The sequence below is a fragment of the Arvicanthis niloticus genome, chromosome X (genome assembly GCF_011762505.2).
Source record: "Arvicanthis niloticus isolate mArvNil1 chromosome X, mArvNil1.pat.X, whole genome shotgun sequence".
Classification (NCBI taxonomy): domain Eukaryota; kingdom Metazoa; phylum Chordata; class Mammalia; order Rodentia; family Muridae; genus Arvicanthis; species Arvicanthis niloticus.
In genome coordinates, this window is record NC_047679.1 from 90206851 (window position 1) to 90278939 (window position 72089).

The window sequence follows — 72089 nt, forward strand, 5'->3', positions numbered from 1 at the left end:
TTTAATTAATATGACACCTAGATTATAATTTATTCTTCCCAGATCCCTGATTACATTGACAGCTAAGCTAATTGCATCTTGACAGCTAGAAAGCAGACAACTAGCTCCTTACCCCAAGATAATCCACCACCATATTAGCTCATTAGTCAATTCATCGGCTAGTTAAGACTACCAGATCTCTTATCAAAAAGGCAGACAGGTTTGCCTTGTTGGCAGTCTTTCCGATAAAAGATAAGACAAGTTGCGCATGGAACCTTTTACAGATATAACCTTCTGCTACTTCCTTATCTAAAAGCTCAGATTGTAGTGACTGCTCTTTACGTTTAAAGCAGGTTCCCCTCCACACCATCCGTTACTCTCTTGTGCTCCACACCATCCGTTACTCTCTTGTGCCTGGCAGCGCTCCTTCTTGTACTTTATTACAACTTGGAACTCACACATCTAGTATGAGGGACACATACAGAGTAAATGCTTAATGGGTATTTCTGAATGGATTAATTTTTATTAAGTGACATAGTCATGTCTCCAGCATATGAAAATAAGTTTTTCTTTCTGAGACAGGGTCAATATAGACCAGTTTGGCCTCTCATTAGGTCTTAAACCAGAGGACAAAAGGCTGAAGTGCCTGTTTAACATATCAAAGTGGACCTGGCTAAACAGGTTCTCCCAGCATCCCCCTTTCCCTATCCCTTACAAGCCCCTCCAGGCTGGCATACTCCACCCACTTCCTTAAGCTTCTCCAGCCCAGGGGTTGGGCTACAGTTTGGGATTCTGGAAGAGAAAAGGAGGCTTCCAGACCTCAATCCTGCTGGCTTTGGGATTTACTGCTGGATAGAGCAGACCCGTCCATTCCCTGTAATCCCTGGAGTAAAGCCTCAGGAAGAAACCCAAAGTGTTGTAGATCTGGGGGGTGGGGGGACGGGACACCAGGCATTCATGGGCTTCACCACGTGAAACGTTTGACCTGTTTTACAGCTTCAGGTGGGTGGCGCAAATAGGCTTGAAGGTTTTCAGGCTGGGGTTGGACACCCTTTCCTCCCAACTCCTATGCTTGGCTGACATGTCTGCAGAGTTCTCACTCTATACCCTGGCAGGCTAAATGACATCACCTTCTCCTCTTGGGTGAGCAGCGTGAAGCGCTCACTCCTGTTCTTGGGAGAGCAGGGACTGCTGCTCCTCTTGCCCTTGTAGACAACTCTAAAGAAAGTGGAGCTGGTCATCACTGGGGGTGTGCAATCATAGTGCCCTGCCACCAGATGCCTCAGCAGCGTTTGGTCCCAGTCTACTTAGCTCTGTAATTGACTTATTGAATACTTGTGGCTTAGCTTAGGTTGGTCTGGTTACCAGGTCTGGGCTCTCACTGTATCTGGGGTAACTTGTTTACAGGTGTGGACTACTGTGCGGAGCGGATAAGGAGTAATTTAAAACACGTGCATTACCTTTATTTATTTTATTGTTCTATACGGGGGTGGTGCATGTGCTACGTTGAGCAAAGCATGTCACAGGTTGGAAGACAACTTATTTTTTTTTTTCCCACGAGGGAAGACAACTTATAGCAGTTGGTTCGGGGTGTCTTTTTCTCAGTAGACAAAAAAACTACATTTGGCCAGTTTCCATACTTTTGATAGCTGTTAACACCTGTGCTACCTACACAAGTGTAAGGCGTGGACAGGACAAGCGCGGTGAGACTCCGGCAGCCCGCACGCTTTATTCCTGAAGCGCTTGGGACCAACCCGCGGGGCGGAGGGAACGCCCAGGCGAGGCGAGCTTTCCGCCCCGCCCCGTCGCGTGCACACTCCGGCGCGCCCCCATGGACTTCCGCTTCCTCCCCTTTCTGTTTCCCCTTAGGCATTGGCGTGGACCGCTTACGTCACATCCGCTCCAGCAATTCCGAATCTGGAACCCGCGCGATGAAGCGAGCGTTTGTGACCGTCGGGACCACCAGTTTCGACGAGCTCGTCGCTCGAGTGGTCGCCAACGACTGCGTTCAGGTGAGTCGGGCTGGGCGGCGGGCGGCCAGCGGCTCTGGCTGGTTTGTACTTGCTGCTTAAGCTCTGCTGGCTTCCCCCGGGCACCCGTGGGCTGAAGGGAAGCTTGGTAGCTGTGGCTCCGGGACCGCGGAGCCCTAGCCCAGGGCTCCGGCAGTCCCCCACCCCACCATTTCTTCTCCGGCCCTCTTCAGCCTCTCCCAGCGACCTCCCACAGCCTTCCCCAACGACTGTCACGCCTCCCTCCACGGTCTCTCCTTGGGACTCCCGTCTCCCCACAGCCTCACTCCACAACCGCTCCTCCTCAGTCTCCTCTCACTCAACTGCGCCTCTCGTGCCCCCCTCCCCTCCTCCCCGGCCTCGACTACTCCCACATCTTGTTTCCGTGGCTCGGTCCCTCCCCGAAGCTCTGACGGGCCCCTCGGCGCCCCAGTTTTCGACCTCAGGCTCCCAAGGGGTTTTGCTCGCAGCGCCTTCGTCCGCGACTCCCCCCAACCCTAGCCCCGCCAATTGGGAACAGGTTGCTCTGAGTCGCGGAGGTCCGCTGACCCCATCCCCATAGGCCCCTAACGTTCCCAACCGCCACAACGCCTCGCCCCGCGACCCCCCATTTCCTCCATGTTGGCCACCGTCCCCCCCACCCCCGCCGAGCCTCTGTCCGCGAGGCCCCACCCCCTCAGGCCAGACACGGGTTTCCTCCCGCCGTGTCTGTGTGTGGGCGACCCTCAGCCCCCTCGTTGCTGGTATTGGTTTTCCCGCAGCACCTCTGTCCACGCCCCCCATCCTCAGGCAGGTAACGGTTACTCCTTAGCGCTTCGGCCCTCGATATTCCCCCACCCACGCCTCCCAGGCCGGTAACAGTGTTGCCTAGTGGTGAATAGGCTCGCGACCCCCTCCCTGCACCCTGGTAACAGGTTGCCCCCGTGACTCCTTGGCTCTTCGCGACCCCCTCCCCTCGCGCCGGTAATAGGTTGCCCCGTGACACCTTGGCTCTTCGCGACCCTCTCCCTGAACCCTAGTAACAGGTTGCCCCGTGACACCTTGGCTCGAGACCCCTTCCCCGCGTGCTGGTAACAGGTGTTGCCCCGTGACACCTTGGCTCTTCGCGACCCTCTCCTTGTACCCTAGTAACAGGTTGCCCCGTGACACCTTGGCTCTTCGCGACCCTCTCCCTGTACCCTAGTAGCAGGTTGCCCCGTGACACCTTGGCTCGCGACCCCCTCCCCTCGCGCCGGTAGCAGGTTGCCCCGTGACACCTTGGCTCGAGACCCCCTCCCCTCGCGCCGGTAGCAGGTTGCCCCGTGACACCTTGGCTCGCGACCCCCCTCCCCTCGCGCCGGTAACTGGTTGCCCCGTGACACCTTGGCTCGAGACCCCCTCCCCTCGCGCCGGTAGCAGGTTGCCCCGTGACACCTTGGCTCGCGACCCCTTCCCCGCGTGCTGGTAACAGGTGTTGCCCCGTGACACCTTGGCTCGCGACCCCCACCCCGCTCGCTGGTTACAGGTTGCCCCGTGACACCTTGGCTCGCGCCGGTAACAGGTGTTGCCCCGTGACACCTGGGCTCGAGACCCCCTCTTTCCCCTCCCCTCACCTCCCTCTTCCCCTCCCTTTCCTTGGCTGGTAGCTGGTTTTCCTACTGAGCTTAGGCTCTAGACCACTCCCAGCAGATAACACGTTGCCCCGAGGCGCTGCTATTGACTTCTTGAGCAGGTAAAGAGGGTCTTTGCCTCCGGGTGACTCCCGTGGTGACCCCCTACTGCTTTGTAGTGTCTCAGCTCAACTGGTGGGACCTAAACAAGCTCTTCCCTTGGTTCCCGCCTAGTTCTCCACTCCTCCTCTTCATTCAAGGTACGTTTGTTGGTTCTGTGCTCCACCAGCTGGTGGGTAGTGAGTGAGGTTCCTTGGCGAAGCCCGGACGGGGGAAAAAGGGTTAATTTTGAAAACTAACTGGTAGGCCACAGATGGCTTTCACATGGCTGGCTGCTGCTTTTGAGCTTCAATTTGGGGGTTGGTGTTCTCGAAAGAATTAATTAAAAAGCGCCGTGCGTGTTTTTCTTATTTTCCCGTTTTAGATCCTCAAGAGTCTGGGTTACAACCAACTTGTCCTCCAAATTGGTAGAGGCACTGTGGTGCCTGAACCATTCAGTACTGAGTCATTCACTCTGGATGTTTACAGGTATAAGGAGTCTTTGAAAGAAGACCTTCAGCAAGCTGATCTTGTCATTAGCCACGCAGGTAAAGTATCTGAGAATCCTGGGGATCTGTGTTTTATAAGAAGCAGCAGATACTTTTTCAGATTGAATTCGAGAGGGCTAGATATGCAATTCAGTGGTAAGGTACATGCCTAGCATGTGAAAAAAAAAGCCCTAGCTGCAATCCTTACTACCACAATAAAGAAAGCCCAGCTCCATGGCTTACACCTGTAATTACAGCACCTGAGAGGGGAAGGCCAGCCTGGGTTACCTAAGACCCTGTCTCAAAAATCTGTAAGTTAATTACACAGAATAAACTCATCACAACTCCTGTTTTACTAGAATTGTTTGACTTACTGGAACATATCCATTGAGAACTTTAGTGGAGAGCATGATATTTCTTGGTAAGAGAAGGCTATGAAGTTATTTTAGCCCAGTTTTATAGTAGGAAACTGTAAACACAGAGGGGAAGGATAATATATGCAATAATCATAACATTGTAAATCTGAAATAAGTATTTGGGCTTAGATCTGAAGGACGTTAAACCTTTTCAGTGGTAGGATTGTAGTTGTAGAAATTGCCATTTAAAGATTGTCTTTATGGACTGGAGAGATAGCTCAGCAGTTAAGAGCATTGACTGCCCTTGCAGAGGTTCTGAGTTCAATTCCCAGCAACCACACGGTGGCTCACAACCATCTGTAATGGGATCCAGTGACCTCTGCTGGTGTGTCTGAAGACAGCTACAGTGTACTCACATATGAAGTAAATAAATCTTAAAAGAAGAGATAGTCTTTTTTAATATTTCTGTTGAACGTAAAATAAATGCAGTACATTTTCTTTATTACATAACCTGTGGTAATAAAATTAAAATTTTATACTTAAAAATTATGCATTCAGAGACATAAGCTTAGACTTAGAAAGTATCCTAACATTTTAAATATATATTTTATGCTTATAGTTTTAGTAATTTGTAGCTTTCAGAGAATCAACCTGATGGAGTTCCTGAGATCCCTAGTACTTTAGAAAAATTATTTTGTGGGGGATAAGTGTAGTTTTGATTGTTATGGGTGTTTGTGGGGAACATGATAGTTTTTTTCCAAAGACTAATTTGAGTAAAGAAAACTTCTTAGGGTCTGGAGAGATGCATCATCGGTTAAGAGCACTGACTAACTGCTTTTTCAGACATCCCAAGATCAATTCCCAACAACCATAGGGTGGCTCACAACCGTCTGTAATGGGATCCTGTGCCCTCTTCTGGTATGTCTTAAGACATGGACAGTGTACTCACATAAAATAAATCAATAAATCTTAAAAAAAAACTCCTTAGAAATAGACAGTACTCCTGGGTAGTGGTGGTACACACCTCTAATCCTAGCACTTGGGAGTCAGAGACAGGTGGGTCTTTGAGGCCAGCCTGGTCTACAAAGATTTCTAGGACAGTCAGCGAGGTCTACACAGAAAGACCATTTCTCAAGCAAGTAAATAAAAACCAAAGGAATAGACATTACTAAAATGTATATCATCATAGTATGTCATGTATATGCCATTAGCCCTGCTTTGAATTCTTTCTGTATATTGTTTGTCTCCTAAACCCATGATCCTCCTGCTTCAGTGTCCCATATGCTAGGATTTGGGGCATGTGCCATTAAACCTGACCTACACTTGTCATTTGGTTTAAAGTCTTGTGGACTAAATTATTCAAGTTAGAATTAAAACTGTAACAATGACTAAATTACAAGTTTACAATAAAGCTATAATGATATAGTATCATAACTTAAAAATCTGAATCAATAGCTTTTATTTTTGCAGGTGCAGGAAGCTGTTTGGAGAGTCTGGAAAAAGGCAAACCACTTGTGGTAGTTATAAATGAAAAGTTAATGAACAATCATCAATTTGAACTGGCAAAGCAGTTGCACAAAGAAGGCCATCTCTTCTATTGTACCTGCAGGTATACTAGAGGCTGATCTATTGTTCTCTTGCCTTAAATTCCTCCTTCCCCTGCTGTTACTAGCCACCTGCTTAACCTTTTGATTTTTTTTTTTTTGCCTTTTTCATACTCATCAATTATACTTTAATTTTTCTCAACCAAAACTTTTCATTTGTCTGTTGCTTTGACTGTGTTCTTTGCCCTGTCTTTTCCTGTGTTCATGGCCAACTCTTTGTATGTGAATTTGAATGTGTGAGTGTCCAGGTTTCCAAGAATCTTAGTTTTGTAGTTCACTACTCAGGGTTTCAGTGTTTAAAGAATGTGCATACTTATATTAGTTAAGGGATAATTATTTTGACAGTTTCATATATGTATATAATGAATTTTAGTTGTCAGTTACCAACTTTTTTAGTAAGTTTATTGGAAGCCTTAAATTAATTATTTATTCACATATTCTCTTCTAATATAAATCGGGTAGGTACTGTTTTAGGTGCTTTTAGGGTACAGTGGCAAAAGCATTGCATTTATATTTTGGTGGTAGAATTTCACATGGTGAACTTTTCTGCAAATAAAAACACAGGGTGATGTCATAGCTGGGATAAGGAAAAATTAAGTAGACCTTAGGAGAAACTTATCATCTTTATGTTTGCAGTGAGTCCTAAATTAGAAGAACCAGTTATGAAGATGAGAATTTATAAAAGTCTTATCTTAGAAATAACCTTGGAGTTTGGAATGCTTAAGGAACAGGGAAGGTTCATATGGTAGGAGCGTTGTTACCAAGAGTGAGTATGAGGCTGGGAGGGCATAGCTCACGGAAGAGTTCTAATATTATGTTTAATGAGAAGCCACTGAAGCTCTTTAAGCAAAGGGATCTTGTAAGGAATATTGCTTTATGAAGTGGATTAGATTCCATAGGAACTCATCAGCATCGCAATAGAAGCTTGAAGAAAAAAAGCCGTTTTTCTGGTAGGTCATTTTTGGGACACTGGAAACTTGCCAAAGGGCCAGGTCAATAATTTCCAGTTGCTTGACTTTAAAAACTTTTCTAATTTGGCATTTTAAATAAGTAAATGACCTTATAGAGAAATTACTTTTATTTCTATATCTGTATCTTAATATAAAAGTTAGAACACGATAAATAAGTGTTTCTTTGGATTTTTTTCCCTATTTCTTTCAGGCATTTGCTATATAGTGGTGCATTCATTAAATGCAGAACACTTGTTATGCCAAGATGTTCCCTAGTGGGAGAAGACAGATTTAATGTCTATTCCAGTGATACAATTAATAGTGTTCTCATTTCTATAATGATGGAGGAAAGGAACTGGAGTCTTGGTACAATGAGTCAGAAGAAAAGCTAGGATGCTTCAGATAATTAGTGTTTCTATCCTTAGGTAGTTGATACCATTAAAAGTTGGTAACAGGGCTGGAGAGATGGCTCAGAGGTTAAGAGCACTGACTGTTCTTCCATAGGTTCTGAGTTCAAATCCCAGCACCCACATGGTGGCTCACAACCATCTGTAATGGGATCTGATGCCCTCCTCTGGTATATCTGATGACAGCTACAGTGTAATCATATAAATAAAATAAATAAATCTTTTAAAAAAGTTGATAACACCACTTTAAACCAAGAACGCATCTTCCTAACAACTTCAGCAAGTTAGTATTTCGCGGATTTATTGAAAAATATTGTCATTCAAAATGTGTCAGCTTTTCTTTTTTGTGGGTTCTGGGAGAGACTGTCCCAGGCTAACTTTGAATTCCTGATTGTTATGCTTCAACCTCAGATTTTTTGAGATTATAGATAGGTATGCCCAGCTACTTAACTCTGTTATTTTGTTGTTCTTAGTATATTATAAAAGAGAAAACATTTATTCTTGTGAAGACATCTTAATTTTTTCTGCAGGATGAAAAAACCTGTATGTCTTCTTTTTGAAAACAATCATGTATGTATGTGTGCTTGTGGTGTGCACTTGAAGGGCACAGGACAACTATACTTACACCACGTGGGTTCTGGGGATTGATTTCAAAATTTCTGGGCTTGGTGGCAATCATCTTTATCCTTGGAGCAATTTTTTGTCCCTCCTTTTTCTTTTTTTTAACAGTTTCAGAAACTTTATTGTAGAAAAGTTACTCAAATGAAAGTATCCAGAAGCATTTATTATATTTCTGTTGTAGTTAAATCATTTATTTTCTCCAGACCTTCGTTGGATGGTGGTATGCCTGTTGTAATTTAGCTGACTTATTTAATAGTTTCTGAAGTAATAGTTGTATTCTGTTGTTTAGAACCTTATTTCTAACATGCGTGGTGACCAAATACTGATTTATTAGTTAACAATTCAAGATAGTTTTCAGTAAAGTTTTCTCATGGGTTGGAGAGATGGCTCAGTGGTTAAGAGTAATGGCTATTCCAAAGGAAGCTGGTTCAATTCCCAGCACCTACATGGTAGCTTACAACTGTGATTCCAGTTCTATGGGATCTGATACCCTCACACAGACATATATACATGTAGGTTGAGAACCAATGTACATTAAATAAGTTTAAATAAAAAGTTTCTTACAGTCTTCATGAATGAATGTAGTATAGTCATCCTAGCTTGCTTATTTTTGGTTTCATTTATTGCTTTCAAAAATTTTACTTTATATTTGTGTGGTCCTGGAGAGTATTACAAAACAGTATAAATACATTTTCCTTGAAATGACATTTTGAAACAGTTCAATTGACTCAGATAAGAATGTCTATTCAATTCTTTTTGACATTTTATAGTATTCTTTATGTTGGCAGCACAACTGTTCATCAAATGGGTAACAGGCAGCAGATAAGTTCCAGAGTTTTCTCTCATGTTACCTGATATTTTTCTTTTTTGTTTTAGCATGCTTCCTGGGCTGTTACAGTCAATGGATTTATCAACACTGAAATGTTATCCTCCTGGCCAGCCAGAAAAATTTTCTGCATTTTTGGATAAAGTTGTTGGATTACAAAAATAAATTCTCAACATTTTAAAATACCCCTAAATCCAGTTCATGGAATATGATTAAATCAAAATACATTGATGACATGTATTTGTAGAACAGTATAAACCACTATATTTACTATAAACAATATTCTAAGGAATTTAGTGGGATAAACATTACAGTTGTGTCTAGATTCTAATGTAAATGTTTGAGGTTTCCCTAACTTTGAATATGTAGTGAGTCCTAACTTTGGAAACATAGCCTTCACAGTTTTGTCCTAAAATTTCAAAAAAGCAAAAGTTGGGCACTGGTGGCTCGTGCCTTTAATTCTAGTCTTTGGGAGCCAGAAGCAGGTGTACCTCTGTGAGTTCAAGGCCATCCTGGTCTTCATAGCAAGTTCCAGCACAGCCAGGGCTACTCAGAGAAACCCTGTCTCCAAAAACCAAAACAAAACCACAAAACCAAAAAAGTTGAAAAATGTTAATAAGAATCAAATATTAGTTGTTATTTTGGAAAAAAAAAGCTAACAATGTAACGTTTTGGTGAGAGAAAAGCATTTGTAGGATCATAATCTTTCTTTTTAAAGATTTATTATATGAGTACATTTATAGACATACCAGGAGAGTGTCTCAAAATCAGATGATTTTGAGCCACCATGTCGTTGCTGGGAATTGAACTCAGAACCTCTAGAAGAGCAGTCAGTGCTCTTAACTGCTGAGCCATCTTTCCAAGCCCACCATATGTAGGATAATCTTATAAGAGACAGCATTTTTGTATTAAGCAGAAAAATGGGTTTACTTTGTAGAAGCTACTAGTTAATTTGAAAAAGATAAAGTAATTGATGGAGTAACTACTCTTATCCTGAGTAAAACAGATCATCTTTTGAACTTCTGATCCTTCCAAGGGCTAGGATTATAGGCACATGCCACCATTCCTGGTAATAATTGTTCCTCTTAAGTAGACAAGGACTGGGGAAATTGTTCGGTGAGTAAAGTACTTGTGTAAATGTGAGGACCTGAGTTTGCATCTTCAGGATAAATGTTAGGCATGGCAGTGTATATTTAAAGTCCCTGGGCCTATGATATTGGTAGATGTAGACAGAAATCCCTGAAGACGTTTGACTAAGCAGCCTAGTATTCACAACTGAATGGTAAAAAGACCTGTTAACCAAGCAAGGTAAAAAGGATAGAGCCTGGGGCTTTTGACTTACCTTAGGAGATGTGCCTACATTCACATGAGTACTTACAGGTATGTAGGCTGTGATAGAATGTGATAATCTTAACAATGTCTTTATAAATAATAGAGAATAAATTCAAAAATATAACAGACTTGGCTGTTTTTTACATTTTTATTTTTTTGTATGGTGTGGACATGTGGAAGTCAGAAGATAATTGGGACCATTTCTCTCCTTCAGCCATGTTCCTAGGATCAAATGTGGGTCTCTAGGCTTGATACCAGGATGTTTGCTGTTGATCCATTTCACTGGCCCCCCTTTTTTTTTTTTCCTGGGTAGAGGTAGTAGGGCTTGAACCTAGGACCTTGCACATACTAAGTATACACTCTACCACTGAGCTATATCCTCTGTTCACTTAATTTTCACAGTTGCCATCTGGGGCCCCCCATCCTAGATCCTAGGACTTTCTAGAGGTACCTCCCACCCCCAGCAGCTGCACATTTCCATTCATTCTGGCCCTCTGGGTCTCTCTGCTGTCTCCTCCCATATCTGTTCTGTCACCTTTTCCTCCTCCCCTCTCCAAGCCAGGGCCTTCCCTCCTGCTACTTCCCATGATTATTTTTTTTCTCCCAAGTGAGGTTTAAGCATCCTCACTTGGACCTTGCTAAACTTCTTAGGGTCTGTTGGGTGTATCATGCATTCTGTACTTTTTGGCTAATAGCCACTTAATCAGCACATAGCATGCATGTCCTTTTGGGTCTGGGTTACCTCACTCAGGATGATATTTTTTAGTTCCACAAATTTGCCTGCAAAGTTCATGATGTCTTTGTTTTTAATAGCTGAGTAATTCCATTGTGGAAATGAACCACATTTTCTGTATTTGTTCTTCGGTTGAGGGACATCTGGGTTGCTTCTAGTTTTTAGCTGTTATGAATAAGGTGGCTATGAACATGTGTCCTTGTGCTATAGCTGGGTCTTCAGGTAGATCTATTTGCAGTTTTCTGAGGAACCTCCAGATTGATTTCCCGAGTGGTCATACTAGCTCACCAAGCATTCCTTAGGAGCCTTTAATATTGCTGAGAAGGCATTGTGAATCTCAAAGATTGTGTAGTGTTTATTCAAATTTTGGATTCGTCTTGAAAGAATCTTTTAAAGAAGACTTAGTAATAACTTGTAGAACATTTTGTTTTAGAATGTTAAATCCTTAAAGTGAGCTCTGTGGACTTGTAACCTTAGCATCACATGTCATCTTGGGAAGGTGTTACAAATAACAAATAGGTAGATCAACTAAATCGGAACCTAGGTAAGCGGTACTTTTAACAAGACCTGTACTTAAGAACCACTATTCTAGAGGTTTAAAGGATAGTAATTTGTTAGGGAAAGAAGCTAGTTGGGATTTTACATACAATATAGTTGAAGGACAGTAGACATGTATACCTTAAAATTGCTTTTATTACATGGAAATGTGGTCTAACATTTGGTCCATAGGTCTTCCAAAAATCCCATTTTGTTAAGTTAACTGTAATCTCTACTTTACCATTTCTGATATATCTTTTGTGCATATATCCTATATGCATTTTTATAACAATGATGCAAACATCCAAAGTTAGTTTAGTTCTAGTACTTTGTGTGTTTTATAGTATACTCAAATTCTTTTGAACTTGAATATCAGCTATAGGCCTAAATGCTGAAGCTATGAGAATTAGTATTTTTAATTACAAGTATTTATACATTTTATAGTATAGTGTCATATTGAACTGCATGTAATGTGTGATCATTTAAATCAAACAAATTTATCCTTTAACCTGTTTTTATGGTGAAATATGTTAAATGTATGGTGATAATTTGAAATATATATTATCAACTGCTCATCTTGATGTTTACTAGATCTCAAACATGCCTCTTAATTCTAACATTTTGTGCCATTTAATTGTTTTCCTAGTCTCCATTAACTACTCAGGGTGCAACCTCTGATAACTATTGCTTTTATGATTTCAAGTTTCAACTTTTTTGGATTTCAAATATGTCAACATCTGTGCCTACTCTATTTCACTTAACGCTAATACTTAAGTTAGAAGAAGACTTTTGTTCAACTTAGCAGAAGTGATAAGGTTTTTACTTTTAAAAGATTGAATAGTATTCCATTGTATATACTATATTTTCTTATTCATATTCTGATTTAGATTTTGTTTCTATATCTTTGTGTGTGGGTATGTATGTGTGTGTGATGCTAGAGATTGAACACAGGGCCTTTGACTGCAAGGCAAGCATTGTACTACTGCTAGTATCTCAAGCCCTAGATTTTGTTTGGTAGGAGACATTTATTGCTTACAAGTTATTTCCATCTATAGTATTTCCTACATGTTTCTTTAATTTTGTTTGATAGATATTACGTACATGTTATTTGCATTTACATTACATTTTATTTCTTCAAGGATTTTTTTCTCTTTGTGATTTAGTCTCAGTGGATTGTTGGTATCTAGAAATTTATTTTTGGTTATCCATTTTTGGCATGGTAGTTTTTCACCTGAGTTTCTATCTTTATCTGTTTTTCTGACAGGGTCTCATGTACCCTACCCTGGCAACTTTAACCTGATTTGTCCCTGAAGATGACCTTGAGCTCTCATCCTTTTTTCTCTACTGCTTAAGTGTTTGGGCATAAAAGGCATATGGCACCATGTCCAGTTTATGTCGTACTAGAGTCTGAATCCAGGGGTTCATTTATGCTGTGCACACAGTACCAATTGACTTAGCTCTCCAGTGTTTTGTTAATTCTTTTTTTGTCCTGTGAAGAAATTTATAGCTATTTAAAGTTGTGTCTTTGAGTGGGGGATATATTGCCTGTTTTAACATGATAAAAGTTTTAACATGATCATTTCTTTAGCCTTTGAGTTAACTTGAGTAACTTCCTTCTGTATAGTGCTGAGATCTTTTCAGCCTGCATACTTCTTGGTCTCTTTCAACTTCACTGTGGGTTTATCTTATAGTACTAGGATTTTTATTATGTAATCATATCTTTTCATTTTGGGCATACATTTTTTAAAATGTGGGCACTCCCATTGAGCTCAACTTTAAATTCTATCCTTTCTGCTTTTTATTTTCAAATTTTAAAATAAATTAATTAGCATATTAAATTTTGAGATAGCTTTTCACTGTACCCCATGCTGACCTTGAATTCTTTGTATCTATATCCCTGTGTCCTATCTTGACTTCAGGATTAGGGGTGAAAGCTGCTTGGCTTTTTTTTTTTTCTTACATAGTAATATAATTTCAGGCAAATGCATAATATGACCACTGTCTCTGTGAAGAAAAGAAAACAATGTAATTCCCATCATGCATTCCTTCCAGCTATCCATACTCTGTAGTTCACCTTTCCTTGCAACCTTTTTTTTGAGACAGGGTTTCCCTACATAATACTGTCTTAGAACTCACTTTGTAGACCAAGCTGGCCTCGGATTAAAGGCATGGGCCACCACTACCCAGCTATTCCTGCAATTCTTAATACCTGCCAACAACTTACCTACTTTTCTTGGTTAAAATTTGTTTATTTCATATTTTTGTTTAAAAAATTGTTTTGAACGGTGTTGGTTTTAGAGATAGGGTTTCTCTATGTAGCTCTGTTCCTCTATGTAGCTCTGGCTGTCTTGGTACTCACTATGTAGATCAGGCTGGCCTCTCAAAGATCTGCCAAAGTGCTGGGATTAAAGGCATGTAGCACTACTTCTGGCTCATAATTGTCAAATAAATGTGGTTATGCAGTATATAGTCTTTTGAATATATCTTTTTTCACTTAGCATGAAGCTTCTTATGTTTTTTGATGTTCTTTTATGTATCAGCATTTCATTTTTTTGTATTGCTGGTCACAATATTGTCTGGGTGTATCAGTTCATGCTGAGATTATTTCTAGTTTTGAGAGATCATGACTGGATAAAGGTACTGTCAACATTCATGAGTAGATTTATGTGTGAACATTTCTCCCAAATAGACACCTAGAAGTGGAATTATTAGATTATATGGCAATTTCTGTGTTTAATTTTTTTAAGAAACTGTTAAAATAGGTGACTGATATTTCATGTTCTCATTAGGAACATTCGAATTCCAGTTTTTTGTCTTTGTCAACAGTTGGCATTTCTGGGTTAAGTAGATTTTAAAAAAATTAGTCATTTCAAAATGTATATACTGATATTTCATTAAAAATAGAAAACCCCTTGGCCCAAGAGGCTTAGGACAGTGGTAGAATATAGCTCTAGTTTGATCAAGGCTCTTGTTTTGATGTTGAGTCAGGGGTGAACTACAAAAAACAAACCCAAATGGCTGACAAACATGAAAAGGTTCTTAATGTTATGGGCCGCTGGAGAACTGCAAATCAAAACTGCAGTGGAATAGCATATCCTGACTACTAGAAGTGCTTAAATGAAAAGGTAGGTTATAATTTGACTCTCCCTTCAGTGATAACAGCATAACCATATGATTCAAGAGAACTGAAAATATATGTCTGTTGAGGCCTCCTAATAGTATAAAATGAAAACAAGCAAATTCCTTTTATTTATTTATTTATTTTTGGTTTTTGGAGACAGGGTTTCTCTGTGTAGCCCTGGCTGTCCTGGAACTCACTCTGTAGACCAGGCTGGCCTTGAACTCAGAAATCCGCCTGCCTCTGCCTCCCAAGTGCTAGGATTAAAGGCGTGTGCCACCACTGCCCAGTAACAAGCAAATTTCTATTAACTGATTAAAAACTAATTAGGGTTTGAAATGGATTGAAATACTGAAGTATTTCAATACTGAAATGATTGAAATACTTAAGTATTCAACTGACAGTGTAGTTGGATGTTGATTGAAAAACAACACACTAAGTGTAAGAAGCCAGTCAAACAGGAACATAGAATGTATGTTTACATTTATTTAAACTGTCCAGAATAGGTATATCTCTAGATTAATAGTTGCCTGGAATAGGTGAGATAGGATAATTAGGGGTGGATATCTGTAAGATATAAGGTTTCATTTTCAAGTTTAAGTCCCAAATTTTGATGGATGCATAACTGAATATATGAAAAGGCATTTGAATTCTACCCTTAAAGTGGATGTTAGAAATTAACTAGTTTTAAAAGAGTATAATTTGGCAGCATTTGGGAGACAGAGGCAGGTAGGTGGATGTCTGAGTTGGAGGACAGCCTGGTTCACAAAGGGAGTTTCAGGACAGCCAGAGTTACATAGAAAACTCCCTGTCCAACAAAAAAAAAAAAAAAAAAAAGTATAATTTGGTAATTTTTAGTGAAACCACTTTAGGAGATTTTCAGATTTTTATCATTCTAAAAATATTGTGCTAGTTTGTTGCCAATGACTGTATCACAGTCCCAGGTAAACTAATCTGATTTCTATCTAGATTGACCATTTTGGCATATTTCATTTAAATATTTAAATCCTCTTTATTGACAGAGACTTTAGCTAGCCCAGGCTGGCCTCAAACTGTTTAGTAGAGAATAACCTTAAACATCCTGCTTAAACAGCTAGCTCCCAAAGCTGGGATATTGCACATAAGGCAGGCACGCTGCTAATGGGATTGTATATTGTCAACTTTAGTTTTGTAGTAGAGACCAGCCTCAAACTCTCTGTAGCCTCTGGTGATTGTGAACTTCTGAAATCCTATGTCTACCACCCATGAGTTGAGATGACTGGTTTGTGCCACCATGCTAGATTTATATGGTGCTGAGGGTTAAATAAACTCAGGTTTTCTATCATGCTAAGTAAAGACTGTATCAACTGAGCTGCATCCCCAGTCCTCTTTCAGTAGTTTTTTAAATATACATTTTCAATGTACATTGAAATATATATTGAAAATATACATAAAATGTTTCAATACATTTTTGTTGGATATGTGATATGCAGCCATTCTTACCCTCGTTTGTAATTGTATTGTCATCCACCTAACAATTTTATTTGCAGAACAAAAATTTTGTGAAAGTTCAATCTGTGTGCTTTTTAAAAATAACTTTGCCTATGCAATGGTCTTGAATGCTTTTTTCTTAAAACATTTTAAAGAACTTTACACATTGATTTCCAAATCTTTGTAGTTCAGAAGCTATGCTATAAACTACAAAGGGCACAGGGAAGCTCCCTTGCAGCTTTCTCTTGCTGCCAGCCAGCCTTAACCTCTTCTTGGGAGGCAGCTGGTGAAGGATAAATACAAAAGCTTTTATTTGACATTTACATCTGGTCTGCTTTGCATTAATTAAGAAAACAAGATGTGAGATTTAGGTCTAGGGTTAAATTTTGCATTATGAGTGATTCTTGTACTAACTGATAAATACTTTATTGTATTATCCATTGTATTGCCTTTGTTACTTCTTCAAAATAAAATGACCTCTTTATATGTGTCGTTTTGTTTTCCTTGTGTGTACTTCTTTCTCTTGTTTTTCTCATCTTTATTTTTTGGTTTTGCTTATATTCTGATTGTTTTCCTGGTCCTTTCCCTTCCATTTCTTTTCTCAAATGGAAGTATATAAACAGTATTTGTTGAAATTTTATACTCATGTTTAGTTTAAAGTATTTGTATTTTCTCTTTATTTGTAGAATATGACAAAATCAGCTTTTTACCTAAGCTTTAGTTAGTCGTTCTTAGTGAATTGGTGATCACAAAACAGAATGGTTCAGAACTTTTACAAAAAGTATTCTGGTTTTTTTTTTTTTAGAAAAGAAAGTAATATGAAAACTGAATGGTAAGGAAAGTCAAGGTTTTATTCCTTATCTACCATGATTTTATTTCATTTTAAATTTACAAGTAATGATCCATGATTTTTTCTATAGTCTGCGGTATAGACCAGAGTAAGATAGCTGCTTTACATTGCAACATCTCTAAAGTCAAGTTGTTTCTTTATTTAGAGTATAACTTTATTGTTCTTTTGTAATCAAACCTATATAGATAAGACCTTACATATTTAATTTAGTGCGAAAACTTTGGAACAAATGGAAAAATACAAGTTTAACAACTCCAGACCAACAGGAAAAACAAGATTTGACCTGTTTATTTATCTATTTGTGGTGCTGGTATTGAATCTAATATACTAGTTAGTGTACAGGCGGCATACTGAGCTTTATGTCCCTAAAACTTTTTTTTAACACTTTATGTCCCTAAAACTTTTTTTCACACATTGAGTAAGAAGAGGGTTGTGTTCTGGCATTTTTAAATAAAAATTAAGACACTTGATGCCAGAATGAAATAATAGAAATAGTGTTCCTTTCCCTACCCATGATTCAGAGCACCTTTCCCTTGGCAAAGTACCCTAGTAACATTTTAAAACATACCTAACATGTCTAACATGCCAATATGCCATCAAATTTTAAATTACATTTGGATAGTTTCCGTGTAAGATATTTCGTGCTGCTTCCATTTTTTACACGCTGTAAAGATTTATTTTTAACAATATATTTGCTTTTGTGGTATGTGCTTGTGGGTGCAGATTCACATGGATACTGGAGGAATTACAGGTTATTGTGACCCTCTTGATATTGGTGCAGGAAAGTCCTTTGCAGCATGTGCTTTTAACTGCTGAGCCAAGTCTCCTCAGTGTTTTCACTCCTCTCTGTTTTTATTAGTATTATGCATTAAGCTGACATTCCTCAAGAATTGGAGGTTCCTAGCATAATTAATGGACTTACTATTAGTGGTCCTAGTAGACAATTTTTATCTAGAGTTACATGACTTGATTTTATTCTCACACCTGAAATAGTCAAGCAGTTAAGTTTCTTGGCAATGTTTGTCCCAACTGATGGAGGTCCGCCCCTTTTCATTGTCTTTTAAAAAAGATGTTCTTAAATACTAAAGTGAATTGGTTAACCCCTCATCCCTACTTCCCTAAACTCTCTGGAGGGCACCTGAAGGACAGAAACTATTTGGAAATTCAGGGAGTGCTCTCATTGCTCTTTGTGGAGTAGGCTGTTTTTTTTTTTTTTTTTTTTTTTTGTAGTCTCCTGGAAGTAGCTTCGTGAGCTCTTTAGATTTCCAGAGTTCAGCTGCTTACTCACTTTTTATGCCTTGAGCTGATTTTGTAGTCTCACCTTTTTCCTGTAACTGTTTACCTTCTTCCTCCCTTGTCTCCTCCAGTTTCTTACTCTTTGGAGCATCTTACTCTTTGGAGCATCTGTTTTTGTTTCCCACAGGGTCCTGTCTTGTCCTGCGCCAGTCAGCTTCTTGCTTGTGCTTCTGGGAAGTGCCAAGATTGTGCAGCCCTGCCGCAACTGCCTTCTGCCTACACCTTGAGCTGCTTCGGATACCTGCCTACACAAGCTCCAGTACTTGTGGCCCCTGCCTATTCTTCCCTGCCTTCTGTGTTTTCCTCTTTTCCACTCTACCTTTCTCCTCATCCCATGCACAATGCATAAAGGATGGAAAAAGTACTGCGGCCAGAAGTCTTTGAGTGAGGCATCAATGGATGAATACTTAGGCAGTTTAGGGCTGTTTCGAAAGGCGATTGCCAAGGATGCCTCTTGCCTCTTTCGTGCTATTTCGGAGCAGGTAAATATAAGCGTGACAAATGGATAATGTCTTGTTTGTAAGTTTTCAGGGTGAGATGTCGCGTGGTCCAGTAGTTCAATCTGTAGAATACTGAAAGAAACAAAAACTATGTGTTTTCCGTTTGTTAGTGGAAACATCCAGGCCTGCTTGAGAAGTACAGATTGAAATACTGTGCAGTTGCTGATGAAAGCAAATACAGTTCTCCTGTGGCTACGTTTTGGTTTTTCACTGACAGTTTGTAATCAGGGAGGGGTACATTAATGTTGAGGTTAAAAAAAACATTGAAATGAAGCTCAATCCTTTGTAAGCATGTCCTACTCCTCATTATGCATAAAAAAAAAACATGTATAGCTTGTACCATTACAAGTTGAAAGTTGAGGTTGAAAGTCCAGGACAGAATCATTAACACCCAGTTTTACTGAAGACGATCATTTTTTAACATGAGGAGTCATGGCTTCTTTGCCTTTGGCTAAGATCAGGTGTAGTAGCAGCTGGACTTAATTGCTCTGTTTCCAACATGTGCTCTAGTTTAGGAAACTAAATGTCTGATTCATAGTCTTAATTTAGGAACTTCTATTTGAAATGCCATGGCAGTGAGCTAGTCTTTTCTTTTATAGTTGTTTCACAGCCAGATCCATCATTTACATATCAGGAGAGCTTGCGTCTCATATATGAAGGAAAATCAACAAGATTTTGAGTCTGTAAGTAGAATATATGTACTGAAGGGAGTTGTTGGTAATGTATATAGTAAGTGGGCAAAAAGAATTATTAGTTCCTAGTACAAAAACGTTATACTTTCTCAGCAAGCAACTCTTTAAATTCTCAGCTGACTTCCTAGAGCTACCATGCTTTTGTACCTCTTCCTCAAAGTAAAATATGCTTTATGCTGATTAAAAACTAAGACTGGCCTGATGGTGTAGCTTTGTAATCCAGCAGTGATCTCTCATCCCAATACTCTGGATGTTGAATAAGAGTTCTGAACCCAGCTTGGCCTGTCTTGAGCAGTATAGGGAGACTGTCAGAACAACAATGGGTAAAGGAAGCAACAATCTGTGTCTTTCTTCTTCCTCTACACTCGAAACCAAATCCTAAGACCATAACATTTATATGTTGACCACAATTTTGTATTGTTTGTACCACGTTTCTTGTTAGATTTCACCTTGCTAACACTGTGAAATGTCCATTTCTTTTTTGTTTTGTTTTGTTTTGTTTTTCAAGACAGGGTTTCTCTGTGTAGTCCTGGCTGTCCTGGAACTCACTCTGTAGACCAGGCTGGCCTCGAACTCAGAAATCCACCTGCCTCTGCCTCCCAAGTGCTGGGATTAAAGGGGTGCGCCAACACCGCCTGGTTGAAATGTCCATTTCAATCTATATTCAGTATTCCTCAGCCAATTTAAATAGTCTTGTAAAATTTAGTTTTAAGGAAATATTTGTTGGTCTTAATATTACATTATGTAAACTCTCCCCTTATGGTTGACTTTAAAACAACCTTTATAGAACAGCTTTGTACACATTCAGTAGCTTAATTTTTGTTAAGTTTTATCAAGGTTGAGTTGAAGCATGTATCCTGACTTTTTAACTACTTGATTCTTTTGACTGTATATTAACTATTGCCACTGCCCTCAGAGGTTTGTTTTTAATTTTCTCAACAGTGACTTAAAATCCTGGAAATGCTTCTTTAAATCTTGTTGACTATAGTCTTCTCCACACCTGGGAGAAATAGTGCTCCTAGCATTGAAATGCACGTCTATGATCCAATGCTGCATATCTCAAGTATTTTGTGCATAGAGATAACAGTGGAGCTTTTGTTAAACTATGAATTCTGATGCTTTAGGTTTGAGCAGATGCTTCAGGTTTCTGTATTTTAAACAAACTTGTAAATTAAGGGTGTTGTTTCCTAGACCATATTTTGACTAACAAAGATGTGTAAAACACCTTTAAAAGCCCATCTTCCATCCTTTCTGGTGAAGTTTATTCAGTGCTTAAACCTGCCTTTTTAGATAAAGCTAGAAGGGCATGTGGACACCTGTGGGTGTGTTAGATAAATTCATTATCTTCAATGTCACTACTATTTTGTGGTAGTCTCTTGGTTAAAATTTGCACTTTTTAAGTTATTCTGTTTATTGCTTGCTAGTTGATAAGTTATCTCACCTGACAATGAGCCAATTCAAGTCAAGTTATTGGTGGCAGCTCTAGAGCTAGTTCACAGACCACGAAGGAGGGGGTCAGTGAAGTGGAGATAGAGGGGGGAGACACGGGGAGAGGGAGAGAGAGAGGGAGGGAGGGAGAGAGCTGGGAGCAAGAGCAAGCTCCAGAGTGGGAGGGGAAGCTGAAGAGAAAATTAGTGCATAGAATATAAGGTGAGATGGAGGGGGGAGAAAGAGAAAAAGAGATGTGCACAGAGAGTTGTGGAGACAGGGGAGGGGTGGGGAGAAGAGATGAAGAGACAAAAGATCTGCATTCTATCCTGAAGAGCAACAGGGTGAGGAGGAAGGGAAACCCAGCCACTGGGTTGGAAAGTTCAGTACTGAGGGCCCGGTATGCCAGCCATCCTTTGTAACAAAGTTAGGGGCTGAGGGATGCAGGTTGAACCCGAAGACCAGGTTCACTTTGGTATGTTAAAAACCGCTTGTCCTGGGTCTGAAATACAAAAGAAGTATATTGTAATCTCAAATAAAAGGAAAATCCCGTGAGATGGTGATAACTGTAGAATACAATTGGATTGCCATAATGCTGCGATTTGGCTAAGTAAAGTTTATTTTGTTTTTTGAAGTATGTGGAGGGATCTTTTGAGAAATATCTGGAACGGTTGGGAGATCCCAAGGTAAGTTCGAATATCTTCATAGTTGTTTGAAATAGTAACCTAAACAGACTCCTATGGCCACAATGACTAAAAACTGGATTGAGTGAAATAACTATTGTGTAAGATGCAATGGGCTGTTTTGTGTTGACTATTGAGAATCCTGTGGAGAATTTCTGTGGTCTCCTGAGAGTTCACACTGCTTGGGTAAATGACAGTGTTGGCAAACACTAAATAAAGCATTTTCACTTCAGTGGGAAAGAAGGGTGGTGATGTTGCTGAGATTTTATTTTTTAAAATTAAAAAACATTTTAATTAGTTATTTTTCTGTTATGTGGGATTCAAATCCATAATTTAGAAATTTTTATTTATTAATGTTAATTGGTTTTTACTTAGACATTTACTAAATATCCTACTACCTTTTAAAAATAGGAGTTACACTTTTATACTTTTATGGCTAAGAAGAGCTATGGGTTCATTATTTTGAATTGTTTATATTATTGAGTAGCTATCTTAATTTTCTGATACTCATGCTGAGCTTGTGGAAACTACTTAAGAGTTCTAAAATGGTTTTCAAACCTCTTTATGTTTAGGAGACCGCTGGCCAGCTGGAACTAAGAGCTCTTTCTCTAATTTATAAGTAAGTTGTATCAAAGAAAGGGGCCAAAGGGAGAATGAAAGAGGGAATATGTGAATATGAGTGGGAATTGATGTCTCTCAGAGTCCTTTTAGGATTTATTAAATTTGGGAGTTAGTAAGTAAATAATGTAGAATAAAAAGGGTTGAGCAAAATCTATTTGATAACAGTTCTTGGGTAAATAACCTTATTATTAGTTCTGTCCTAGAATTTGTGTCTGTTTGGAAGGAAGATTAAAAGGAGGGCAGGTGTATTATTGGGACATGGCTATAATACTAGCACTGAGCAGGGAGGCAGAGGCAAGAGAGTCTTGATTACAAGACCACAGTGGGCTACATGATAAGATCTTGTCTTTAGACAAACTAAGAGACTGAAAATGCTGAACTGGTAATAATTTCCTGTAGGAAATTAGAATAGCTTGTCTTTTAAAACTTCCCAAATACTTAATATTTCTTAAATGTTGTCATTAGGGCAATGTGTTCTTGGTTTTTTGAGACAGGGTCTCTCTGTGTAACAAGCTCTGGCTCTCCTGGACTAGCTTTGTATAGACCTCGACCTTAGACATCTGCCTGCTTCTGCCTACCAAGTGCTGGGAGTAAAGGCCTGTGCCACCACTACACCCTGCAAGGACAAGTAAAAGTGGGGGGCAAAGATTTTAGATAGATACTTTAGTGCTTAAATCATCCTTCAAATTGCCACATTATACTTTGATGTTAACACTTTATGGGGAAATTAAGAAAGGTTAAAAAGCTATATATACATATACATACATATACATACACTAAATCTCTTCCCATGTACCTTTGTTTTCTATTTGTATAGTCGAGATTTCATTCTTTATCGTTATCCTGGAAAGCCACCAACTCAAGTCACAGATAATGGCTTTGAAGACAAGGTAGGAAAATGAATGCTGACTAAAAGTTGGATGATGATGCTGGTTTCCCATAATAGTTAGAAATAACCCTTTTGACTTAGTGAAACAGTAACCATAGTATTGAAGCCCATTGTGCTCCTGAGTCACCTGATCAATATTGTGTAACTGGTAATATTATTCTATGTAAGCAACCTTTCCCTCTCTAGCCTGGTGTCCTCGTTGGTATTAGCTACTTTAAAATATATATATATATATATTTTATATATACAAGTACACCATCACTGTCCTCAGAAACACCAGAAGAGGGCATTGGTTCCCATTACAGATGGCTGTGAGTCACCATTTGAGTACCGGAAATTGAACTCAGGTCCTCTGGAAAAGCAGTCAGTGCTCTTAACCACTGAGCCATCTCTCCGGCCAAGTATTAGCTACTTTTTAAAGACAGATTTTTCCTGTCACTCTCTGAGAAAACCCACAAAGCCACATAAAACCGTAATTGACTCCTTATTGACTAGAGGATTAGGGTTAAATCTGCAGTTAGGTGTTCAGTGTCTCATTTTGTCCTTAGTGTACATGTCATGCTTCCTTCTAGTTCAGCTTTCCTAAATCCATTGTTTTGTCCCTCAGTTGTCAGTTCATTGGAAACATTCCTAACTTTTCCAAATCGCTTCGATTTTGTACCCTATCTTGTTTCTAAGCCATGATACTTAGTTTTAGCACATCATATTCATATTTCCATCTATTTCAATCAGGTTGGAAATGTCTTGTCACAGGTTTTATGCTTTAGTAAAGTGCTTAGAAAGTAGTACAAAGTAATTGTGTTTGAAAACTTTTAACAGGCAAAGAGTTTTTTTTTTAACAAAGAGTATTCCAAAAGGTTTTGAGGAAAACATATTTAAGTACTCAATTTAGTATGGGACTGGAATATCTGAGTTTTTTAAGTCTATCCCACAAAACATAATTCTTGCAACAGTTTAGTGTGGAAAGACAAGGCTAGAAATAGGATAACTTTTCTGACACTGTTATAATAATTTAGTAAAAGATCTAAAGAAAGTGCTATTAGGACTAGAGAGAAGTTATTGGCGATGCCTTAGAAGATAAATATAAATGAAGTCACTGTTTTATTGGTGGCTGCCATCTAGTTGAGCAACACATGGTGCCTGTGTAGCATTAACAGGTGCTTTTCTGGGCTTTGGAGTACCAGTACATGATTAATGAAATCTTTTTCTTCTAGGAGCTTTATGGGGTATGAAGACAGTCATAGAAATAGTTTATTATGAGTAAATAAGTTTCATAGTACAAATTAGACATAAAAGGGACAAAAAAGGAAGATCCTCCTTGCTTAAGCAAATTAGGATGCTTCATGCTGGTAGTGATGTATTAAAAAAAAGTAAATTGATCAAGTGTGAAGGGCAGTCTTTTCAGGGGGAACCATATGTGCAAAACTGGAAGCAAGAGACCATTTGGTGATTTAATTAGTTGAATATGGAAATGTGGTGCAGAGATAGATCCCCTGTATATAATGATGGGTAGAATAGGCCTTACTGAAAATTTGGCTTGCCATTGTACAGAATTCTTAAGTGAAGCTTTGTCTGATACAAAAGTTTCAAACATACAGATAAAAGAATATTATAGAAAGTATCCATGTGCTCACTTATTAACAATTTGATTATTTTATTTTTTATATGTATATTTATATTTTATGTGTGTGTATACACACACACAAACACACACACACACACAGATGTATATATATTTCCCTTTATATATTCACCAATCCAGTTTTTAAAACCTTGTTTACAGTGCATTTTGGATTTCAGTGCACTTACCTTTAAGTATTACTTTTAAAATCTTATTTAATTAAATTATTCACATTACATCTCGATTGTGCTCCCCTGTAGTCCCATCCTTAGAAATCCCTCCATTTCCCACCTCCCCTTCTCTGAGGAGAAACCCCTAATTTAAAACCTTTAAGCAAAAATGTGACATAATCAAAATCCTTTGAAGAAAAAGCATGTTCTTATTTATATTTGAGCAGTTGCAATCTTCAGATGAGAGTTGAATAATTAGATTGTTACCAGGGATCTTTAAAGCCATACTTGATTCTGAAGTTTTTCTTGGAGAGTAGTTTATAGAATACTATTGTGACTATTTGTATTCGCACCATATAGCAGTTCCAACTATTTTTTTAAACAAGTCTTGTTCATTTTGCATATACTGAGATAGTTAATAGGAAATGTCACCTGTTACAACCATAAGAATATAGAAATAATCAGACTATGTGCAAACCAGAGTAGCCTATATAAGGTATATGCATACTGCTAGGATATAATTAGGAAAATGATGTAGTATTTTATCTCCCTTGCTGTATTACATTGCTTTTTGATTTTTTTTATGCCAATAAAGGCTTTCTAACTATACAGTGTAAGGAGTTGATTTAACTGTTTTATGTATATGGGTGTTTTGTGTGAGTGTCTCTCTGTGTTCCACATGTGTGCCTGGTGCCTGAGGTGACCAGAGGAAAGGGATCAGTTTCCCTGGAACTGGAGTAATATGGGTTCTGAGAATTGAGCCTGGGTCCTCTGGAAGAGCAGCTAGTGTTCTTTATCACTGAACCACTTCTTTAGCCCCTTAAATTCACAAGTGTAAAAAGAGTTCAAATGTTTGGTAAAAGTAAATATTGTCCATGGACAAACCACTGTATACATATGGGAAATATGCATGTTTGCTAAATAAATGCAACAGTAAAATAACTTTGAGATCTACTACCCCAAAGCCTAACAAATTAGCATAAATAAATGGAACTATTAAAACTTTGCTGGTGAACTCTAAAGAATTAGTTCATGCATCTAGATATTTTTGTTACCATTGAAAAATTTTATTTCATTATGGCATTTTTATATGCATGTGTCATGATAGGTAAACTTTTTCTAATTTACTCTATTCCCCTTCTACCCCTCCCCCACTGTGATAATACCCTTCCTCTTAAAAAAGAGTCTTATGCTTTCATATCAGATGACTTTTCCCCTGCACACTCCTTTTAAGATTTCTTTCTTCTTGCTCATGGTTCTCTTTCTATTTTTATAACACACACACACACACACACTCACACACACATTGAAATCTAGATTCTGTTGTATACATATGCACATACTTATCCATTTTCATCTTTTGGTAGAAGTCTAGGCTGGGTCAATTTTTAAACTCTTGTTGAGTAGTACAGCAGTAAACATGGATGTACAAGTATCAAATATGTTTACTTACAGTCCTTTGGGTATAGACCCAGGAGTCCGAAAACAGATTAGTACTTCTAGTTTGTTGAGGAACCTCCATACTGAGTTCCATAGTATTTGTAGTAGTTTATATTCCCTTTATGAATATTGTTTTCTTTATAAGTTAAAAATTTTATCATGTATATATATATATATGTGGGTATACTTGGCCAATGTACTTGTGATAGCCAAAAGTTGATCTTAGGACTCATCCTGTTTCCACCCTATTTTTAAGAAAAGATTAAACATTTTAATTGTATAACATTCTCTCCCCCCCTTCCGTTCCCTTCCCTTCCCTTCCCTTCCCTTCCTTCCTTCCCTCCCTCCCTCTCTCTCCCTCCTTCCCCCCCTCTCTCTCTCTGTCTCTCTCTGTCTCTCTCTCTGTGTGTGTGTATGTGTAAAATTGAGACTCAGACCTAAGGTCTTATTCTACCTACGCAGGCACTATTATCATTGACTTATTTTCCTTTCTCCCTGGCCCTCAAACATTTTGTTTTGCCCAAAACATTATAGTTTAGGCTTCTTTCCTAAAATATATTTATTCATTTTTGTGATTCTGTGGTTGTTTAGATCATCATATATGGTAGGCAAGTACTGTATATTTCAGCTACATCTCAAACTCCAAACTCTCTTAAGATTTATATTTGAGGCCGGGCAGTGGTGGCAAACGCCTTTAATCCCAGCACTTGGGAGGCAGAGGCAGGCGGATTTCTGAGTTTGAGGCCAGCCTGGTCTACAGAGTGAGTTCCAGGACAGCCAGGGCTACACAGAGAAACCCTGTCTCGAAAAACAAAAACAACCAAAAAAAAAAAAAAAAAAAAAAAAAAAAAAAAAAAAAAAAAAAAAAAAAACAACAAAAAAGATTTATATTTGAACTGCTTGAGTTTTCAAAAGTGATTTTATTAGAGTTGGGCATTATTTATTTATTTATGTTTTCTGTTTTTTGTTTCTTTTTGTTTTGTTTTATTTTGAGACAGGCTCTCTCTGTGTAGCCCTGGCTGTCCTAGAACTCACTATGTAGAGCAGGTTGGCCTTTCAGATTCACAGAGATTTGCCTGCCTCTGCTTCCTGAGTACTAGGTTAGTCAGTTTTTATTTTTTTTAAATTATTATTGTTACTGTATGTGTGGTATATATTTATGAGTGCAGATGTGTATGCGTGCGTGCTTAGGACTGGCTTTAGAGGTCCCAGGGAAACTTGAGAATTGGTTCTCGTTTTTCTACCATGGGTTCCAGGGTTTGAGCTCTCATTCCCAGGCTGGCTCTATAAGCAAGACCTTTCCTCTGAGCTATCTCACAGGCCCCATAGATTTTTTTTTTCTCCTTAACTCTTCTTCCTCCTCCTCCTCTTTTTCTTCCTCCTCTTCTTCTAATAGGGTCTTGAATATCTCAAACTGACTATATAGTTGAGGATGACATTGAATTTCTGATTCCCTTGCTCTAATCTCCCACAATCTGGGAATACCTGATAAGTTTTGTAGTGCTGAGGATCAGACTCAGAGCTTCACACATGATAGGCAAGTATTCTATTGATTGAACCACATCTCTAGTCCTGTTAGTGGATATTACTAATGAACCTTTTAAGATATAATTAAGAGCAATCCTTCAAAGACATAAATGCCCACTGTTCACCTTATATATTTTTACTTTTATATTGACCTTCCTCTGGATTCTATAAACTTTTCCTACATGTATTTAATATTAAAGTGAATGCTACTAAAAACTATCTTCACTGACCAGAGAAGCTCTATTTAGAAAAAGTAAAATGACATATATTGAAAACAAAGTAAAATATATCTAGAATATATAGACTTCATATTCTTTAAATATTAAGTGTTTGTATGTATCTTTTATTTCGGTTTACATTTTTTGAGATGGTTTCCTCTGTATAGTCCTTGGGGTCCTAGACCTCAGTGTGTAGACCAGGTTGGACTTGAACTCATAGGTCTGCCTGCCTCTGCCTTCCATATGCTGGGATTAAAGGCTCATTTTTAAGATTATTTGTTCTTTTCAGTTACAAATTTCCAGTCAGACTTGACAGCAAGTGCTTTTACTTGTTGAGCTAGCTGGATTGCTGGTTCTGTCCTAGTTTTGTAATGGCAGCCATTCAGCCTTGAGTGAAATGGAGTTGTGGTAATTCTCATATCCCTGATAATTAATAGTAGTGACCATCTTTTCATGAATTTATTTGCTGTTTGTTACAGTCTTCTAAGATTTGACTGTTTATTATGCTTGCCCATTTATTGACTGGATTATTTTTTATTTTAGTTTTATCTGTTCATCCCTTGTCAGTTGTATAAGTGGAAATGATCTCATCTTACTGTGTAGTGTTGAAAGTTTATTCCAGGGCTTTGAGCATGCTAGACAAGTGTGATAAGACTAAACTGCATCTATATCTAAGATTTTTTTGTTTTGATTTTTCTCTTGGAATTGCTCTTTCACTCATGCTTGATTCAAAACAGATTTTTGAACAAAAGTACTAGAAATGTTTAGAGCTGTTACATGTAGATAATTCATCAAAGGAAACTGAAGAGTTTTATTTAATAAACATGGCTCTGAAATTGTTTTGTAAAGTGCTGGAAATTGAAAGAATTAGCTAAGAAGATAACCTTTTGTTTTTATATCCATAATCCATATCAGTAACTTAAATTTAGAAGTGCACTTTCTACATGGTATATTCTTACATTTCTATTCACTGCAATGACTTTTTCTACCTTTTAAACAAATTGGTTGGTTGTCTGTCCTTTTCCTCCTTCTGTCTAAATTTTGGATATTTGGAAATGAGATAATTTACATAATTTTCCAATCATTCTGAGAAGTTGGACTTCTGACATGGGTTTTCTGTTTTGTTCCGTTATTGAATTTGTGAAAGTTCCCATCTTATTGCAGATGATTCAGGACTTGTTTAATGAATTTCAGGAATGTGATGGAGTTCGCAGTGTATTTTCAATCTTGATATTTAAAAGTCATAGTTCAAATTTCATTATGAGCTACAGATTGATTCTAAATCAAGATTGGTTAAATGTCTTATAAGAATAAAATTCCATTTAGTTATTAACTGCTGATTACCATCTTAATTTTTATGATTGTAAGACATGTTAACACTAACATAATTCTGTATATTTTTCTTCAGATTCTTCTCTGTTATTCAAATAATGGCCATTATGATTCTGTATATTCAAAGGAATTTCAGTCAACTGCAGGAATTTGTCAAGGTATATGAAGGGCTTTTACAAATATAAATGTGTGGTTTCAGATGGTTTGTTATAATCTATAACTGATAACGTTATAGTCTTATAACTTTCTTCGTTGGTACCTTTGGAACTTATATGTTGCTTTATGAATGTATTCACATTGATATGAAGAGTCTTATTTTGACAATTGGAATTTCAGTTTTTTTTTCTTCCTTCAGCTATATTATATGAACTTCTTTATAAAGATGTATTTGTTGTGGATGAAGAAACATTGAAAACTGCAGTTGATTTATTTCGAAGTGGTTCCAGGAGAAACAAACACAATGCTTTGACTGCAAATGCAGAAGCCAATACTGATGACAAGAACTCAACCCAAGATAGGTACTAAAAGATAAGAGTTGTCAACTCTGATTTTCAAATCTCTTTGAGTTATCATCTGAAAGAAGAAATAGTCTGGTTATATGTATGTACATACATGTTTGTTAGGGATATATTGTTTTTAATGAGAGGACAAAATTTTACCAAATTGTATTGTGAAATGTTCAGACGTAAGAGTTCAAGTTAGAATCCTCTGTTTTTCAGTATAGGAGACATGAGACTTTAGAATTGGTATTCCTTAAAATTTAGTTGTACACAAGTTACTCATTGTTGATTAAACAGAATTTTGGGCCTCCTAGCACAACATTTGAGATTAGATTGTATCTAAGAATCTGCTTTAAGAAAATATTACAGCCAGGTCTGTCAGGTTTAGCAACTTCAGGCATCTTAGCAGCACTGAGGCATCTTGCTTACCCACAGAAGGATAGTTTTTAAAGCGTATTTGAGACCATGACGAATCTTATCAAATGAAAATTGCTCTGTTTTCTGATTCTTTGTGTTTTGAATTTAAAGTTAGAAAATGCCATGTTACTGAAAACCTGTCAGTTTATGATAACATTGATTTTATAACTGTGTGCTTTAGAAATCCTCTCATGCTTAGTTTACTGTTGTATTGATTTTAGAAGAGTAATGAAGGAGCTGGCCAGGAGTGAGGTCTTAACTGAAACTTTGGGAAATGCCTACTAATGGTTCTTGGTAGCATTTACTTCTATATAGTGGGCTTTAGTTGCTTTTTTTCCTTCTTCTTGTTGGCTGATAGGAGGAGTCTCATACACTCAGGTTGGTGAACAGGGCTTCTCACTTTTCTGGCAGCAGGGGAATGAGAGATCTTCAAGATGGTGGGGCAATATGGTGTATATGTGTGTCTTTATGTATTTGTGTGTTTGTAATATAATTATATAAGTTACCTAAGATTAGAAGCAGTCTCATGGCAGAGGAATCAGAAGCTATAAACATTAGGAGTCAGGATCACAGAGACCATCTTACTAGGAAATAATTTGCCAAGTATTTTATAACACATACTTACCTAAGAAACCTAATGGAGATGTGTTGGAAACTTACCTGGTTTATATTTTAGGATTAGGATTGAACTACTTTACCATTGAGTATTGGCATAGTTGTGAGACATGAGACAAGTAACATCTAAACTTATATAATGTTCTTTTCTCTGAATCTTTTCAATTAGAAGTGAAGAGGTTGGTGCCTGTTCCATTGTCGCAAGTACACCAGAAGGCAATAAGCAAGGGACAGGACAACAAAAGGTTTGATACTTTCTCAGGCAAAGAATGCTCTTACACTTGTCTTAAAACACCATAATTTAAAGTAAGACCAGATAGTCCATACTAATTATATAAAGCTGGGAAAGAAGTAGTTTATGTTTTCCTTCATGAAAATCCTACATGCTCAAAAGTATAAAATATTTATTTTGTGAGTTTTATTACGTACTAGAATTTTTGTAACTGACTCTGAACACTTGAGTCATTTCATAAGCTTTTGTTTTGAAATTATAGTAATACAAATTAATAGATAATTAGTTGTAAAAAGTATTCTGACATTGCTTCATTTTGATCAACAGTTGCCTATAATTACAAAATTAAGTGCTAATCATCATTTCTTGAAGTTGAAGAAACAAATATTTCTATATGTAACGCCTAGTTGGTTTTATGTCTGTCTCGCTCTATTTTTAGTCTCTTGTTTTTAAATACATAGTATTTTTATGCTGTTTTGTTTTTATAGCAAAGGAAAGGGAGGAATTATGTATGATTTGTTTGTTTGTTTATTTAATGCATGTATACCTTTGTGCCAGAAGAGGGCATTAGATTTCATGTTAGATGGTTGGGAGCCGCTATGTGGTTGCTGGGGATTAAGCGCAGGACCTGTTGAAGAGCAGCTAGTGCTCTTAACTGCTAAGCTTCTCTCCAGTCCCCTAGGTTTTAAAAGAAGAAAAGAATCTTCATTCATTTCTCCTCATAAAAGAATGATTTTTAAAGGTGATTTTTAAAGATGACTATTTTTGTTTCAGGTTCCAGAACATCCATCAAAGATGCTGTTTCCCTATAAGGTGCTGAAAGCTCTGGATCCAGAAATCTATCGCAACGTAGAATTTGATGCTTGGTTGGATACTCGAAAAGGTAATAAAGTATCAGCAGGATACAGGGGATTATCTTGCAAGTTATTTATCATAAGATATGGTTTCATCAAACTAAAAAGTTGTAAGACATGAAAAGTACATAATTCAAACCTCAGTGTTCATTAAGTTTTATAGGAGAATGGAATATTTTCATTAATTACATTTGTTTATTTTTTGTGTATATCTGTATACATGGTCAGGTGAGGTGCTGTGGTAGATTATGTGGGAAATCAAAGTACAAATTTTGTTCTTTTTTCCTTTCTGGTTTTATTGAGACAGATTTTCTTTGTGTAGTCCTGGCTGTCCTAGAAATTACTCTGTAGACCATTTTGGCCTTGAACTCAGATCCCTTGCCTTTGCCTCCTGAGTGCTGACTTTAAAGGTGTGTGTTACCACCACTTAGTCTAGTGGACAGATTTTGAGTATTCAGTGACAAGTGCCCTCACCTGCTTTTGCCTGCCTCAGAATTGAGTACTTTTGAAAGTGTGGTGGCCCTAGAATATCTAAAATTTGCTATCTGGCTCTTTATACTTACAAAAAGAACCCTGACTATAGATTATTGATTGCTCTAGATACATAACTTAATTCATCAAACTAGACTTATATACTGTCCACCAGGATATAATGTCTCACATTCAACTCCTTGAACTTTAGTGAATTCAGTATAGTTAATTAGAATGAAGTTAAGATGTTGTATAATGTAAGTAAAAGAAATATACATAAATGGTTATACACATGTGCATGAGACTGCTTGGTATTACTTTCAAAATTGTGACTTTGCTATTTAATTGGATTATAAACTTTTATTGAAGTGCTTTACAGTGCAGAACTATTCTGGCAGGGTCATTTACTAAATTGATCATAGTGATAATTCATCAAGGTTGTTAGAATGACTCTTTGGGACATTTTTTTTCTTCTAATGATAGCATTGTCAAATACATCTTGTTAATGTAAATGAGAAAAATTATGTGCAGTAAGAAAGGAATAAATTAAAATTGAGCTTTAATCTATTTCTTCTAATAGAACTTCAAAAATCAGATTTCGTGGAGTATGGTGGAATATACTACTATTTAGGAGACAAGTGTCAGGTTAGTTCCTTCTTCAAAGATGATGATTTTTTTCTGTAAGATTGTACTTTAAATCAGTAATGTGAGTTGGTCATCCTGGGCTTAGTAATCCCTGTCTGTCATCATAGCTCTTAGGAAGCCTAGGAAGGAAAATCATACATTTAAGTTTAGGCATTATAGCTTTATAGCTATACTAAGACTTTGTCTGAATAAAACAATGCTTGAGGGTATAGCCCAGTGGTAGAATACTTGGCCAGCATGTCTAAGGCTCTGGATTGGGTCCTTAATACAGCAACAAAGACATTGATCAGGACTTTACATAATGCTAAGAGAAAGATTTCCTTATTTGTATTGTGTTAAATTTTAATTACAGTTTATGACATTTATATGTAAGCGTCATATGTAATTTTATATGTAATGCCCCATAGACTAGCCATGATCTCAGTTACTTTAAAAAAAGTAAACATTGAATTACATTTGGAGAAATAGTTGTTTGACTAAGCACAGATTTGTCAGTGGACAAGACCAGATGAATTAATATATGACTCCCCTTTCCGGTCTTTCAGGTTTGCATGGAACCAGGTGGAAAATATTATAATGCTCACATTCAGGAAATTGATAATGACAAAAATTCAGTAGTAGTTTTCATTGAGGAATTTGCAGAAAGGTAAGACTATATAGCAATTAAAGTTGCCAGGTGCTTACTCATATTAAATTGAGAACTTCAGGATACTAGTTGAGAAAATCAGAATTGTTATCTGCTGAGCTAATTATTTTGATTAATAAAAGTAAATGTTAAAAAATTAAATATCAAAATAGGTGTATCCCCTAGCCCTGGTACTTTTTAAAAGTATTTTATTTTTGAGATGACAATTTAATTACATCATTTCCACCTTCCCTTTCCTCCCTCTTAATTACTACCATATTATTCTACCTCTCTTTAATCAAACTCATGGACTTGTTTTTTATTAATTATCTTTCATGCACATGTGTGTATACATTTCCTAAATATAAGCTATTTAGTTTGTATAATGTTATTTAGGTGTATATTATTACCTTTTATTTTGAGACAATCTTATCTAGTTGTGCAGGTTGCCTTGAGCTTGTAGTCAGTGTCAGGCTAAAGGATTTCTTCTAAAACAAGCTTTCATGATCCCAGACAAGGAAAAGATGGGACCACAACACAGTGTTTGATACTTGTAAAGATACTTTTTACTGTCAGAGTAACTGTAATTTACATACACCCAAGACTCATATGAGTCAGGTTAGTAAATACCCTCTTTCATGGAAAGGAACTATATAGTCTACCATATTTCTTCTGGATTCGATAGACACTATAAAACACTTGACACAAGTAATATAAAATAAATTTAGATTGTCTTAAGCTTAAGGAATAAAAACCCAACAAATGTATAGGAAAGCTAGTGTAAATAGATTTTATAAAAATGCACTTGATCCAGGGGTGGTGGTACATGCTTTAAATCTAACTCTTAGGAGTTTGAAGAGGGAAATCTCTTGAGTTTGAGGCCAGCCTGGTCTATGTAAGGAGTTCTAGCCCAGCCAAGGCTACATAGTGAGACTTTGTTTCTAAGAAAGCTAGAAAAAGGTAATGTGTGAAGAAGGGTACGTTAGTGTATTGAATGAGAGTTAAGTGTATGTTATAATGGGGTCATGATACCTTTCACTTCAAGGCGTCCAATTCCGATGGCCAATGTAAAACCAGTCAGCCAAGTGGCACTTCTTCCTGCCTGGAATGCTATACCAATTCATACTGGAAGAGGTTACCAGACTATAACTGGAGGCTATTTCCCTGAAATAGGTTTGTATCCTAAAGGTTTTTCTTGTGGTTTTTGTTTTCTGTTGTTATTTTATTTACTTACAAGTAATTTTACTTTTTAGCTGGGCAGTGATGATACAAGCCTTTAATCCTAGTACTTGGGAGGCAGAAGCAGGTAGCTCTTGGTGAATTCAAGGCCAGCCTTGGTCTACTGAGTGAGTTTCAGGATAGTCAGGGCTACCCAGAGAGATCCTGTCTCCAAAAACTAAAAAGGAAAAAAACCTGTACTTTTTAAAGGTATACTATATGTCCTGTTATAGAGTAGTATTTCCTTCATACTACTGTGTTTCTATAGCTAATGGTTTGGTGGAGAGGAGAGGGTTATCCTGTATATTCTAGAGTGATCCTTAGCATCTGTGTCGGAGATTCTAATAGCCTCTTGACCGGTTGTAACAAGAAAACTGTCTTTGGACATTGGTAGATATGCTCTATAGGAGGGACTTGACCTCCTATAACCTAAACTGATACAGATTTTAAATATTTTCAAAGAAGTAGGAAGACATCGCAGAAGCAACCAGAAGTATTCAACATAAGTTTTTAGAGAAAAATATTGTAAGAAATTAGATGACTCAACATTTTTGATGACCATATCTATAAATACTAGAGAGAGGGTTGAACTACTGAGTATTGAAATACCCATCAACATAGACCTGAACTGGTTTTTTTTGCCCTTCCAACTAGAAGATCAAATATATCCTTGAAAAGTAAATAATTTTTTGTACCTTATACTCATATACTTTGATCCGTTCCCAAGAAAAGTATCTATCTGAAAATTTTAAGGTATGTTGAGGGCAAAGGTACATGACCTTTTACTTTGGTTATAAAGCTTATTTGCTAAATATTTTCTGAAAGTTATGACAGATATGAACATGAAGCAACGAAAGAAGATGCTCAAGAAATTTCGAGGGAAAGAGATTTATATGACCATGGCTTATAGCAGGGGGGACTCCCTTGTCCCACCCAGGATTCAGCATGGTATGCATTATGGCAATGACCCTCTACTGTACTACTCACAGACAGCTGGCCGTATTATGTCTAGTGAACATTTTTACCCTCAACATTCATCTCAAAGACAAGGCCGGGGATATGGGATGCCCAGGTAAGAATGAACTGAGTTTTATGATAATGTATGTCTTTTCTTTGGATTTTTAGAAACAATTCCTGAACTAAGTTTATTAGAATTGTTAACTACAACTTTTATATTAGAGAATGTAGTGCTGATGGCATTCTTACCCTTACCATCCATTGGCATATTTGTATTTTCATTGTCTAGAGAAATGTGAAGAAATGAAGAGATGCCCAAAAATAGAATGCCATCTGAAATGAATGTTTATATAAAATATGTCTTTGTATCAATTAATACTGTATAGGCCCAATACCAGTCAAAGTCTTTCTTTTTGAATGTTTTCAGAAAACTTTGTTAATTCTACTTAACTATTGAGACCGGCAAGAATTAAATAATTGTTTTTCTTTATGTTTATTCTTAGGGATTCATCTCATGCAGTAAACAAGCAAAACACGCCAAATCCTAAAGTTGGTTTTTCCTCTGGCTCAGGCAGAAAGTGCTGCCAGAGCTATGATAATGTCACCTATAGGTCTCGGTAAGTATTTAAAGTGTTGCAAGTTAAGGGAAAACATCTGTGTGTGGTTTTTATTGCTAAGAAATGATAATGTGCACCAACTTTCCAAAACCTCAGTTTGTGGCTGGAGAGATGGCTTAGAGATTAAAAGTATTGGCTGTCCTTCTGCAAAACCTGGGTTTAATTCCCAGTATCCACTTGGTAGCTAACAACCATCTGCAACTCTAGCCAGCGGATACTTCTGATCTCTCTACAGGCACCAGACACACGTGGTATACAGATACACATGCAAACAAAGCATACACACACACACACACGTAAATTAAACCTAAAAACATCTGCTTTGAGATATTTACATTTTACTAAGAAATTTTTTTCTTTTCTTTAATTTTCTATTTTTTGTGGGATATTTTAATTTATTTCTAATGTGGATGTTATCCCATTTCCCCTCCCTAGAACACCCTATCCAATCCCCCTCCTCCTTTATGCTTTTATACCATTTTGATTACATGCATGTCAGTTCTAGGTTGAGGGTCTAGCAATATAATAGATGCAAATAGTCAAGGAACAAGCAAAACAACACAAATAGTCAAACATAAAGCAAGGCATTAAATGTAATTATGCGAATACTCTCTTCACTCTTGTGATCACTGTTTCTAAGGGCTTATCAGGATGACCAAAACATCTGAGCCTACTTTTTTGTCCTAGCCCAAGGTCATTTTCATGTCTGAAGCCTACTTACTTGTTCTAGCCTAAAATTTAGATTCCTGTCTGAAATTACTTCTTTGTATTAGAAGCAAACTACTACCATCTTTTAACATATTTCCCCATTTTGATTTTTAAATTAAGTTCTTTTAGGCGTAGCCATCGTCAGATGCATTGCATGAATAAGGGATGCCAATATGGTTTTGCCCCAGAGAATGGAGTGGAAGAATCTGTTACATTTTATGCACTTGAAGAAGGCAATGAGACTGCTTATTCAACTTTACCTGTAAGTGGGTGAAAGCTTCACTGAAAAAGCTTTTTTAAAAGTTTTATGGAGACATGTTATATATATGATTTCCACCCATACCTACCCAACTCCAAGTATCAAAACTAGGGCCTTGCACAGGTAAGGTCTTCTATGTCTGTATTCTCAGCCCTGATTTTTTACATTTTTGTATGAAGAACTGAGTAAAACTCCTCACATACTATGACGTTATGAAAAGACAGGTTTTAAAGCTGCTACTTAGAAGAAAATAACAGATTTAAGCAGTCTGGCATATATGTGAACTAAAATTGTCTGTTCTCTTGTTTCACCTATTTTGGATTCTAAAGTATTAAAACAGCCACATATTTCTCTTAAATAGTATATCAGAATTTAGTTTCTACTGACTGACTTTTAGAACTTACTTCTAGCCTTTTTGTCTGACTAATACAGGAGGAATTTTGTGTATATATGTCTTTCTTTGGTACAGAACGATGGTGGTTCAACTGCAATGGTTCCTGCTACTCCAGGATACTGTGTTGCAGGGCAGGACTATAACTCATGCAAACCGACTTTGAATTCAGAAGACAGTAATGACCATTGTAATAATGGTGAGTCAGTTAGTGCTTAGTAATCTTTGAAAAGATGATTGTTGTAGCATTTGCATATGAGAACTTGGAAACATTTTTTGGTATTTCACACCTTTTCTAGTAACTTGAAAGAAGTATAAGATTGGGGGTGTTGAGATGCTTCAGTGGGTATAAGTGCTGCTATGCAAATCTGAGGACCTAATTTCAAATCCCCGAGCCTGATAACCCAAAGAGCTTTTCTAAAACTTAAATTCAACATTTTAACATTTATTGAATGATATATATATATATTATCCATTCTAGTAAATATAATTTTAATGACATTCCTTATTGTGTTTTGGGAAATATGGCATCCCTGTATTATATATGAGGAAACTGAGATTTGAAAGCTGATAATATAGCAAAGGCTATACTCTTGATAATGGCACAGATACATTTTTTAAACTTAATTGAGATACAATTTATATTCCAAGAGTTTACTTACTCAAAAATGTACAATTGACTGTGGGATTTTTTGGTGCACTCACACAATCAGCTCTGCATTTTCATCATCTCCCAAAGCCCCCCATTCTTATATATAGCAAGGTAAAACTTGTCTCTGTAGCTGTCTGGATAGACTTAACAATCACTTTTCTTTGTACCATGGCATTTGTTTGTTTTTACTATCTACCAGTCAATAGTACAGTACTATTGAAACAATCCCGAAGAATTGTGTACATTAAGGAAGTAAGAGGCATTTCGAGTGACTTTATTAAAAAAAGATAGTTCAAACATTCACTCTTGTAAGTACACAGAAAAAAATACTCTTGATACCTAAGAAAAATTTGTACAGAAACTTCTACTTTTGACGGCTTACCTTGTCTTCTGTTGACTAATAGGAAAGCTCAAATCACTTTGAACCATATATATATTTTAGTTGTGAAAATTTGCCTATAAAACTCAAGAAAAAGCAGTTACTGACAATTTTGCCCTGTCACGTTAAAAAGCTCTGTGTGCATATATTTCTGTTTTCTAGGAGGAGGAGAATACCATGGAGATTATCTTTATTCAGGTTAGTGAGATCTAGATTTAATTTGATATTCTTCATTATTTATGGTATTTCAAACAAAAAAAAAATAATGCTCTTCTTCTTTTTTTTTTTTTTACTTTGGCTATATCCTTTAGAACAAGGCTATGAAACTTCCAGTGTGTATAGCACAACTGTATCTACAGCAAACCTGGTAGGTATTTAATAATAAGAGATATGAATAGCTCATATACTTTATAGTAAGGACACAGTGGAGCCCTGTAGGAGAGCTGAATGAGAGTGAAGTGGCCTTCACTGATGATTGGAAGGCAGAAACTAAAAATTAGTAAATGGTGTCCTGGCACTGGAGAGGACACTGACCATTTTTCTTTTCACTTAGCAAAAGCAGATCCTACTGAAAAGCCTAATTTCTGTCTAGAAAGCAGAAAGTTGGAAATACTTTGATAGTATTAAAAATAAGAATTGTCAATGTTAATTATTCCAAAGCTTTCTTTTTCTTATTTAGAAGTACAACATGAAAGAGTTCTTAGACAGTGAGTGACTGTTGCATCGTACATTGTTTTCTTCTTTTGGTGTTTTGAGACAGGTTCTCACCATATAGCTCTGGGTGTCATGAAACTCACTATGTAAGCCAGGCTATCCTTGGACTCAGATCTGGCTGCCTTTCTCTTTGAGTGCTGAGATTAAAGGCAAATGATACCATGTTCTGTGCATGTCCTACATCTTAAAGGATATTTGAGACCCAAGAATTATTTTGTACTTGTATAGATTTTGTTTCTAGCATATGTTTTTTTAAGTTGAGGTTAATTTATTAAGATTTTTGTATATCAACAATATTGATAATTCTTTTTTTTGTAGATAGATATACTTAGATTTGCTTTGTTTTTTTATTCTTCCTTAGTTCTTCCTACTTGATGGCAAATACTCTTAGTATATCAAGTGCTGATGTAGGAGCCATACCTTGAGAAACTTTTTCATGAAATAATTTTATCCAAATAAGAGATGTAATGTGTTATATCTTCAACTTTTATTTTGAGACAGACATTACAATGTTTACAGAGATCTTAATAATTTTATAGCAAAGTTAATAAAATTGTAAGAAAATTAAAGAGTCTACCTATCCAATTACGGTTGGTTGGTTACTCTGTGATGTTCACTGTACCACATTGCACCAGCTTACCATAGGCTGGTCACCATTGTAGAGTGAAGGGTTTGTAGCTAGGTTGGTTACCTTTTTCCTTTGGTAGCCTATAATAGAATACTTCCCAGTACCATGAACACCAGGCAGTAGAACTGGAGGCTTTAGTTAGGCACCAGTTCAGCTTCTCCATGTTCAGTGAGATACGTAGGTGTTGCCTTCAGCAATAGTGCCTAACCATCACTTTGTGAAGAACAAACAGTAGCCTTTGTAATAGCCTTAGTTGGGGAATTTCCACGGGGCCCCTTAGACTAGTCACTTAACTACCCCATTCCTCACACTGGAGGTTTCATATGATCCAGAAAAATAACTAGTTGAGGCTCTGTCTTATCTCTTATTTGGTGACTCCATTTTGATTTCTTTCATGTATGTACGTATTTTAAGAAGCTTCTACTGTAGTCAGTTTCCATATGGTCCCTTACATGAATGACAATTAGTGTTAGTTGTTTATCCCTGTAATCTCTTATTCTCCCCGCCTTATTGCTGCTCTCCCCCACCATCCAATGTTCTTATTCCCGTCTTTCCATAACTATATTTTAATTCCCATTCCTTGAAGATCCTCCCCTTCTGCCAGTCCCTTGTTCCATTCTTAACCTATGGTTATAAAGGCTATAGCATCCCTATCAAAGGCTTAAAGGCTAACATCCAAATAGAAAAGAATACATGCCATACTTTTGGGGTATCAGATACCTCATTTAGCTCCATTTTTACCTGTAAATTTCATGACTTCACTGTTTTTAAACAGCTGAATAAGATTCAATTTTGTAAATGTGCCACATTTTCATCATCCATTTATCTGTTGATGGCTATCTAGTCTTATTTGAAATTTCTGTCTATTATGAATAGAACAACAATTACTATGAATGAGTAAGTGTCTCCATAGTAGGCTATAGAATACTTTGGGTGGTATATGTAGAGTTTTTTGGGTAGATTGATTCCCATTTCTTTGAGTAACCACTACACTGATTTCCATATAGTGACTATATAAGTTTGTAGTCCCACCATCAGTGGGTGACTATCCCCTTATGCCTTATGCTCATCTTGGCCATTCTGAATGGTGTAAGATGAAATCGGAAAGTAGCTCTGATTTGCATATCCCTGATGGCTAAGGATGTTGAACATTTCTTTATTCGACTCTCAGCCATTAGTATTTCATTTTTTGAAACTGTTTAGTTCTTTACCTCATTTTCAACTGGATTATTTTTTTCTAAATGTTCAGTTTCCTGTATTTATATGTTTGAGATATTAAACCTCTATCACATGGGTAGTTGATAAAGATCTTTTCCCATTCTTTAGCCTGCCACTTTGTCAGATGATAATGGTGATGTTTAAAGGACAGAAGCTTCTCAGTTTCATGAGGTTCCATTTATTAATTGCTGTACTTAGTTAGTGTCTGTGCTAATCTGGCCTTTATGTTGAGATCCTTAGTCTCCTGTTAACTTTTGTGCAAGCTGATAACAGTCTTCTACATGCAACCATCAGGTTTGACCAGCACTGTTTGTTGAAGATGTCTTTGGTCCAGTATATAGTTCTGGCTTCTTTATTACAAACCAGGTGTCTATAGGTGTGTAGACTTATGACTGGCTCTTCAGTGCTATTGCAGTGACCAACATACCTGTTTTTGTGCCAATCCCATGCTGTTTTTATTACTAATTTATTACTATAGCTCCACAGTACAATTTGAGATCAGGGATGGTGATACCTGCAGCACTTCTTTTATTATTTGGGATTATGCTAGCTTTTTTTTTGTTGTTTTGTTTTGTTTTTCGAGACACGGTTTTTCTGTATATAGCTCTGGCTGTCCTGGAAGTCACTCGGTAGACACAAGCTGTCCTCAAACTCAGACTGTCTCTGCCTCTCAAGTGCTGGGATTAAAGGCGTGTGCCACCACTGTCTGGCTTTTCTTTTATGTTTTCATATAAAGCTGAAAAATTGCCTTTAGATTTCTGTGAAGAACTTTGTTGGAATTTTGATGGGGATGATGTTGAATCTATGACTTGATTGCTTTTGGTAGGATGGCTAGTTTCACTTACTGATCCCAGAGACTCATTTGCATGGGAGATCTTCTCATCTTAAGTTGTCTTCAGTTTCTTTTCTTAATGTCTTAAGGTTTTTTATTATGTAAGTGTCTGACTTGCTTGCTTAAAGTTACACACCAAGAGTTTCCTTTTGAGACTGTCCTGACAGGTATTGTTTCTCAGATTTTGTTCTCAGTCTGTCATTTGTATGTAGTAAGGCTACCAGTTTTTCTGTGATAACTTTTTATTCTATTACTTTCCTTAAAGTGTTTATCCCCTGCAGATTTGTGGAGTTTTTAGTATTATTTATGTATAAAATTATATTATCTGTAAATAAAGACATTTTCCTGTTTGTATCCCCTTGATCCTGTTTTACTCTTTTAGCTAAGATTTCAACTACTATATTAAATAAGTAGTCATGGGAAATGGGCAGCTTTGTCTTAGTCTTGATTTTTAGTAGAATTGCTTGGAGTTTCTCTACATTTCAGTTGATTTTGACTATAGGTTTAAATCAGGGCTAAGACTTTTATCATGGAGGGGTGTTGAGTTTTGTAAAAGACCTTTTTTTGCATCTAATGAGATGATCATGTGGTTTTTTCTTTGAGTCTGTTTATATGATGAATTACATTTATCTATTTACATATGTTGAACCATCGTTGGATCTCTAGGATGAAGCTTATTTGATTGAGGTCTCTGATCTCATTTATGTGTTCTTGGATTCAGTTTGCAAGTATTTTATGGAGATTGCTTGTATCCATGTTCATAAAAGAAATTGGTCTATAATTCTTTCTTGAGTCTTTTTGTGGTTTCAGTATAAGGGTAATTGTGACCTTGTAAAAAGAATTAGGTAATGTTTCTTGAGTTTCTATTTTGCAGAGTAATTTTTGGAATATTAGCATTTTTTGAAGGTCTCATAGAATTCTGTACCGAATTTGTCTCACCCTAGGTATTTTTGTTGTTGTTTGGGAGACTTAATTCCTGCTTATATTTCACTAGGGTTTATGAGTTTGTTTAAATTGTTTATCTGATCTTGCTTTAACTTTAGAAAGTCTCTCTCTCTATTTTTCTCTCTTGTGCGCATGCATGCGTGCATACACACACAGACACACACACACACACACACACACACAGAGAGAGAGAGAGAGAGAGAGAGAGGGAGGGAGGGAGGGAGGGAGGGAGGGAGGGAGAGAGATTGATTGATTGATTTATTGATTTCTTTTAGGTTTCTCCAGTTTGGAGTATAGATTTTTAAAGTATGTCCATAGGATTTTCTAATTTTCTTGGTGTCATGCTGTTCCCCTTCTTGCATTTAATTTTGTTAACTTGGATCTAGTCTCTGTGTCTTCTCTGGTCTACTCTATTTGGTGTTCTGTATGCTTAATATGATTTTGTGTCTTTGATGTGGGGTCTCTGGGTCTATTTCTATTATCCATAGATGTGGTCATTTTTTAATTTCCCAGACTTCTAGATGTTTTGTGCCTGGAACTTTTGATGTAATATTTTCTTTGACTGAGGTATCCATTTCTTCTACCTGGTTGTTTTCCATGCCTGAGATTTTTCATTTTGTTTTGTTTGCTGTGGGTGAAGCTTACTTCTGAGGTTTTTAATTTACTAAATTTTTAATTTCCAGTTTTATCTTAGTTTGATCCTTCCTTAGTGATTCAATTTTTTTTCATTTATTTCTCTTGAACTGCTTTTATTATTTTATTTTACTGTTTGTCTTTTCACAGACTTCATTAAGGGATTTACTCATATCCTCTTTTAAGATTCTTGAACATAATAGCTGTTACATTCATAATAATTAACATTTGTACTAGCTTACATTTGTAATAGCTACTTTGAAGTCCTTATCTTATGCTTCAGCTATATTGTATTTCTTCGGTCCTACTGTAGGGTTACTGGGTTCCGGTGGAGGCATATTGTCCTGTTTAGCCAACCAGAGTTGGTGATTCTAGGTGTTGATATTAAATCTTGTCTTTGTTGGGTGGGCATTCCACTTCTTGGTTTCTTTTGCCTTCTCTGGGTATTAGAAAAGTGTGGTAGCTGTGGATGCCTTGCTATTGAGTGCCTCTGTGTGTTAAAGGGTGGCTGAGAAGAGTGGTGGGTTGGCTAGGAATAAAAGTTGAGAAAGGCTTCAGGAAAGAGATAAGGGGATCCTGTACACATCAAGAGATGCCGTTCTTAGGAAATTAGTTGGATGTGTGGTGGGATGAGGGAATCTTGCAAGTAGGTTGAGGTAAGGCAAAGAATAATTTGAAGAGACAGGGATGAAAGGGGTAGGGACAACTTGTGTCTGAGTTGGAGTCTCCAGTGAATGGAGTTGAGGTAGGAGGAGGGATACCTGTAAGCAACTTGGTTGAGGGTGAGCCTGTAATGTGGAGATGGTAATGAAGAACAGGAAGGATAGTGGGAATTACCTACCTTAGTCTCTGTCAGGTTTAACCACTGGGGGTACCAGGTAAAAAGTGTTCTGAGGTATTGGGGCTGACAGAAAAGAATAGGGATGGGTTGGTGATGGATGAGAGGGTCCATAAGAAGGAGGAAAGCTGAGTCCACATCAAGTTCTTATGTAGTCTCCACTGTTGGAGGTAGTGTGGGAGGAAAGCCACATGCAAATAGGTTGCTATGGGGCTGGAGATGAGACTTGAGGAGTTATGATAGAGGATAGGAAAGAGTGAAAATTACCTTTTGTTTCTTAGTTTCCCTTTACTCAATTATATTTCTGTATTTATTAAAGTCTCTTCAGGACAGTGGACCATGTTCTGTGCCTCAAGACACAGTTACCTCATACAACTACCCTCAGAAGGTAATCTTCACACACAGTGTTACCAGTTATTTACAGAGAGCTAAATAGAGAAGAAAACAAATTTTCCCTTTGCCTTCATAATTCTGAGCAGCTGCTTATATTTCACTAAGTATTATACTGTGCATTCTGTTACCTGGCACAGTGATTAATACATTTATTTTTTCAAATCAATTAAGTACCTGTTTCAGACACTACTTTGTGATCTGTTGTGAACTTGTTATAAATCAGTCATTAGTAAATTACTTTCCAGGTCTCTTGTTTACTGAAACATGAATTGGGAGTTGACATTTATAAAGGTACTTGAAAAGGAAAGCGTATGAGACCAGCATTTACAATACAGCCAGTAGATCATCACATTTTGAAAATAAGAAGGAGCAGTTGAGGAAAGAGGAAAAGTATTGATACTTTGGGATGAGAACATTTTTGGGAGTAATGAATATGGCCCTTTCCCAAGAGGTCAAGCAATGTAAAGATTTAAGCAGAGTCTAGTAGGATTTGATGACTTTGTCATTTTAGGTGATTGGACTGGGTAAGAGTGATACTGTAGTAGTCAGACATGAAAACTTCTAGTGACGACGGTGTTTAAGAGTCTTTCTATTTGTTAGTTTGGTATTTGTCTTGTTATTATATTTACACACATTTGTATATAACATATGCCCTGAGAAAGTTCTATGTTCTCTTGAAGAATTTTGCCCCTTAATAATAAAAAAAGGCTTCATTCAGTTACACTTAAATACAAACAGATCTTTTCTTTTTTCTTTTATTGGATATTTTATTTATTTACAGTACAGACGTCATCCCCTTTCCCCATTTCCCCTCCCTAGAACCCCCTATTCTATACTCCCTCTTCCTTTATGCTTTTATACCATTTTGATTACATGCATGTAATAAGGTCAGTTCTAGGTTAAGGGCCTAGCAATACAATAGATGCAAATAGTCAAGGAACAAGCAAAACAATAAACACAAATAGTAAAAGAAAAAGCAAGGCATTAAACCCAGTTAAGTGAACACTCCCATGATCACTGTTTCTAAGGGCTTATCAGGATGACCAAAGTATCTGAGCCTACTTCCCTATCCTAGCCCAAGGTCATTTTCATGTCTGAAGCCTACTTCCTTGCTCTAGCCTAAAATTTAGATTCTTGTCTGAAATTGAAAAGCATCTTTTCTACTTAAATATTTTGTGGGTAAATATATGTATAAGTGGAAATGAATCTGTATTACAAAGCTGTCAAGGCTGAGAAGTTACCATTTTAGGAACACAGCAAGTAGACAAAGAATAGGAGTTGGAGGGAAAGTTTCCATCACACACAACTTGAAGGCTTTATGGTTTTGACATTAATCAATGTATTTATAGAAAGAATCATAGCTCTCAATATAGTCGAAGATCTGCAAAAGCCATAACTTTATATATGGTTTGCATGAAGATTGACTTCTCAGTGTTTTATTTACAGAGAAATAATAATTTCTTGAAGTTAGGTTAAGGGGAAGAAACAAATGCAGTCTGAGAAACCAAACTGAAGAATTCTAATCATTCTTCCACTTATAGGTGTTAGAAAATTCTGCAGCAATTTCAGTTTCTTGGGCCAGCCATGTTCCGGTTCCAGTTATGTCTAATTGCGCAGGAGATAATCAACCTATTAGTCCCTCTGATGTTTCCTCACAGAGTGCCGCACAACCTGTCTTTGTGCCTCCAGCTGCACAAGACACTTCAGGTGGGTTATTAATGTTGATTTACGTTGGAAACCTTTTTCTACTTACGAGTATGTACATACTAGATACTAGGTGGAATTGTAATTTAAAGGAATAGGTATGTCAATTTTTCTTAAAATTGTTGTTACATCACTAAGGAATCTGAGAGTTAGCTTAAATTCTGATTTGTTACTGTTTTTGAAATAGGGCTCTGATAAGATTTTACACCTGTCATTTGCTACTCAATGGATAGAGATCTTGTAGTATTCCTACAACTTTGAGTTATTTTGTAAATCTTTTTCTTAATGTGTATATGGGGTAGAGGTGATGAACTGAGGCTTGAGGAAAACTATGGAGTTGATTCTTTCCGCTTTTATGTGAATTTCAGGGTTCAGACCATGTCACTAAGCTTTGTACAGCAATTTCTTGTACCCACTGAACCATCTTGCTAGCCCCATTAATTACATACTTCATCACTTAAAGGATTGACATAGAAATAGTAAATTTCCCAAACGTTAGTTATAAAGATCAAACCCATGTACTAACTCTCTGTCCTGTGTATGGCATAATAAATAGTAAGCTTTAGTAAACTTTAAGAAATCTGCAATATATATAGCCCTGGCTTTATACTGCTTATGAGCTGTGTGGTTTTGAACAAGTTATAGACACAAGTTACTATGAACTTGGAATGCAAACAAATATTACCTATTTATGGAGTAGTTGCTGAATTTTAATGAAGTAATATGATTTAAAGTTTTAGAGTTTTAGGAAACTGGTTGTAATAGCGTAGCTTTTCCATCTGGGTCTCCCCCCTCCAGCCCCCATCCCCAAAAATGAAAAAAATAAAATCCAGAACCATAGAGTGCCTGCAACAAAACTAGGTGATCTGATTATCATTACAAAGTCCTAAAAAAGCCAGTAAGAATTCACTATGGGCCAGGCATGGTGGACACACATTTATTTCCAACACTGGAGAGACTGGTGGATCTCTTGAGTTCAAGGCTGGCTTTGTCAACAGAGAGTTCGGGACAGCCAGTGCTATACTGAGGAACCCAGTTTCAAAAAACAAACAAAAACGCACCCAACACCACCAAACAACAAAAAAGACATTAATGGTGCCATACGCCTTTTTAGCAGCAGCACTGGGCAGTGGGTAGAGGCAGGTGGGTCTCTTGAGTTCAAGGTCAGCCTAGTTGGTCTACAGAGTGAGAGTCAGGTCTGCCAGGGCTAGGCAGAGAAACCCTGTCGAAAAACAGCTTCCCCTCTCCCCCACAAAAAAAGTTTACTTAGAAGTTGGAATGGTCAGTTCAGAGTCCTGGGAAAAGGTTTGATGTCTTACTAAGTGAAATGCATGTGGCAATTTGATAGAAAGGATTGAGAGCAATTTAGCTTCTAAGAACCCACAGAATGGACCCACTAGAATTCCCTTTCAGGATAGTATTTCTCAGTAAAGAAAACAGCTGGGAGTAAAACTGATTAGGATAGGGAAAAAGATGGGGTTCAGAAAGGAGCTGAGAATAGAAACAGTGAATTGTATAAAAATCATGTTTTTGAATCCTGCACAAAATGAGAGGGAACTCTAGAGAATTGGGAAAGCTGCCTTATACCTTACCTCATTCTCAATTTTATGAAGAGAAATTCACCTAAATGTGAACATAAGTAAAACATTGAGGATGAATGTTCTATACTGGTTATCTCAAAAGAAAATGTCAGACTACCCTTCCAGATAGTAAATGCATGTCAAAAATGTACCTACTAAATAAAACAAATGTAAAAAGTGTACCAAACTATTTAAAAATGAGTCAAAGACACTAATACAATACCACAAGATTTTAGTGACAAGGTAGAATTAGAAAAAGTCATGTGAAATGTCAATTCAGAAGGAGATCATTTCAATAATGAAAAGTATGAAGAGCCTAGGTAGGTGCACACAGTACACAAGTGCTTCAAGACGGATGAGCACACAAGAAAGGAACCTATACTTTAAAAATGGAAGAGAATGATTAAAAAGTGACAGGGTGCAGATAGGTAAAAGAGATCAAATCCTCATAGAAATCCCTGAAGGTGACGAAACAAATATTAAATGTATAATTTGGAAAACTTTATTGAAACTAAAAAACATGAGAACTTTGAGACACGCATAATAGCATCTTACGGAGATGAGAATATCAACCCAGAATATTCGACATTCAGATATTCTGGACTTCAAAGAAAAAACAATGTTTTCTTGAGAATTTATATGAACTATAAGGGAATATTTTAACCAAACTTTGACAGCAATACGTTAGGAAGAATATGAAATGAAATTTACAGTATACAAACAAAGCTAGCAAGATGGTTCAGCTCTTAAAATACTTCTTGCTCAGGCTGATGACCTGAGTTCAATCCCAGGTAACCACATGGTGGAAGAGAGTTATGGTAGAAAATTGTTCCCTGATCTCAACACATGTTATGCCATGCTAGCCTACTCTCTCTCCCTACAAAACAAACAAATGTTAAAAAAAAAAAAATACTCAAAGGACCTACGAATCAAGATTTTCTAATCCACTAGAGAGATTTTTAAGCATAATGGATAGCATGTTAGACTCAATATTTTTTCTCATGAACCGTTCTTGAAGAATTATCTAGAGGTATATAGTGAAGTGTGTAATGATGATAATCTCCATGTGATAATTTGGATTAGTTGCCATTAAATAAAACGTTAGTTCTTCAGTCAGTAGCAGCATGCCAGATGTTCAAAAAGCCACATGTGATTAATAGCTACTGAACTCAACAGCATAGAGAATATTTGTACCATCAAAAAGCGTTTTTTAATGGGCATCTAGAGAGATGGCAGTGGTTATGGGCACTCACTCATTGCTCTTCCAGTGGACCTGGGGTTGATTCCCAGCACACACATGATGGTTCACAACCATTTGTTAACTCCAAGGAGATGTGATGCTCTTCTGGCCTTTGAGGGCACTAGGTATGCATGTGGTACACAGACACACATGTAGGCAAACACTGTTCATCAAGTAATTTTTTTCAAATTGTATTTGGCAGTAGTATACTGGAAAAAAATGTTTGAACTTTATAAAGTACTCTTGAAGGTGATAGTAGGATACCATCTCTTTCTCTTTGCTTGTTTTGATTCCTACCTGCCATGAGTTGGTTTAATATGCAAAAAATTATATTTTAATTTTGTATTAAAACTAAAACTCCCAGATGGATAATTTTAAAGTAATGAATATAGACATTACAGGGATGAAATATTGTATCTAGCCCAGTTTTTAGATTCAGTGTCTCCTTAGAATTGGAAATCCCTAAGTTCCTTACATTCTTCTGAGGCCGCCAGGAGAATGTGTAAGGTTGCTAAAATCTCTACTGTGTTTAATTTTGCTTCTTGATGTCTATGTCTTATGCTTTGACCAAGAGTGATAGGTTGCTGGAAACATCTTTAAATTTGCATTGGGTAACCTCCAAGTGTTTGTTTTTAAGTCAACCTATTCAATGTTCTGTGATTATACTGGGGGTTAAAAAAAGCAGGTCAGCTACTGCTTTATAAGGGACAACAGCTATACATTGCTATTTTATGTTTTATTTCTTTGTTAATTATTGCCATCTTTTTCCTAATAATTTTCCTATTTCTACTGTTGCAGCCTATCTTCAGCCTACAGCAGCAGGAGGAGCAGAAGCAGGAGCAGCACCAGTACCAGTACCAGTACCAGTACCAGTGGCAACACCAGTGGCAGCACCATTACCACTGCCTCCTCCACTGCCTCCTCCTCCTGCCACTCCCCTTGAAGCAGGAGATGCTTCGGGATTCCCTCTTCCACCACCACCACCACCTTATTCCTATGATCCGAGTGGAAGTGATCTTCCCCAAGGTAGTGTTATTTTTGAGATTTGGTTCAGGTTACTTAGTTACGAGATGGCTTTTGAGTCTCTAATATTTTCCGGATGGTTGATGGGTACAGAAAACCAAATGAGAGTGATTTGAGAATATAATTGGAGGTGACTAACAAGGAACAACTACAAGTATCTTCTCCATAGATGACTAGTAGATAGGTGGGTTGAATCATGACTTCCTCTTGTCCTCTTTTTTGTAACTACATATCTTTGCTGAAAGAAATTTATAAATGAGTAGCTTTGTTTTTTCTCAAGTATTTTATTTAAAATGGGAGTTGATATTAAACGTTTTCTTCTATGTCATGAATTCTTAAAGTGTTAACTTATTTGATACTTGGTATACCCAACTGAATTTTGGGGATATGGAAAAAGCTTATATTCATCTGGTCTGCTTTGGATATCAACCTTGTATTCTTGCTTTCTTAAACAATCAGCAGTGATTTTTTTTTCCATTGGAAGTTCTTTGTTGCCCCTGAGTTTGGCTGTATTACTCAAAGAGAATTTTAATTGTAGGTTGGTAGCAGCTTGCTTATACTTTGTTTCTTGGTTTTTTTGTGGGGTTTTTTTTTTTTTTTGAGTTGTTGTTTTTTTCTGAGTTCTTTCCAGCCCATGAACTAGTCACCTAGATTTTCTCCAAGTCTTTTGATCTTTTTTCCATATAGTATGTCTTTGTAGTCTATTCTAAATCTACTTAGCACTGCTTGGAAATTTTGGTGACTTACTAGGCATTTTCACTTAGCTTTTTAAACTTTCAAACTTAAAGATCTCTAATGAAATTCCTGTTCTTTTCACTCTTGTCTTTCACCAGTCAACACAAACATTTATTCCTCTTCTTGGTTTCATATTTTGTAAGTATTGTTGTTGTTTCTATCTAATTTAACCTAATATCTAAATCCTGATTCCTTTATTCTGTCAATCTTTTGTGCCCAAGTAGTATTCATTCATCACAATGCAGATTTTCTACTTTTCTACCAGCTTATTGTGAAGATACTCAGATAAACATTGTTGATTTTTTTTTTTTAAAAAAACTGATAATTGCCAGGAAGATTATGTTGTTCAATGTTCAACCGTATCGTTTTATCATATATTTGCTCATTGTTTCTTTTATCCTTCTGACTAGAAATTAAGTCACCTTGTTTTTGATGGCTTTAAAGGTAAATTGTATATATTAGTAAATCTCCTCAACTATAATGGATAATAAATATGAGTATATACACAGTGGAATACTATTTACCTACATAAAAGACAAACCCCTGTCCTTTGTGTATGAATCTAGAGGACATACATAATATTTGGTAAAATAAGCCAGCCACAGAAATACATATACTCCATGTCTCAACTTATTTGTGACGTGTGAAAACATGCTTCTTATCTCATAGAAATACAGAATAGGATTGTAATTTTTACAGGTTGAGAAGAGTATAAAAGGGTATGTGAGGGAAAATTGTTTATTAGGTACAGAATTATATAAGAAGGCTATGTTTTGGTGTTAAACTTGTACAGTAGGATGTATATATTATATATTAACTAAAAAAATTTTTAAATGTTCTCACCAAAAGGAAATGATGAATATAATGGTGAATATGCTTATTTAAGCATATTTTATTACTATACAGTGATTTAATTATTGTACAATGTATTCATGTATTGAAAGATTACACAATTTGTTAATATGTGTAATGATTCTGATTACAACAGAAAATCAAATGTTACCTATGTAACCCTTTACCAATTAAACTATAAAACATTATCATTGTTGCATACTTGTTTTTTATTTAAAGTTTTTTGTTAAAAAAGCTCATTTTTTTTCTGCATGTGCATATTTGTGTATGTGCAGGCCAGAGAACAACCTTAGTATGGTTCCTCAGACATTCTTTTTTTTCTCCTTGAGATGGAAACTCTTTGGCCAAGAACTTAACAAGTTACCATCTGGGTAGCTAACCCAGTTTCTACCCCAGTTTTTCCAGTGCTAAGGTGAGAGGTGTGCACCACCATGCCCATTACTTTTTACATGAGTTCTGGGGCTTGGATTTATTTCTTCATGCCTGCATGGAAGATATTTTAGTTTATTTATGTCACCTTCTTGTCTTTTCCTTGGCCCATCCACATTTTCTCTTAGGTATCATCATTGGTCTGCTCTTTTGTTTTCTACCATGCATTAGTTTACCTGCTTTGGATATTTATAAGAAATGTAGCCAATACAGCGTGTAACATGTAGAATGCTTCTTAAACTGGACATAAGTGTTTGAGTTCATCAATGGTTTTTAAATTAGTGGTGCTTTTTTTATGTTGCTACTTAGTTGAATATTCCAGTTTGTCCTAGTTTTTAAAAAAAAATGTTTTATAAGTTATTTGAGAATTTCATAAAATATTTTTTGAACATATTCACCCCCTCAAGTTCTTTCTTCCTTCTATCCTTTTCTACACAATTGAGACTTGTTTTTCGTTCCCCCATAGAATAGCTGGCCTTGAACTCAGAAATCCACTTGCCTCTGCCTTCCAAGTGCTGGGACCAAAGCCGAGCACCACCACTGCTCGGCAAAAATAACTTCTTAAAAACAAGTAGATTCTCCATATGAATGAAAATGTTTGTCTGAGTCTGGCTTATTTTACATATGATCTGTAGTGCCATCTATTTTCCAATAGATGTCATGATTTTATTTTTTATGGCTGAATAAAACTATTGTGTATATATGCTTTTTCTTTATTCATTCATCTATCAATAGATATTTAGGTGGGTTCCAGATCTTGGCCTTTGTGAGTAATAACATGTCTTTAAGGTTCATCCTTCTTGTAAAAGTACCAATACTTCACTCTGTTTATAGTTGAGTAATTGCTGTATGTTTGTGCCACATTTACTATTTATCAATTGATGGAGGTTTTAGTTGTTTCTGCCTTTTGACTGTCAATGATATGTCATAAACAAATTGACATGCAGCTTTTTGTGTTGATGTTTGTGTGTACCAAAAATTTTGCTCCTGCTTTTCTCATTCTTTAGCTTGAACATCTGACTTTATAACTCTATATATTAAAATACAATGTGATTCTTACAAAATGGCAAAAATAGTGTATTTCCATAGGGAGTCTGAGACTTACAAGAGACCATCTCCAGAAATTCATCTGTTAGTGGTACTTGGGATATAGTAATAATAAAAATATGCATGTACCCAGGTCAGTCACAGTCAGTTAAATACACTTATAGATGCAATTAAAATACTGAGAACGGATCTGAGGAGTTTGCTCAGTGGTAGAATTCTCATTTAGTTTTTTCAAGGCCTTGGGGTTCATTCCAAACATTAAAATAACACAAATAAAACGAGAATGCCATGAATAGTTCCTCTTCTGTCCAGCTAGTTTTGGTTAATTTGTGAACTCTTTGAGTTGAGTTCTATACTTAGAGAAGTTTTCTCATCTTAGGCTTTAACTCATTTTCACTTGCCTTGTTTACTGTCCCCTTCTTCTGTGGAGTTTTGGTGGGAATGTGGTAAGAGAAATCACAACACGTTGAGTTGTTCCATATTGTGCCTGCTTTCTCAGTGGGCATCCCTTTCTCGGCATTAGTAGAGCTTTGTACTATGGAATAGTGCTAGAATCTGAGGTATGGTTGTAGTGAAATTTCCATCTTGAAACAAGCAAGAAAATGTCTTTTCTAAGCTTAGTAACAGAATGAAATCCTAGTAAAATCTAAAATACTAAAGAAATGAAGTTTGTGTTAGGTGATCATAGCTATGCCAAGTGAAAAGTTATCCTTTAAGACACTTGAGAGTAGTGGTAGTGTATGAGATGGCTATGTCTATATAGCTTTTAAGTGATAATTCAAATTGCTTATGTCAATCTTGTAAAATTTATTTTTTTGTTTTAGATACAAAAGTTTTGCAGTACTATTTCAATCTGGGATTGCAGGTAGGGATAATAATAAAACTATTTTGATAAATTCTATTCAAATGATAATATGTTTTGAGAAATCAAGACTCCTGAAGTTTAAAAGCCAAGACTACTATGAATGTCTAAAAGGTCTTGTTACTCTTAAGAGATCTCTCAAGATTATGTTGGTCAGTTTTCACTTTAGCATGATTCACTTTGTGTTACTATAAAATAGTGTTAAAGAGAATGGGGGCTGCCTTCTAAATAGCACAATTTCATATATATTAGGTTAGGCTTTATACTTAACATTATATACCAGCCCTTCAGTGTTACATACTCAGAATGAGTGGATTATTGTTTACTTAGTAGTTTATGGAAATTTCTGGATTTTATGTGAAATTAATCAGACGTGACAAAGATATTTAAATAACTTTTTAAACCACCAACTTTGGATTCTTGCCAAATTTTTCCGAGTTTGAGAGATATAGGTATACATCTTGATACATTGATGATATATCAGCAAACAACTTGATACCACTGATAGGTGTTTTGCTTTGTAGAAATGCTATCATTTTTCCCCTTTAAATATACTCCCATTTGCAACTAATATAAACTATAATCAGAGAGCATATTTCCTGACAAAGAATGATGCAGATGAATATTAAACTATTGGTCTCTTGGAAATGGCTTAAGTAGTACCTTGCCAATAATTTCTCTGAAGCCTTAGACATGAGCAGAAAACTTTCTTGTCTTTATTTTTTTTAAGGATTTATTTATTTATGTATTTTATGCATATGAGTGCTCTTTCTGTATGTACATGTGATTGCCAGAAAAGGACATTGGATCCTGTTAAAGGTAGTTGTGAGCCACCATGTGGTTGCTTGAAATTGAACTCAGGACCCCTGGAAGAGTAGACAGTGCTCTTAACTGTTGAGCTACCTCTCCAGTCCACCTTTTTGTCTTTAAATATTTTATAAAGACATAGCTTTTTTGCTTGTGTAGTATTCTACCATGTATACATAACAGTTTTCACAGCTCTATGGTTTTGAATACATAAGTTTTTAATAGCTTTTACTTTAAAAATAATGCTATTAATGATGTGTTTGTAAAAATTAGTGCTACAATTGACATGTTTGAATACAAGTCTTTTTATGTGTTTGATTTCCTTAATACGATTTTCTAAATGCATCCCTAAGGTATAAATATGAACTGTAAATGGTGCAGAGATCTTAAAGTTCTAGTTATAAACAACTTTGTATGTATCAGATGTTATAACACCCAAGAATTGACACGTGCTTTCTTTAAGCTAGGAATTACCCTACCTTTAAGAATGGGTAACAATACGGATTTGCAAGTTTTTACTTGTTACCTTTCTTGCTCCAGTGCTATCATCACAACTACTGGCATTCCATGGTCTATATGCCATATGTGCAGCAGCAGCAGCAGCAGCAACAACAACAGCAGCAGCAGCAGCAGCTTAATGGAGAGAGTTACACAGATTGTACTGAGCAAACCCCCGTAGACCAGAGTGTTCAAGTGTATACTGATGTAGCGAGAACAGATGACACACAGGCAGATGTATCAACAAATGGTGAGTATGTAATGAGATTGCCAGCAAAAACATCAGCTGGATTTTTTTGTGTATAATATAATTATAGTCTTCAGATATACTTCAAGAAATTCCTATGCATTTAGACTGTGAGTTCTGAAAATGTAGTATATAGATGTTTTGTGATCCTTGAGGCTCTTTGAAAAGATCCTTGCTGGAGGCCAGTAGTATTGCAAACACTACAAAGATTTTATTTGTTCTTTCTCTTTACTACTGGGGATTGAAAACAGGGCCTCATATATTTTAGGCAAGTGTTCTGCCACCACATTATAGCTCCATCTTATTCTTGGACTTTCTTAGTTACTTTTCTATTTCTGTGAAGAGATACCACAACCAAGGCAACTTAGAGAAGAGAGTTTACTGGGAGCTTGCTCACAGTTCCAGAGTATTAGTTGTTGACCATCATGGTAGGGAGCTGGCAGCAGGCAGGCATGCATGGCACTGGAACAGTAACTAAGAACTTACATCTACATCTGATACTTAAGCGTGAGGTGGGTTGAGTGAGTGTGTGCAGGACAGGAAGAGGGAGAGAGCAAGTGGGGGAGGGAGAGATGGAGAGGGTACCATATCTTGGCACTGACCCCAGACTGTGTTAATGCACCAGTATACTTATTAGTGCTACAATCTACAGGATTGTGGATTTTTTGTTTGTTTCAAAGAGGTTCCTTAAAACAAAGGCCTAACTTGGACCACATAGTGGTGATGGTGTACCCTAGTAATTCCAGTACTTGGAAGGCAGAAGAAGTCTAATCTCTTGAGATTGAGGCCAGAGTGGTCAACAGAGGAAGTTCCAGGACAGACAAGGGCATACAGAGAAACCCTGTCTCAAAAAAACAAAACAAAACAAAACAAATAAACCCAAGTCTTTATTCTTGCTAATTGTATTTAGTTTTCTTCATGATAAATGCAGGAGCTAGTCATAAAACACTTCTATAAATGAAGCTTGATTTTTTTTTAAGTGTTTGTTTATGTATTTTACGTATATTAATGTCTGCATGTATACCAGAAGATGGCATTAGATCCATTCAAAGCCTGCCAGGCAGTGGTGGCGCACACCTTTAATCCCAGCACTTGGGAGGCAGAGGCAGTTGGATTTCTGAGTTTGAGGCCAGCCTGGTCTACAGAGTGAGTTCCAGGACAGCCAGGGCTACACAGAGAAACCCTGTCTTGGAAAAAAAAAAAAGAAAGAAAGTTGTAACCCAACATGTGCTTGCTGGGAGTAGAACTCATGGCTCCTAGAAGCATAGAGCAGCCACTGCTCTTAACTGCTGAGCTAGCTCTTCAGTCTCTTAAATGTGAAGCCCAGGATTTTTATTTTTATTTTTATTTTTTTTGATTTGTTTTGAGACAGTGTTTCACTGTGTAAAATCCTGGCTGTCCTGGAACTAACTTTGTAGACCAGGCTGTCCTTGAACTCACAGAGATTTTTCTGCCTTGAATGCTCAAGATTCTTCTGTTTCCTTCCTTCTTTGGCAAACCCTGCTGTATATGCCACCACAATAGGTAAGTTTGATTATTCACTTAAGGAAAAGTACTTGTTTTATTGAGTTTATTAGTAAACTGCTAACATAACATTTTTTTTTACCTTGAAAGAATGATAGACAAACACTGTTGGCCTGACCAACATTTTTTTCACATGAGAATGTGGGCCTATCGTGTCAGAAAAAACCAAGTTTTTCCCCTGAATTTACAATGAAAGAAAATTCTAGATTTGAAATAAAAATTAGAATTTTTACAAATTTGAGCTTGTAATCATGAGCTTAACAGCTTCCCAGTAATTTCAAACTCTTTCAATGAGTTAAATATGGTTTTTTTGTATGATCTTTTATCTCAGTAAAAGTAGTGGATTTCCAGTTACCAAACAAATGTTACCCATGCCTGGTTTATTTGTATGTATAAAACACATGCTTTTGAAACTTTTTTAATTTGGAAGTTAGACCCTCTTTTGCTAACCTTGTAGATACAATTTTTTATTTATATCTAAAATGTTCATGGAAGGTGTGGTGGCACATTTCTTTAATCCCAGAACTCAGGAGACTAGATTCCTGAGTTTGAGGTCAGCCTGGTCTACAGAGCTAGTTCCAGCATAGCCAGGACTATGTAGAGAGACTTTGAATCAAAATAACAACAAAAACAAAAAGCCAGAATTAGACTGTTCCTACTTGCAGTTACTTAGATTTTTTTAAAATTTATTTTTACATGTATGGGCATTTTGCCTGAGGAGTTCAGAAGAGGGCGTTGTGGATCCTTTTGACTGTAGTTACAAATGGTTATTACCTACCATGTAGTGTTGGACATTGGACCCAGGCCCTCTGGAAGAGTAGCAAGTGCACTTAAATGCCTCTGCGAACTTTAAAAAATAGAGGGGGGGTGAATGAGAATGAATATATGAATGTGTTTGAGTCTGCATATGCATACCATGGTTCATGTGTAGCATTCAAAGGACAACCCAAGAAAGGAGTCAGTTTTCTCCTTCTACTCCGTGGGTTACTGGGATGTCAGGGTTGGCAGCAAGTGCTCCTACTACCCATTGAGCACCCTTGCTGGCATGCTCTGCTGTGTTTTTTATAATTAATGATATTTACTTTTCCTTGCAAGAATATTCATTCAGATTTAGTGAAATTTTATAATAGAGTATATATACTACATCTCTTCTTCATTTCAGATAACTATCCCGTTGCTGATGCTGTACCTATCCCTCATGGAACAGTCTACTATCCAGTAATGACAGATCCCTATGGATCTCCTTTGTCGGGTTTCGATTCCTACGTTCCTGTTGCATCAGATTACTCCAATATTGCCATGTGGCATCCAGTTGGTGCAGCATATGGTGCTTCTGCACAAATCCATGGTGCTATAAATCCTGCGCCAATTGGCTATATGCTTCTACCTAACACACCTCATTATACACCTCAGAATTAAGATTGGCAACATGAAATACTTTTCGCTGCCATCTTTACTGTTATGGTTCATAAATGTCTTATATTAGTTCTTAAGTGGTTTAGTTGGGAAGAATGTTCACTGTGTCTTTAAAATTATTTTACTTTTGAAGTAAAATATTTCTTTAAAACAAAGACATATACTACCTTTTGTTATGAATAAGAAAATTGCAATGAATATACAACTAGTCCCTATAATGGGCAAGTTCATTGGAGGCAGCTTTAATCCAGCTTATTACAATTGTATTTAACTGATGGTGCCAACTGATAAAGGAAAACATACAAACTATTTTCCTATGATACATCTTAATCAATTAAAGTTAGTTTACTTTCCATTTTTCAAGAAATCTAGAGAGACAAAGAAAATCCAACCAAAGGAGCCTGTGCCCCTAGGTATTTGTTTCTATTAAGTGAGAGTTCTTCAGGTTTCTTTAAGAATTGTCAGAACTGAATTGCAGTCTGATATTAACCAGTTTTGAAGGCACATGGTATTCTGCTTTACATTTGCCACCATATGGGATTGTTTAATACTGGATTTACATAACTGTCCTACTGCACAGTATTATAGTATCCTTTGCACAATTTGCAGTAAATAAAAACTAGCATTTAAAATTGCCAAAATGAGTGGTGTTTTCTTTTTGCAACAAAGCGAGTACCAGATGTTTGATTGTTTCAGCATGTTTCCCCTGACATGGTGGTTACAAAGGAATGAATTTATAGCTTGAATTGGTGATGAGTCGTCGTTAGGCCACTTGAAATGTTATTTGATCATCCCCATTGCAGTTCGTACTTAGTATGTCCTGTTCTTTTCTCTTGAGACTGTTCCTATTCAGCTTGTATTTTAGTGTTTTTTATTTTTTAATTAAAAAGTTATTTTAGTTAGCCTGGTTAAGTATTGAGTTTCTTTATGGCATTTTCAAACGTAATTTGTTTTTGTTGGTCCTTGTGATTTGCATCTTGCCCTCTGTCCTCCCCTGTCTCTGGCCCCGTGTACACTCCCACCTCAATGCAGTGCCTTCTCTCACAGTACAGACATTTGTCTTCTTCCTTTCCTAACACTGCTATGATTTTTAAGGCACTATCAAGGTTTATTGAAGGCATTTTAAACAGATTTTAAACATGTGGGCTAAGAGAACAACAGACACACTTTGGAGCATGTTTTTCTCTTCTTTTAACCTCATGAAACTTGGGCTACCTACTGTAGTTTTTATAAGTCACCGTTTGTCGTGTCTTAGCACTTTTTGTTGTTTTAGGCTTGTACTGTCTTCCAAAGCATGCTTGTCTCTGACTTTCTGTGAGACATATTTCATTATCTCTTTTACTCTTCTGTCTTTTGTGTATCCAGATAATTTTCCTATTGACCAGTCCTCTGGAGCTTAATTTGTTCCAAGTACTCATCACACACATGGCAACAAAAAAAAATAGCCTTTGCTTACAGCAAAACGTGTTTATAAATATCATTTAAAATGTGCTACAAAAAGTAATCATTCTCTGACATTTTTGAATGTCCCAACATTTCTAAACTCCATAACTCATAGCAAGTGGATTCATTGGTTCACTAAGGAGCCCATAAAGAGTGTTTTAGAATGTATTGATGCGTTTTGTTTGAGAACATGGGTCTGGGATTCAATTGATTTTAAAGTACACACTTCTAGCATAGGTTTTTCCTTGGATGCTTTTATTACTTGAGACTTGTAAGTTGTTGCCTTGCCTTCCATCCCATCACTAGTTGATGCAGCAAAATTTGATGACCATCCTTACAAGTTTAAACCATTATGTAATGAGTTTGTCTTGTTTTTAAATTAAGTATACAGTATCTCTTAACTTCAAACCACGTATTGCCTTTGTATTGCAATCAGTTTTTTCTTATGGGTGGAGCAGGTCAGGATAACCTGAATTGCTGCACAAGTCTGGAGTATTTATTGAAGATAGCTGTCAGAAAGAAAACAGAGAACTTGATAAACTAAAAAGACAAAAGCAGGAACTCAGGAAGGCTACATATTTAGGGGGTTATAGGCGTTTCTATCCATGTCTTTGTGCATGTAGAAACCTGAGTGCAACCTCTAATACTAGTCCTCAGAAGCTGGTGCCTGATTTTCTTCTGAGACAGTCTCTGGAACCTGGGATTCAACACTCAGGCTGGCTGGCCAGCAAGCCCCAAGGCACCATCTGTTTCTGTCCTCCCAGGACTGGAAATAGAAATGTACACAGCCATGTCTGGCTCTTTACATGGGTGCTTGAGAAAGTCAGCTCCTCAAGCACTTTGCTGACTGAGCTCTCAAGCCTCATTTTTTGCTTATTACCTCTTTAGTTGTCATTGACACTGCAAAACCTAATCCTGTCTTTTCTGTATTGTTAACCAAATAGCAATTTCATTGCAAGAGGATATAAAGGTTCTTTGGTTGGTTTAGGACTCCTTTTCTGATTAAAATCTGGTCATACTAAAGGGAGAAATCTTAAGTAATTTCCATAGCAAGAAAAATAATGCATTTTAGGCTGTATATATTCTCAAAACTAATTGTGGTTCTCTGCCTTGATTAAGAGCAGATGAAAGTATTGAATCTATTTTTCTGTTGAAATTCAAGACTTGTGAATTTAAAACATCTTTCATTTCTTTAGAGTCTATAATCAAGGCATAACCATTTAATTATCTTTGGAAATGAAATACAAACAAACAAATTATATTTTAATGTGAATACCAGACTTTGAAAACCTAATTCAGATGTAAATCTACATGAATAACACAATGATTCATTGGGGAGGGTGGTAGAGCTTGAACTGAATCTAGGCTTTTCTCAATGTGGGACAGATTTAGTCCATTTTACATGACGTATCTTTGAAGCATTTTGTATTTCCTCTTACAATAAAAGTCGAAGAATGTATGTAGTGAAAGACAATCTCCTAGTTCCTACCCACTCCCAGTTTAGAGAATATTGGGTTTCAGTAGAAGCAACTTGATTTAGAATACATGTCTTTTAGCTGAACTATCAAAGACTGTTTTTTTTTTTTTTTATAAGACTTGTCAGGAACATGTGGAAAATGTAGTTTCATGAGTTTAGGTAACTAATGTATTTTAAAACCATTTTGGAGTGATTAATTCTTAAAGCCCAGGTCCACTATACTATTATCTACTTTTGCCTTGTGCTAGGAAATTTTTATAAGAATGCCATGATAACTGGCCATATGGTGCTTGCCTCTGAAGTTAGTAAGAGTCCAGGGTTTTTAATGTTTTTACTTTTGTTGTCTTTTGTTTCTTTGGTTTAAAGACAGAAAGAGCATAACATTGGTAGGTAAGGTTCAGGGATGTACCTGAGAGCAGTTGGGTGAGGGGGAAACATCAAAATATATAGTATGAATTTTTTATTTAAAAAGTCTTAAATATTGAAAATAACTAAATTTATAAGGTTTTAGATTGGTTGTCCTGAGGTTCATATAGATCTTGCTAAAACATCTAGGATTAAGGAAGGCTATTGGATAGTTGAGTTCTTAACATTTTATATTTCTCAAGCATATCTCTGGGTAAAACTACTGTATGTATGTAGTCCAAGCGTGTGGAAATTGATTGAATTGAGTGAATCAGTAGGTTTTTACTATTTCTGCACTTAATAGTAAAAACTTTTTACATAGGAACTATAGAAATTGAAATAATGTTGATTGATTCTTATTTAGACTTTAAGAATATTTTGAACTACAGTAGTCCCCTGTTAGTGTTTTTGCACATTAAATTATCGTTTGAAACCCAATGCAGTTCATCAACATTTATTAATAGGTATAAATGGTTACATTGGAAAAGGAGGCACAAACACCTTATTTCTAATAGCCATACATTTTATAGGAGGGGAAGTAAATGCTTTACTGTTTTTTCTTCATACTGAAGCTAAAAACACACAAAATTATTATACAAGATTGTTTTTCACACATTTCAGGTTGACACTAATTTTGCACTTCTTACAGAAAATATTTAGATAAAAGTTGTTACTCAGGTTTTTAGCTTTTAAAATAATCTGTGGAGCCAAAATGCCATTTACACAAACACTGAAGTTTCCCTTTTCATAACTTAAAACTCAGGCGATACAATTTTAACCTTAATTTTGACAAACATTCTCTGTGTGTTGATGTGTAAGGGACTATGTTGAGAAAATTTGATAAGCATAGCCTCTGTTTTCTAGTTTTTCTCTCCTATACACTGTTAGGCTGTAGCTCCAAATTGCAATCACTGACTAGAAAGAAACTTCTTGAAGAAATAGAATCAGTAAGCAGTATTTCTCTCCCATTGGATAATATTATACCTAGTGTGCACATGAAAGAATAAAAACATATCCATGTATTTTCTCTGGATAAGTTGTATTTAGTCTTAACTGAAATGATCTCAGACTAGGTCTGTTACAGTTGTACCATTGAAATGAAAGAACATGGCCATATAGTGTTTAAAGGGGGAATTCAAATAATTAAATCTGAAGTTAGTAGTTTATGAAATTATTCCCTTTAACATTAAGTAAACTAATGTGGTTGACAGCCTGTGTTTAGAACTCTCCTTGTGAACCTACACTGATGTGGATTTTAGTGCCATTGGCTCTAGAGGTCATGAAAACCTCTGACTGACATGAAAATTCTGACTGCTTCTCCTTTCCAAGTATGTCAGGTATAATTGCCACTCTTATTGAATACAGGCAACTGCCTTCATTGTTTAAGTACATTGCTGTGATGAAGCTGTATTGTAAATAAAATGCTTAGAACTTCTCTAGAAACACCTACTTTGGACATAGTACTTTCGGATGGCTTTAGAATTCAGCTAGCTGCTTCGTCTTTATACTTGAGCCCCATCTCACTACATCTGCTACTGTGAATGTCCAGCCCCAAACTGTCCCCTCCATTTTTCTGTAGAATTTTGAGGATATTTTTATAATCCATTTGTCCTGTTAATCCTGCTAACAGCCTACTTGCCAGAACCTGTACATGATAAAATATATCTTTTGGATCACCAAGGATCTAGAAAGACAGTTGTCAGTTTGTTTAGAACTTGGGCCATTGGAACTCCTGATGGACTGTGCTATTTGAATATAAGGATTTAGGAGGTTAAATTTGGATTCTTCCCTAATCAGTGGATGGTCTCTACTTACATATGTTGTTTTCCAAAATTTCGCTAGGAGGCGTTATTCATGTAAAGCTGCCACTACCCCAAGTACATTGAAAGTTGATTTTAAATTGCAGAAATCAATTCTGAGCTTGAAGATGATGTTCTTGTGTTTCTTCAACACCCCATTTTCTAAAGTAAAGCTCAAAGCCACCTACAAGCACCTTCTTTGAACCACTAACCAGCATACTGAGGAGCTGCTTAGTTCACATGGCAGCATTATGAATTGTAATGTCTTAAGTATACAATAAATCTATGCAGATTTTCTTTTGCCAAAGTGTATAATATATTCCTTGGGTTCGTTAGCTTTTTCTGGTCTAAGTGTCTTCTGTCCTTAGAAGTAGAAAAGCTAAATTGAATAGCTCTTGCTTTAACAGTTCTACAGAAGATGCTCTTGTGGCCTATTGATTTTTAGCAGTTCTTTACCACATCTCAGGAAAAGTAATAAGTTATTACTGTTTCCTCACCATCCAGAATTCCCAAGTAGGATAACAACAAGGTCAGAGGCCCTTAAGGAACTAGACAGATTGAGCTGCCATGTGGGTGCTGGGAATAGAATCTGGGTCCTTTGTTAGACTACATGCCTTTAAGTACTGAGCCATCTCTCCAGCCCCCTTTTAAAAATGGTACTGCAAACAGAAGTCAGGGCTGACTGTTAGAGTTCTCCATCCCTGAAATGTTTTAAAACAATAGCTGATTAACAGGGTGGAAGATGCTGTTCTCCTACTTGGTATTTGCTTAAAGTTAAAAAAATGTTGCTATCACCAGCATGGCACTTAGGACAATCCCTGTTTAGTTTCACCCTTCATCGTAAATGAGACCTCAACATAGTGACATCCTAAGCCCAAGTAACGAAGATGATAACCCTGAGACAATCTGGACTGGAACATGTTCTCAGGATATGTGTGTGGCACTGGTGTCTTTGAGTAGCAGAGATTGGCTGTTGTGGTATATCCTTCCTTCCTCTTCAGAACATGATGAAGACTGCTTTGGAGCGTGACTTCATGACTTGCTACCCTGTTATCTGACTAGTAGAACAGTTACACCTAGATCATCAGTAGTTGGTATATTGGTGAGAAAAATGTTTTGGCTATATGTTTTATGTTGGCTTTGTTGGTGGTGGTATGAGTTAGGACTGTACTTTAGATTTGTTTATTTTTATATTGTATTTCTCAAAGTTATTTATGTACTTGTTTATTTATACACAGTGTGTTTCTCTGTGTAGCCCTGGCTGTCCTGGAAATCATTCTATAGACCAGGCTGGCCTCAGATGGAGAGATCCACCTCCAGAGTACTGGGATTAAAGATGTGCACCACCATCACTGGGTTGAAGGGTCATTTATTATTAAGAATAAAATTTACAGTTGGGAAAGTTGAAATTGTGACTTTAGAACTCTTCCCTTTAGAAAGTAAACTGTCTTTGTGTCAGAGCTATTTGTGATAGTTGCTCTTAGTAAAGTAGGGCAGCAGTTGGATTTGAATAAATGAGCACTTCAGATAAGACTTAAGATTATTTTGGAACAAACCCTTGCCAACCAAATGGATGCTGATGGATCTCACTCTATTTCCTTTCTCTGAGTATCTGAGTTGTATCCAGCAGCATTTCCTGCCTCCCTAGCCCCTAATTTGACTCATCTCCAAATGAAACACTTTTCCTATCCGTCACCAATGCTAGCCATAGAGTTGGAAAACTCAGTTTGACATAAACTACACTGTCAAAAGCAAGCTTACAGACATATTTACATTGCTTAACAGATCCTCGCATTACCTCCAGCAGACATCACACGTTAGCACGTGAAGGAGTCCTTGGTGGTAGTGACCTTTTTAAAAAGACCAGGCGGTGCTCGACAACCTTTTTAACTTTTCTGCCATATACATTGTTAATCTCTACAAGCCAAACACATTGGTAAACCCATGTTTGCTCAGCTGTTGTGTGGCTCTCAGTTCTAATTACTGTATGCACACTAGCGTAAATTTAACATATTTTGATTAAGTACTCCTTGCCTATGGGAAAGAACTTGAATATATAAATGTAGCTTTCTTTGAAGGCAGAACTTAGATGACAAGTACAGTTGGACAAATCCACTAGGGTTATTCTGTTACATATTCAAGTTTCCACTGTCCCCAGTAGATACCACAGCTGCAACCCGAGTTAGGTTATCTGAACCAAAATTTGTATCTGTTGGGTTTTCTTTCCACAAAGCAATTCATTTAATTGAGGTGCATTTCCCCCCGAAATTTCAACACCTCAGTAAAATGTCATTTTTTTCTGATAAAAATATTTCAAATCCAGTCTTTAATCTTAGAAATGCTTTTATATCAATGATGATTAAAACTATCCACAGTAGATAGGACCCTATAAATATACCAGCTAATTATTTTTTTCTTGCCAATGTATGAGATGTAACTATTGGCTAAAGTACAGTAAAACAGGTTTTTTTTTTTTTTTGAAAAAAGTACACATCCTAAATACTAATTTTGATACTCTCAAATTTCAAGGTATGGTAAGCTAACTGAAATATACAAACACAGGAGAGGAGATTAGCTAACTTATTAGATGTGGTACGCACTGTACAGTAAATATCTCATTGCCACACATTAAGAAACTAACACAGATTTACAAAACAAAGCCTCAACAGTCCCCACACTTAGAAGTTGTAGTGTTTAAAAACAGAACAGAAAGGCCAGTTCTACCTAGAAACCACAAGCTGACAATTCTTTGGAGTCTAGTCTCCCTTTAATGCTGTTCATGGACCCAGCATGGGCAGCGTGTAGCACTGAAAAGCAACGAAGGCAGGCAGGTTGATTTGCCTTATCTGATAGCTGGTGGGGACTGCTGACCATATCCCTCAGCTCTGTGAGGAGATGGGTGTGAGATCCTGAGGAAGTCAGGAATCTATGCGGCAGCTATGGTAGTAGCAAAGTGGCACCTGGAGCTTCAAGGAGGCAAGGGTGAATAAAGCAAAGCAAAGGGGTTAAGCACCTGACCGCACCTCTGCTCATCAGGGGCAGTACCCCTTCAGTTGCGTTTGAGATGGATTTAGTATTTATAGATATAAAAAGGCAAATGATAATAACAGTGAAACAAAACATGAAGAATGTGGCTAGAAAAGACTGAAAGTAATAGGACTTTCACTCCTTGGAGGGGGGACAGGGAGGGACCCATATTTGGGGTCACCTCTGAGAACAAGGAAATTACAAATATTCTCTTGACTTCCAGAATAGATGATGGGGATTTGACTTAGAGCCGAGTTGTAACTTGTTCTTCCTGTCCGTCACCCCATTTGTGCATGAGCAAGTCACAAGCTTCTCCCCAAGTTTCAAATACGTCCTCTGACGAGTCTAAAAGTTTCGAATTTGAGGAGCAGATGCCAGACGCACAGTGAAGAGAGCTGGAACAGGCTAGGGGGCATTCACTGCTCCGAGCGGCAGCACCCCGGATTTCACCTAACTCTACGTCACTGAGGTTCATCTCGCTTTGAGAACAGGCCTCTGCCTTCCCTTTCTCCATCTGAGAATATCTGATGTCTTGCCACATATAATGCTGCTGTGCAATGCCATCAGAGATTGTGTACATTGGCTCTGAAGGAGGTTCAGGTGTCTGACCATTAAACTTGGACGAGAAGAAGAGACCCAGTTTCTTGAAAGAGGGACCCATGAAGGACCGTTTGCTTGACGACTCAGCTTTTGGCTTTCCTTGAGTGCCACTAGCTCTTGGCATGGTTCTGATGAGAGGGCCTCCATGGCAGGCCTTTTTCTTGCAGCCTAAATTGAAAGAGACACTCTTAGATTTGGCCCGAGCCCCACCACTGCCATCATTGGTATCATCCCTTTGAGAGAATTCAGCGCTGCTAGTGGAAAAGCTTCTTCTTGGATGTTTTCTATTTCCCAAGAGGTCAAGTACTTCATATCGAAAGCTGGAAATGTCCTGCTTTAATTCCTAGCAAGAGAGAGGAGACATCTTTTATCAGAAAAGTAGTCTTTAGTTTAACGAAGGCACTCAGAATTTTGTATAGGCTAAGTTGTACCTGGTCATAAATCATAAGACACACATTATACTTTTTAAAACTTCCGTTAGTCAAGCACAGAAAGACTATTCTGTCACAAGTGGGAAAATCGCTCAGTGGGTAAGGTGGATTTCAGAACCTCTGGACAAGAACATGAACTAATACCTAGTAAAGTGGGCTGGAGAAATAGCTTACCATTTAAGAGCGCTCACTGGCTGATTGTCCAGATGACCTGGGTTCAATTCCCAGCACCCATGTGACATCTCACAACTGTAATCCTAGTTCCAGGGGACCTGACACCCTATTTTGGCCTCTACCTATATCAGGCACACAGGTGGTACACATACATATATGTAGGTTGTATATATATATATGCAAAGCACCCATACACACAAAATTTTAAAAATAAAGTGGTAGCTGACCGTGAAGCTATTAGAATACTTGCTAAGTTAAAGGACAACCGAAGAAGCAAAGACCTTTAGGCTCCAGGAAGGAAACTGAAGAAATGAAGTATCAGCTGATGAGGATGCTGCTTTGGAATGGGGCGGGGAGTGGAGGGAGCAGTCATACAAATGCATATGATTGTCTTCCATCCAGTTTCTTGGGTACCACTGACTTGTTCCTTTACAAATCATCTTTCCAAAGCTTAAAGCAGATCATGTCATCCTCCTGCTTAAAACATCTTAGTAATGTCACTGTCTTAGGAAACACTATAAGTGCTATATTATATACTCAGGGATTTTCTGTACCTGGAACCTCTCTGACTCTCCAGTTTTATTTTTCCCAATTCCCTCCACCCCTGAGTGCTCCCTATTCTCCTGGACTGACACACAGTAATAACTTAGCTAAGTGACTGGGACATTGGTCTTCAACAGATAAGTTCTGTCTGTGGATTAAGTAGTAGAATTCCAGTGTGCCTTACAGGGGTGCGTTATTGTGTGTCTGTGTTCATGAATCATACATCCTGGCATCTTTTTTGTTGTTTTTGTTCTAGGTTCTATATATCGGGTAGGATAGTTCTTTTTGTTGTAAAGCTATCTTGTTAATTGTGGGATGGTTAGTAGCAACCCTCTCTGTATCCACTAGATGCCAGTATGACAACTTAAAACATTTCCAGATACCCAAAGGTACCCTAAGGATATAACTGCCCCTGCATGAGAATCACTCTTTTAGCTTGATACCAATGTTAGGAAAATTCTACTATTTAATAGTAGTTTAAGAATTGAAATTTAATAATACATCTTTTGGTCCTTACTCTCCCATCTTTAAGAGAAGGCCTTTAGGTCTCCAGGCATTTCCTGTTTGCTGACCTGTCCCTTACCATGTGTTCTTGCTGTATCAGTTCAGCATGTCATGCTTACACTGTGAATATCAAAAGAAAAGATATGTAGGATGGCTTCATTTTGTTTGAAAAACTGTGATGGATAGTCATAAAAGCCTGTCAAGCTGAGAAAAGAACCACAGGCAACAGTGGCTGCTGGGAGAAGGCATTTTACCTCTCCTGGGGATGAGTCATTCCCCCATCCCTGCCCCACTGGTTGTCCAGTGCAAAGTGGTCAGCTCTGAAACAGTATACACACAAACAGCAAAAGCAGACTCAAACAACTTGGATTTACATATATTTGCACATACACATGAATGCATGTGGACACACGTGGACACACATGTGAAACAATATAAGTTAAAAAAAAAGAAGCAAACAACTTGTGAGTGGGGGGATATGGGAGAGAGATGATGGAAAAGAATATAATTTTATTTCACTTACAAGCTTTTTTTTAATGAAAAGGACAAAAACCATCTCTCCACCTACTGGATGACAGAATAAGGGTGGCAAGGGATGGAGCAATGGCACAATGGTTAAGAGAGCCCTGCTCTTCTAGAGGAACTGGGTTCAGCTCTCACTACCCACACAGTGGCTCACAACTATCTGTAACTCCACTACCAGGAGGCCCTGAAACCCACAGGCAATAAACATCCAGGCAAAGCACCCATATAAAAAGAAACTCATTTTTCAAAAATTAATTTAAAAAGAATAATTTTAAAGGCCTTTTATTTTTGAGACAGGGGTTCTCTGTGTAGCCCTGACTTGGAACTCATTCTGTAGATCAGGCTGGCTTTGAACTCAGAGATCTGTCTGGCTGCCTCTGCCTCCTGAGTGCTGGGATTAAAGGTGTGCACCACCATGGCCCAACTAAAACGAATTTTTTAAAAAAAAAAAAATACCAAGAATTGTATAGGAAAATGGAATTCTATAAATAGAATTCTCAGGCTCTATGAAGATTAAATTATACCAAGAAGTGAGATAATGGGGCTTGACTGTAGCTCTGTGGACGGGAAAACACTTGCAGTGTGTGTGTGTCGAGGATGATAGACACACAGGCAGACAGACAGATATTAAGAGATTTACCCACTTCATGATTAAATTACCTTAAAATTTTCTTCTGTTAGCCCCTCATTTGTTTTCGAGTTTCTTATCATCGCAGCCACGTATCTCTTGACTAAATTTCTGATAACTTCCTAGAATTGAAAAACCATGAAGAGGTATTCAGTTTTCTTAAAAAGAGTAATTTTGAATTTTTAAATAATTTTTAAATAATTTTAAATAATTTTTAATTTTAATTTTTAATTTTTAAATATTTTTAAATAATTTTTAATTTCAGGCTATCAGGTTAATAAGGATCTTGCTTAGGAAACTTGTCTAGGTCAACTTTGTAATAGGAAATCATTGTAAGGTTAATAAGTCATCACATCTCTGAATTTTGGTGCCAGAGGATGCCAGTACATTTAAATTTACCACAAAGGAAGAATTTTTCACTCAAGTATATGGTATGTATTCAGTGTGTGTGCACGTGTGGGTGTGTACATGTATGTATGTATGTATGTATGTATGTATGTATGTATGTATGACGAGAGTACAAGAGTCCCTGAATGCTTGTTCAATATCTATTCCTCAGGGATGGATTAAATGTTAGTACTTTTAATGAAGTAAGGTATTTTTCTCTTGATGAACTGGAGAGTCACTAAGTGGGCTAGCACTTTTATAATCAGGATATTTTTCATAGAATCAACACTTAACCTTTATAGGAAAGGCCTCTTTTCACCTCAGGGGGACTCCAACACACATGGTTTGCAAGGCTGCTGTTGATGATAGCTACCACTTACTGCAATGTGGCAGGCAGTATGCCAGGCGCCACCTACACTGAATTTTCCCAACCCTGTAATTTAACTGTTCTTATTATTCCTGGTTTGCAGATGAAGGGGCTGAGGCCCAGTGGTGTTAACTGGCTCTTTCAAGGTCACACTGTTGGTAAATGTAGACATTGGATTTTTAGTTCTACTTAAGGCTGATTCCAAAGCCTATATTAACAGTGAGTGATGCTGTAGTTTGTACCTGTGCTACTTGATGAACTCTGAGAAGTTGCTGAGATGCCCAGGAAATGTTTTTTTGTTTGTTTGTTTGTTTTTTCATTTTGTTGTGAGGTTTGAAGCGGGGGGAGGGGCGATGGATCTTGCCTAGGCTTCATCATTTTTTTTGAATTATTAGAGTTGAAGATAGGTATAGTGAGAGAGAGGTTACCTATGAAACACTGTACAAAATTATAGAACCCATTTGTGGAATAAGGTTCCTTTAAACCTTGTAGAATATTTTTCTTTTCTTTTTTTTTCTTTTTTCTTTTTTTTTTTTTTTTTTTTTTTTTTTTTTTTTTTTTTTTGGTTTTTTGAGACAGGGTTTCTCTGTGTAGTCCTGGCTGTCCTGGAACTCACTCTGTAGACCAGGCTGGCCTCGAACTCGGAAATCCGCCTGCCTCTGCCTCCCAAGTGCTGGGATTAAAGGCAT

At 37.1% G+C, this 72089-nt stretch overlaps 2 protein-coding genes across 2 annotated transcripts in view; one reads left to right on the forward strand and one right to left on the reverse strand.

Annotated features, from left to right (window-relative positions):
* The first annotated feature begins 1849 nt into the window (after positions 1 to 1849).
* Positions 1850 to 59727, forward strand: Alg13 (ALG13 UDP-N-acetylglucosaminyltransferase subunit). Its single transcript, XM_076918812.1, is given in 29 exon segments — positions 1850 to 1991; positions 4062 to 4224; positions 5991 to 6129; positions 18392 to 18458; positions 18461 to 18576; positions 18578 to 18746; positions 19364 to 19447; positions 21520 to 21570; positions 22140 to 22186; positions 23006 to 23078; positions 29462 to 29543; positions 29741 to 29903; positions 31087 to 31162; positions 31924 to 32032; positions 33055 to 33119; positions 33665 to 33765; positions 34790 to 34917; positions 35788 to 36034; positions 36423 to 36536; positions 37365 to 37506; positions 37973 to 38093; positions 39088 to 39123; positions 39237 to 39292; positions 45053 to 45121; positions 46668 to 46833; positions 50449 to 50676; positions 54561 to 54601; positions 55946 to 56153; positions 58837 to 59727. Coding segments are annotated over 29 exon segments (3399 nt in total). The 5' UTR covers positions 1850 to 1910; the 3' UTR covers positions 59094 to 59727.
* A 6966-nt stretch (positions 59728 to 66693) lies between these two features.
* The window catches only part of Trpc5 (transient receptor potential cation channel subfamily C member 5), a 246800-nt gene continuing 241404 nt past the window's right edge, over positions 66694 to 72089 (reverse strand). Inside the window, exons 10-11 of the mRNA XM_034485638.2 lie at positions 70679 to 70768; positions 66694 to 68184 (exon numbers count right to left, since the gene is read on the reverse strand). Coding sequence (XP_034341529.1) covers positions 67486 to 68184; positions 70679 to 70768 — 789 coding nt within the window. The 3' untranslated portion in view covers positions 66694 to 67485. The remainder of the gene's footprint in view (positions 68185 to 70678; positions 70769 to 72089) is intronic.